At 42.0% G+C, this 65,381-nt stretch overlaps 2 protein-coding genes across 2 annotated transcripts; both read left to right on the forward strand.

Annotated features, from left to right (window-relative positions):
* Nucleotides 1-41,876: 41,876 nt before the first annotated feature.
* On the forward strand, nucleotides 41,877-48,041 carry LOC134365428 (protein SPATA31F1-like). The gene is made up of 4 exons (XM_063081512.1): nucleotides 41,877-42,020; nucleotides 42,660-42,705; nucleotides 43,204-43,264; nucleotides 44,303-48,041. The coding sequence occupies exons 1-4, from the start codon at nucleotides 41,877-41,879 to the stop codon at nucleotides 48,039-48,041; spliced, it is 3,990 nt and encodes a 1,329-aa protein (XP_062937582.1).
* A 14,324-nt stretch (nucleotides 48,042-62,365) lies between these two features.
* Nucleotides 62,366-63,499, forward strand: CCL21 (C-C motif chemokine ligand 21). The gene is made up of 4 exons (XM_063082583.1): nucleotides 62,366-62,483; nucleotides 62,587-62,707; nucleotides 62,803-62,985; nucleotides 63,067-63,499. The coding sequence occupies exons 1-4, from the start codon at nucleotides 62,417-62,419 to the stop codon at nucleotides 63,080-63,082; spliced, it is 387 nt and encodes a 128-aa protein (XP_062938653.1). The 5' UTR covers nucleotides 62,366-62,416; the 3' UTR covers nucleotides 63,083-63,499.
* The last annotated feature ends 1,882 nt before the right edge of the window (nucleotides 63,500-65,381 follow it).

The raw sequence follows: 65,381 nt of genomic DNA on the forward strand, positions 1-65,381 counted from the left end.
CTAGCTAAATTTCCCCTCAGAAGAGTTGTTGAAATTTGCGTTCCCACTAGCAAGGCCCTTGTGCATTGTCAACAGATCCTAGGAATCAGTCTCTCAGAGAGTTTAAAGTAATTCATTATAACTGGCTCTTATGGTATACACATATTGAAATCTAAGCTGAAATCTCATCTGTAACTTAAGTAAGGCAGATTTAATGTTCAGAATTGAGAATCAGCTATGAAATTATCTTTCCTTAGTATTTAACACCTGGTGTTATTTAATGGTGATTATCTTGATAAATTTCCATAATAAAATACAGTTTTTTATCTCAAGTCCTAGCATGTCTCAGCCAATATCAGAATGAGAAAAGGGACAAGAACATGTCATTAATCTATTTGACTGCAGCCGTAACAACTTTAACCTTGGAGAAATGTAACACATAATGTTTTCTTTAAAGCAAGTAATTCAGGCTTGAGCCCCAGATTCAGGCCTAAATTTCTAACACCCCAAGCTGACTGCTTTCTCAATAGTATGTACAATAATAATCTTTCTCCTAGTTCTTTGTAATGATGGGATAGTTCTGTACCTTGATAGCAGTGGTAGTCAAATCTACACATGTATTAAAATGGCATAGAACTATACACATACATTGTATCAATATAAATTTTCTTGTTTTGATATTTTACTATAGTTATATAAAATATAACTATTGGCATAAACTAGACAAAGGGTACACAAGACCTCTCTGTTCTATCTTTGCAATTTCCCATGAGTCTATAATTATTTCACAATAGAAGGTTTTTAAAAATCTTTCTCTAAGAATTACCATAGGAGCCTCTTAAATTTATTTTTTGCATAAATAATACATCCACATGGTATCAAAAGTCTTGCTTTTTCTCCTTTGTCCTCCTAACCCATTATCACCATCCCATTCCTATAGCTTTCCCTAACTTCTTTTCTTCTATATCCTTCTAGTGTTTTTTTTTATGTAAATACGAACAAATATGAATTTTTAAAAAATATTTTTCCACCTTTCCCACACAAAGTGTTTATGTTAGTTTGGGTCCTCTGAAAAGCTGTTGCCAAGACAGACTTAAATGTGATAATAATTCCTAGAGTTAAGATTGTTGGATTAAAGAGAAAATGTATTTGCGATTTATAATAAATATTTCTAAAATTGTTCTCCATAGGAATTACGCCATTTTGCACTCGCACCAGCAAAATATGAAATTGCCAGTTTCTCTTTATCTTGCCAAAAGAATGTGCTGTCAAACTTTTGAATTTCACCAATCTGTTGTGTGAGAAATGGGGTGATTTTATTATGAGTAGGTTTGATCATATTTTATATTATTGTGAGTAAGTTTGATCATATTTTCATGTCTTTAAGGGTCATTGGTATTTCTTTTCCTGTGGACTATCTGCTTATGTCCTTTGCCAATTTTTATACTGGGTTAATAAATACTCTTTATATATAAGGAAGATTAACTTTATGTCTAATAAGGTTTGTAATTTTTTCAGGTTGTAATTTATCTTTTGGCTTTGCCCATAGTGTGTTATGCTATGCAGATGTTATTCTACATAGCAGAATTAACTAATTCCATTTTTAAAATTATTTTTCATTGTACATGTTTATGGGGTGCAGTTTGTTGCCTCAATACATGCATATATTGCATAATGATCCAATCAGAATAGTTAGCATATCTATCACCTAAAAATATATCATTTCTTTGTGGTTATAACATACAAGATCCTCATTTCTAGCTATCTTGAAATACAATATACAATATTATTAGCTATTGTCACCCTAGAGCACCAAAACTTATTCTTCCTACCTAACTGTAACTTCATAACTTTGTAACTATGTACCAGTCTACCAACCTTTCCCTGTCCCTCCATCCCCCCTCCCTTTCCCTGCCTCTGGTAACCACTATTCTGCTCGCTATTTCTTTTTTTTTTTCTTTAATTTATTTTTCTTAATTGACCCATGATAACTGTATATATAGACAGAGTATAATATGATATTTGGGTACATTCATATTGCGTGCAATGATCATATCAGGACACTTAGTATATCCATCACCTCAAACGTTTGTCACCTCTTTATGTTGGGAACATTCAACCTCTCAACCAGCTATTCAAAGTTACAGGATAATTTGTTGACTGTAGTCTCCCTATATTGCTATAGGGCACTAGATCTTATTATTCCTATCTCTCTACAATTTTGTATCCACCAACCACCGTCTCCCCATTACCCCTTCCCCCTCCCTTACTTGTCTCTAGTAACCGCTATTCTACTCTCTACTTCTGTAAGATCAACGTTTTTACCTTCCACATATGAGGGAGAACATGTGGTATTTCTCTTTCTGTGCCTGGCTTATTTCACTTAACATAATTTTCTTCAACTTATCCATGTTGCTACAAATGGCAGACTTTCATCCTTTTTATGGCTGAGTAGTATTCCATTGTGTTTATATATTGCATTTTCTTTATACAGTCATCCGTTGAAGGACATTTAGGTTGGCTCCAACTCTTGGCTATTGTGAATAATGCAGTGATAAACATGGGAGTTCAGGTATCTCTTCGACTGGATTGCTGGATCATTAAATCCAGATAGAATCATAGCTCTATCTGCAGTTGTTTGAGAAATCTCCTTACTGTTTTCCACAATGGCTGTATTAACTTACAGTCCCCTTTCTCTGCATCCTCGCCAGCATTTGTTATTTTCTGTCTTTTTGATAATAACCATTCTACCTGTGATGAAATGGTATCTCATTGTAGTTTTGATTTGCATTTCTCTGCTGATCATTGATGCTGACAATTTTTTCATATGCCTGTTGGCCATTTGTGTATCTTCTTTTTAAAAATGTCTTTTCAGCTCCTTTGCCCATTTTTAAATCAGATTATGGTTTTTTTACTATTGAGTTGTTTGAGTTCTTTGTATATTCTGGATATTAATAACTTGTTGGATGCATAGTTTTCAAATATTTTCTCTCATTCTGCAGTTCGTCTTTTCACTCTGTTGATTGCTGCCTTTGCTGTTCAGAAGCTTTTTAGTTTTGATATAATCCCATTTGTTTATTTTGCTTTTGTTGCCTGTGCTTCAGAATTATTATTCATAAATTCTTTGCCAAGTCTTATGTACTGAAGTATTTCCCGAATGTTTTTTTCTAGAAGTTTTATACTTTCAGATCTTACATTTAAGTCTTTAATCCATTTTGAGTTGATTTTGGTATATGGTGAGAGTTAAGGGTCTAATTTTATTCTTCTGCAAATGGATCTCCAATATTCCTACCACCATTTATTGAAGAGACTGTCCTTTCCTCAATATATGTTCTTGGCTCATTTGTCAAAAATCAGTTGTCTGTAGGTATGTGGATTTATTTCTGAATTTTCTATTCTGTTCCATTGGTCTATATGTCTGGTTTTGTGCCAGTACCATGCTGTTTTGATTACTATAGCTCTGTAGGATATTTTGAAGTCAGGGAGTCTGATGCTTCCAGCTCTGTTTTTGTTTTTTTGCTCAGAATTGTTCTGGCTATTTGACGTCTCTTGTGGTTCCATATAAATTTTTGAAAATTTTTTTCTATTTCCGTGAAGTATGTCATTGGTAGTTTTGATGGGGATTGCACTGAATCTGTAGATTGCTATGGATAGTATGATCATTTTAATGATATTGATTCTTCTAGTCCATGAGCATGAGATGTCTTTCCTTTTTGTGTGTGTCTTCTTTAACTTCTTTAATCAGTGTTTTATAGTTTTCGCTGTAGAGATCTTTCACTTCCTTGGTTAAATTTATTCCTAGGTGTTTTATATTTTTCTTGCTATTGTAAAGGGCATAGCTTTCTCAATTTCTTTTTCTGCAACTTAAATTTTGGTGTATAGAAATGCTACTGATTTTTGTATGTTGATTTTGTATTCTGCAAATTTACTGAATTTGTTTATCAAGTCTAGGAGTTGTTTGGTAGAGTCTTTAGCTTTATTTATGCATAAAATCGTGTCATCTTCACATAGGGACAACTTGACTTCCTCCTTTCCAATTTGGATACCCTTTAACTCTTTCTCTTGCCTAATTGCTCCAGCTAGAACTTCCAGTACTATGTTGAATAGAAGTGGTCAGAGTGGGCATGCTTGTTTTGTTCCAGTTCTGTTATGATGTTAGCTGTGGGTTTGTCATATACAGCCTTCATTAGATTAAGATGCTTTCCTTCTATAACTAATTTTTTGAGTGTTTTTATCAAGAAGGGATGTTGAATGTTATCAAATACTTTTTCTGCATCTATTGAGATGATCATATGGTCTTTTTCTTTCATCCTGTTAATGTGATATATTATGTTCATTGGTTTGCATATATTGAACCAGCCTTGCATCCCTGGCTAAATAAATTCCACTTGATCTTGGTGTATAGCCTTTTTGATGTGCTATTGAATTTGGTTTGCTTGTATTTTATTGAGGATTTTTGCATCTATGTTCATTAGGGATATTGGCCTGTGGTTTTCTTTCTTTTGTTGTGTCTTTTCATTCAAGGTTCTTTGTTTTGGGTTTTTTTTTTTCTTTTTTCTTTTTTTGGCAGTTGACCAGTACAGAGATCAAACCCTTGGTGTTATCAGCACTAAGCTCTAACCAAGTGAGCTAACCAGCCAGCTCCTCAAAGTTATTTTTGATATGTGAGGTCTTACTCCTGTCATTTGGTTGGTTGTTTTCTAATTGTTTTGTGGATCCTTTGTTCGTTTTTCCTTCTCTTATTTTTTGTCCTTGCAGTTTGGTGGTTTGCTATATTGACAAGGTCTGATTCTATTCTCTTTCTAACTTGTGTATCAACTCTACCTGTAGGTTTTATATTTTCTGATGTTTTCATGATATTTGTTATCATCCTTTCTCTTCTAGATGTAGGACTCCCCTAAGCATTTCTTGTAAGGCTGGTCTGGTGGCAATGAATTCTCCTAAGTTTTGTTTGTCTGAGAAAGACTTTATTTCTACTTCATTTCTGAAGGATAACTTTACTGGGTATAATATTCTTGGCTGACAATTTTTCTCTTTCAGTACTTTGAATATACCATCCCATTCTCTCCTTTCCTATAGGGATTCTGCTGAGAAGTGTGCTGTTAGTCTAACAGGACTTCCCTTATGAGGGACTTGACATTTTTCTCTTGCTGTTTTTAGAATTCTCTCTTTGTCTTTAACTTTGGATAGTTTGACTACAATGTGTCTTGGAAATGATCTTTTTGGATTAAATCTATTTGGGGATCTTTTAGCTTCCTGTGTTTGTATGTTTGTATCTTTCCTAAGAATAGGGAAGTTTTTGGCTATTGTTTCATTAAATAGATTTTCAATATATTTTTTGTTTTCTTCTCCTTCTGGAATGCTCATAATTCAAATATTTGTTCACTTTATAGTACGCCATAGATCTTCTAAGTTTTGTTCATTCTTTTTTATTCTCTTTCTTCTTTTTTTTTTTTTTTTTTTTGTCTCCCTGTGTTATTTCAAAACTGCCGTCTTCAAGATCAGAAATTCTTTCTTCCGTTTGATCTAGTCTGTTGTTCTGTGTGGAGGATACTAACATTTATAAAGCAAATGTATTTCACAGGGCCTGGCTTCCAGGGCACTGTAGTTTCAGGTATAGACTAACTTTTTAGGATTACACATAGAAATGTTAAGCTTGCAAAAGCCAAAAAAACTTTCCCTGGGCTAAAGTCTCTTGTAGATAAAGAATTGTAACACAGCAAAATTGCTGGCTCCAAGAGCAGATGTCCTTGGTGCAGCTAAACTTAATGATTGTTGCCATGAAAATTATCTTACTGTTCTTTTTGTAACCACCTATGTTCATTTTCTGTAACTTTCTGGCCTGGAGAATATATACTGAGAGAAAACTGGAGTTTGGTGTTAATTTTCCAAGGAATGCCTCTCTCTTGAGGGTTTGTGGGAAATTAACCCCTTTCGGGCTTCTCGCTGCTCAGAAGAAATGAGCTTTGAGTAATCTGTTGCATCTCCAGGAGAGGTGACATTCTGTTGTTGAGACTCTTGGATATGTTTTTTATTTCATTCAGTGAATCTTTCAATTCCAAGATTTCTGCTTGATTTTTTAATGATATCTATCTCTTCACTGAATTTCTCATTCAGATCATGAATTGTTTTTCTGATTTTTTTGAATGGTTTGGATTCTCTTGTATCTCAGTGAGTTTCCTTAAGATAATTTACTTGAATTCCTTTTCTGGTAAGTTGGCAATTTCTGATTCTTTGGGATCAGTTACTGTAGCAATGTTGGGGTTTTCTTCGGTGTTTTTTTTACCTTGTTTTTTCATGTTCCCTATTTCCTGCATTGATATCTGTGCATCTGGTGAAACAGTTACCTCTTTGAGTTAGTAAATTGGCTTGTGTAGGGAGACTTTCACCTGCAAATGTGTCCTAGAGTGTTGATCGGGTGCAATGGCTTTGTTCAGGATGGGTGCAATAGTGTAGACTGTAGTTTTTTCAGCTGTAATCCACTTTTGCTATGTCTGCAAGTGACTCAGCAGCCTATGCTTGAGAGGTTTTTGGTGGTGATGGCACATCTTTGCCAAGGGAGGATTTGCTGGGTTGATTCGCAGGCTGGTGGTGTGCACATGCTCCCTCTGAGTCAGTTTTCTTGGGAGCTGGCTCACTGGGGATGTGGTGGCTAGATTGATTTTCAGGCTGGAGGTGAGCGTATATGGTGGTTTAGGGTTTCCAGGACTGGTTTGCCAGTGGCAGGGTCACTGTGCTGCTTCTCTGACCAGGGATGGGCCCAACAGGGGCACATTAGCCAGGCTGTTTCTCACTCAGATGCATGTGCATGCAATGCCGCAAAGATTCAGAGGCAGGTCTTCCAGGGGCGTGACAGCTGAGCTGCTTCTCTGAGCCAGGGGTGTGAGTGTGCTGTGGCTTGAGTAGGTGGGTGCAGGTCTGCTGGTGGCCCACTGTAGTGCCACTTCATGGTGCCAGATGCAAGATTGTGCTTCCCTTGGTCTGCCAAGAGTGGGGCTGCTTAGCTATTTCTCCGGCAGTGGGCAAGGCTGCTAGGCTGGCCTGTTCAGGACGGAACTGCCTGGTGGGGAGGGCACAGATGTATTTTATTTCCACAGGCCTGAGAGTATATTTGTTAGGATAGAGACCAATGAGATGTTTTTCTGGGTTGGGGATTCAGGTGCACAGAACTCAGTCAGCTGGTGGGAGTAGGAGGTAGGGGTTGGAAGTGGGGCAGTCCACCTGAGACCAGTCTGTTTGTCTGATCTCTGGCCAGGGACATGGGGGTGCATCAGTTCAGCAATTCTAGGTCTGGCTTCCCAGACTGTAGAACTAGAGTAATAATGAGCCCAGGATTCAAGCCACCAGGATCGGGGTCCTGTAGCCTCTCCTGTGAGTGTGCTAGGATGAATGTGGAGCCTTAAGGAGAAGTGCAGTGGCTACTGGCAGTAGGGCAAGTTGAGTTCCAGCTCTGGTTTCAAGATGGTGTTGTACTGTATCGGCTTGAGTCCCAAGGGGGGGTGGGGTGGGCGTGCACAGTAAGTGTCCTGTTCTACAGCAATGTATTGTGTGTATTCTAGCAACTCCTCATATTTGGCTCACGGCTTTTCCTGCAAAAGGATCTGCAGGTCCCTGTGGTGAGGATAGGGGTTGGTGTGGGTCTTCTGCCTACCTTTTTGCCACAAGGGAAAATTCCTCTGATGCCATCCCAGTGACAGAGACGTGGTAGCTGAGGCCACATGCCTCTCTCTCCTCTCTATGCTGAAATCCTGAGCTTTTGTGCTCCACAGAGATCTCACCAAACTCCTGCTGCACACAAAGTCTCCTGTCAGTATTTAGCTGTCTGATAGTTCTGATCTTTTTCTGTGGGAGGAATGCACCACAGACACCTATAGTCTGCCATCTTGCCCCTAATTAATTACTTATTTTATGGTTTTATAGTCTTAATTAGAAAGACTTTCCCCTCAAAAGTTTCTAAAATAATTGTTCCATGTATTCTTCTAGTACTTTCATGTATGCACTATTTATGTATGATTTTAAAAAATTAAATCCCCTATTGATTTGAAGTTTACCCAAGTGTATGGTGCAAAGTATGAATTTACCTATCTTTATCAAGAAGGCTACGCAGGTGTCCTAAAAACATTTATTTAAAAGATACATGTTTATTTTACTGATTTGCTAGGCACAGTGCTAAACACTTTGTATTGCAGTATCCCCAAATCTGAAAGGACACTCATGTAGTGTTAGCATATTCCAAAAAACTCACCCAGGCCAATAAGTAGAGACATCGGTTTATTAGACTTATGGGAGGTGCTGATGGCGGCTGTTTAGCTAGAAATCTACACCACCATGGGGTACATACAACAGTTATATATAGTTATATAGTGAACAGATCAAAGGAGAGGCGTAAATCACTTGCATGCTTATGTGTAGACACTCACCCGACTCAGGACTCAGAGTTCAGGACTCAGAGTTCACAGGAGATCTGGCTGAGGAGATAAGTTAACCCCTCCTGGAGTTAACACTAGTATTCTAACTCCATTTACATGCTATTCATTTAGTCAGGGCTCCTGCTTCCTACTATCTTCCATTTGTCTTAAAGGAGATGTGTATTTCCTTGGGTAAACTACCTTGGCCAGGGGTAGTTTCCCAGGGGGAAGGGGAACTCTGCTTTGTACAGGGAGAGGGGATAGGTCTATGTGCAATATTTACCTTACACACTTACTTCACAAAATCCCATTCTAGCTCCATTTTACAGATTTTAAAAACCTGAAATGTAGAGAGGAAAAAAACTTACCCAAGTTCACAAAGAAAGTGGTAAAGCTAAGATTCAAATCCAGGTCTCTCAAATTCCTAAGAAACCACTCTTAACGACCATGCAATTTGGGTACACCTGAGGGTAGCATAAGGGTGGCCTTTGCTGTAACTTCTCAAAATATGAAGGACTCTGGTCTTGCTGATGACCCCATCTCTGAGATGTAGTCTACAATGTTGGCAAGATCCAGATTCAAGTTTCTTAACCAGGCTGCGTGGTCTGCCTAGGGTATCCCTGAATGGGTTTCCAGTTGCCCGTAACCTCTGAAATAGAATAAATTGTTGTGTGTAGAGTATAATTTTATCTTTGAACTTGTCATTTGTAAGCAGTGTCTGATGAGATAAGGGAGTAAGTGCAAGGGCAGAGGAAATACATGCAATATGCATACCTAACATTCACAAATAGCATTTGCTATAAACAGAATTCTGGTGGATCCATGATGTGGGAGTTCAGCAAGACTCAAAGTGAGAACAAGGTAAGCATATTATGGAAACTACTGACTTCCATAGAGTGTTGGTAGATATGCACGGATCAAGAAGTAAAATAAAAATCATTGATTTATTTTTATAAAATATTTCCATTGTTCTGGTAAACATGAAGTGCATATGCATAAATGAGCTACAAAAAATGAATTATGTAATTTTGGTGATTCAGCATAAAAGTTAAATGCTCTAATATTTGCATTTAAAACTGGCATTGCACAATATAAAGATGAACAATAAAATTCATGCACCAGGACAAGGAGAGAGAGAGAGAGACCACAATAAAAAGCAAAAAGTTTTATATTTTAATAAATACCCTTAATAGATCGGCAACATAACTAGCGCCATTTTAGACAAGCCCAAATACAAAATGGTGCCATCCACCTCCCCTCCCCCATTCCCTTTTACAAGAAGCCTCATGGTTTTGGAGAAAATGAAATTTTCAGCATTTCCGCATGTGCAGAACTCTCCATTCCCATGACCTAACTCAATCCCCACCCTGGAATTATATCATCCGGCTCTTGCCGCCAACATACCAATATAAGCTCCCACCACCCTAGGTTAGCTGCTGTCCCCCATTTTCAGGGCAGCCCTGGGCTGCCCCCAACTTTGGGCACAGCCCAGCAGATTCTTTTCCTTTAATAAGGCTTGAACAGTACCCAGTGTCTCGGCTCACTTTCTTTCAACCCTTACTGACATTTTTCCCTACTTTTTGAACAAGGGGCCTACATTTTCATTTTATGCTGGGCCCCACAAATTATGTAGATAGTTCTATTTTCAACAAGACTCCCAGTGACTGATATAAAGCCAGGACTGAGAGCTACTTAGAGAAGATGACCTTTTAAGGCTCCTGTTGGGGCCTAGATGTTGCAGGAGTAGGAGTGTGGAATGGGTAGATGCTGCCCTCTAGTGCCGCTCGATGCCATCTAGAGATACTCACTACACTTCTATGTCAGCTCTGGTGGTCTTGTTGCCTCACTCTACTCTGGGGCTTGATGTCAAAGCCCCTGGAAATTCTAGCTCTTGGGCATTAAACAAAGATGCTCATGTATAAAAGTGTTTGGCAGCAATGATGCATCTCCGTCCCCAGCACCTTGGTAGCCATAAACAGTTTCCTGAAGAAATTCTATTACAATAATTGTAATTTAATTGTGGCACTGCAGCACTGTAATGGAAACAGGTTCTGGCTTAAGCAAGTTTTCCAGTGTTAAATAAAAATTATTGGAATCCATTATTTTGGACTAAGTTCCTGCACTAGGCCGAACAGACCAGATTAAAAATCAAAATGGAGTCACCCGGCTAAATTCCATGTCACTTAGATTGTGGTCTGACCTTCAGAGAAGTCAGGAGAAAGAGATAACAGCTAATTTTCCAAACAGGCCAGTTTTACTCTTCAATAGGTATGATAATGAAGTTCCCTCTGCTTCAATTCTTACCCAAAAGAGATTGCCTGAAGTAACTTGATGTTAATTGGTCAGTTATTTTTCTACTGTTGTCTTCCTGTACCCGCTTTGCAAGGAGAGCAACTTTGAAATGACCAATCTGCTTTTTGTTCTTCTCCTTTCTACAGGCTTTTTCTATCTATAAAATCAAGCTCCTCTGCTGGGCTCATTGGAACACTCATTCTATTTTATGGAATAATCTATTGCCTGACTTGGGAATCACAATAAAGCCAATTGAGATGTTTAACTAAATTTGTCATGGTTTTGTTCTTTGACACTAGAAACCAATGAATAAGAATCCTTTTGCAGTTGTGAAGCTCTCCAGAGTCCACAGAGGCTTTTCATGGACTTCATCTCTCTTCTTTGCTCTTCACTCTAAACTATGAGGCAGGAAGGGCAAACATGATGATCCATATGCACATCATTAAGAATGACAGACTTAGCTGTGTTCATTACATCAATGTACCTGAAAGAAAGTGAGCCAAGATGCCGGGTACCATTCAAGCTTTATTAAAGAAAGAAATCTGCCAGACTGTATTGAAAATGGAGGACAGCCCAGGGCTGCCCTGAAAATGGGGGACAGCACCTGGTGTGGGGGTGGTAGAGCTTATATGGGTATGTTGGTGCCAAGAGCTGGGTGATATATTTCCGGGGTGGGGATTGAGTTAGATCATGGGGATGGAGAGTTCTGCACATGCAGAAACACCGAAAGTTTTATTCTCTCCGAAACCATGAGGCTGCTTGTAAAAGAGAATGGGGGAGGAGAGGTGAGGAGGTAGATGGTGCCATTTTGTACTTGGGCTTGTCTAAAATGGCGCTGGTTATGTTGCAGATCTATTAGTGCCCTTGTTGATGAAGACAGTGACCACACTGTCCTATCCACAAGCACCCTCCATCAGTGAGAATCAAATCAGTAAATAAACCTATGTTAAAGGCCTACTCTGCAAAAAAGCATAAGACCATTTTGGGCCCAGCACTTGGCTCTACCTCCTCAGCTCTGGGACAGAGGTGTAAGGGCTGGGCAAGTTGCTGGAGAGGAGTTTGCAGTAAATGGTTAATGGTTTGGCGGGATGACAGTGGCTGTGGGTTATCTGTAAGGTAAATAGTGCACTGGCTGGAGCAGGCCTGAGGCTTGCAGAATGTGGTGATTTTGCCTGGGGCAAGAGGTCAGGATAACATGAGACCAAGCACTGTTGCAGCAGCATAGAGGGCAGCAGCTGCTGCAGGAAGCAAGAGCAGGGTGGGTGGGAGATACAGTGTTCTGTTCACTTCTTTTCCATCCTATTGGTGAGGGAGAGGGTCCCACTCTTGGGTTCTGGGGATGGCTGAATGCAATACAACTGTCAAAGCAAAACATTTCATTCTGTAAGGAAATTTAAATCAGGTTTTTTATTAGATTTGTAAATTGGGGGAGACTACCTCTCAGCATAAGAAGTAAGTCTGCCCAACAAGCAGAAGTAAGGAGGTTTTGTAGTGAAAGTTCAAGAATTCTAAGCAGTAAAACAAATTTCAAACATTGTATGAAGACGGAATGGATAAGTGACAATGACATAGAAGAAATGGTTTGTCAGACCGATGGATCTTGGATGTGACTGGTGCCATTGTGCACACAATAAGCACAAAATAGCCACCGGCCTTGTCTTCCACTCCAGCACCAAACCCCTCCCCACTTCCCTTTACAAGAAGCCTCCTGACTTAAACAGAAACGCTTTTGCTTCTGCAAGGGCACAATTCTCCACCCTGGTTGCATAGCATCCACATTAGCATAATGCCCCTCCTTGATTATATCAGCCAGCCCTTGCACCCCATATAAGCTCTACCACCCCCACACTGAGTCCTGTCCCCCATTTTGAGGGCAGCCCTGGGCTGCCCGTCACTTTGAGCACGGCCTGGCAGATTCTTTTCCTTAAAGCTTGAATGGTACCTGGCATCTCAGCTCACTTTCTTTCACAGAACTTTTACAATTTTTATGGCTACTCTAAACTACTGAACTCCTAAGTAATTCCCATTTGTTTAAAATACAGTAGGTTAACAACCATCCTGTTCTCCCAGGGCTTCTCTAAACTATGCTTTGCTTATCTAAGCAATGGATATCTTGGTGATAACAAACTTCTGAGAAAAGGGTCTGTTTGTCAAGCAGTAAATTCTAATGAAGGGTCAGCTTCTGGCCTAGAAGAGAGAAAGTCAAATTAAGTTTAAAAAAATGGAGTCATGTGGTTCTTTATATTCTCCTTTTCTGGCCTCTTTTCCTCTTCATCACACCTGACACTGGACAGAAGAGATTAACAGCAGTTTATTAGCTGCTTATATTCACAGCCCAGGGGAGGAGGACACTGCAGGCTATGCAGGGCGTCATGGGGTTGCACTCAGGAGTAGACTGAAGAAACAGGGGCTGTGGGAAGCGGGCTTTGTGGTAACAAGATGAGGTGGCCCTTGGTTCCTGAGGGAAGGTGTGATTGGCTCACTTGAATAATTCCATGGGTCTGGTGCAGCTGGTCCAGCTGATAGGGGAACTAGCAAGGTGGGGACTTTCCTGCTGGGTGGAGGCATATCTGGCCAGAGCCAGTGAACTTATGGATTAGGGCTTTGGGGCCCTGTGATGCTCCAAGATGTCAAGGCAGCACATAAAATTTTAGGTCTAACAATACACATAGGGCAGCAATTAAATATTAAGCTACTTTGTAGGCATCCTGACCTGCTATTAAAAAGCTTACATGAGCTGCTTTTTACTTGTATATTCACCTTATTTGATTTTCGTTAACCTATCATTCAGTGCTTTTTGGTAGAAAAAGTCTTCTTTTTCTTTTACTATGGAATTTTCAAACTTAAGAAAGTTGTTGAAAAAGCTCAAATCTATCCCATGCTCAGGTGAGAGTGTTTCTATTATCTTAAATGTAAAGATCTATTTTGTTCTGAAAATATAATAAGAAGAACTTTTAAGAATAACATGTACTAATTTATTTATATCTTAAATCATTTTCCAAATAGTCTGTCTTAAGCCTGGGGGGGGGGGGGATCCTCATGTTAATGAGTTTTTTTATAACAGCTTTATTGAAATATAATTCACATATCATATAATTCACCCATTTAAAGTATAAATTCAGTGAGTTTTAGTATATTCACAGAGTTATGCAACCATCACCACTATCAATTTTAAGAACAGTTTTAGAACTCCCTCCAAAAACTCAATACCCTTTAACCATCACCCCCTAAGCTTCCCATCTGCCAGTCTTAGACGTTCACTAGTCTACTTTCTGTTTCTATAGATTCTCCGATTCTGGACATTTGATATAAATGGAATTATACAATATTGGTCTTTTGTCACTAGCTTCTTTCACAAAGCATGTTTTATTTTTTATTTATTTACTTTTTAAATAATATTAATTTGTTGGGTAGAATATCTCTATTGAGGCACAACATATGTGAAAGCTCCTAGCACAGTGATGGGCACATAGTAGGTGATCAATAGATATACAAGCTAATTTTTTTTTTTAACTTTAACCTTTTTTTTTAACTTTTATTTTGTCGATATACATTGGGGTTGATTATTGTTGCTCCTTACCAAAACCTCCCTCCCTCCTCCATCTCCTCCCTACCCCCCAACAATGTCCTTTCTGTTTGCTTGTCGTATCAACTTCAAGTAATTGTGGTTGTTATATCTTCTTCCTCCCCCCCAGTTTTGTGTGTGTGTGTGTGTGTGTGTGTGTGTGTGTGTGTGTGTGTGTGAATTATATATTAATTTAGTTTAAAGTCTACTTTGTCAGATATAAGAATAGCTACTCCAGCTCGTTTTTCTTTTCTGTTTGCATGGTAAATCTTTTTCCATCCTTTCACTCTTAGTCTATGTGAGTCTTTAGGGGTGAGGTGGGTCTCTTGAAGGCAGCATATAGTTGGGTCCTCCTTTTTAATCCAGTCACCCAGTCTGTGTTTTTTGATTGGGGAATTTAAGCCTTTTACGTTAAGAGTTGTTATTGAAATGTGTTGATTTATTCCTCGCATTTTATTGGTTGTTTGGTTCTCTTAGGTGTCTTTTGTTCCTTGCTTTCTGATTTACTGTTTGGTTTCTGGGTTTATTGGTTCCTTAGGTTGTAGATAGCGTTTTTGTTTGCTTTTTTTCTCTTCATGAATGCCATTTTTATTATACTAGTGGATTTTGATTTTTCTTGGGTTTTTATGGCAGTGGTAGTTATTTTTCAAGAACCAAACCCAGTACTCCCTTGAGGATTTCTTGAAAGGGTGGTCGTGTGGTGGTGAACTCCCGCAGTTTTTGTTTGTCTGAGAAATATACTATTTGCCCCTCATTTCGGAAGGATAGCCTTGCAGGGTAGAGTATTCTTGGCTGGCAATCTTTGTCTTTTAGTATTTTGAAAATATCATCCCATTCCTTTCTGGCTTTTAGGGTTTGTGATGAAAAGTCTGATGTTAGCCTGATTGGGGCTCCCTTATAGGTGATTTGATGCTTCTCTCTTGCAGCTTTTAAGATTCTCTCTTTGTCTCTGAGTTTTGTCGATTTGACTATAACATGTCTTGGAGAGGGCCTTTTTGGGTTGAATACGTTTGGAGATCGTTGAGCTTCCTGGATCTGAAGATCTGTGATTTTTCCTATACCTGGGAAGTTTTCTGCCACTATTTTGTTGAATATGTTTTCAATGCAGTCTCCGTTTTCCTCCCCTTCTGGAATACCCATGACTCGGATATTTGAGCACTTAAAGTTGTCTGATATCTCTCTCAGATTTTCTTCAATGTCTTTGATTCTTTTTTCTTTTTTCTTTTTTTTTTTGTCCACTTGTGTTATTTCAAACAGCCCATCTTCAAGTTCAGAGGTTCTCTCTTCAACTTCGACAAGCCTACTGGTGAAACTCTCCGTTGTGTTTTTTATTTCGCTGAGTAACTTCTTCAGTTCAGCAAGTTCTGCCACATTTTTTTTCAGGACATTGATTTCCTGTACATTTCCTCTTTCAGGTCCTGTATACTTTTCCTCATTTCATCATGATGTCTAGCTGAGTTTTCTTGTATCTCATTCAGTTTCCTTAGAATTATCACTCGAAATTCCTTGTCAGTCATTTCAAGGTCTTCTTGTTCTATTGGATCTAGAGCTTGAGACTTATTATCTTTTGGTGGTGTCCCAGAAGGGGAGAAGAAAGGAAAAGGCATGGAAAACCTATTCAATGAAATAATAATGGAAAACTTCTCAGGTATAGGGAGAGAAACAAGCCTTCAGATACAGGAGGCTCAAAAATCCACAAACAGATTCAACCCAAAAAGATCTTCTCCCAGACGCATTACAGTCAAACTGGAAAAGCTCAAAGACAAAGAGAGAATCTTAAAAGAAACAAGAGAAAAGTATTAAGCCACCTATAAATGAGCCCCTGTAACAGTTGACTTCTCAATGGAAACAGGACAGCCAGAAGCAGATGAGATGATATATTCAAAACACTAAAAGAAAAATACTGCCAGCCAAAAATACTATATCCAGCAAGGCTAGCCTTCAGAAATGAGAGAAAAGTAGTATATTTTCCAGAGAAACAAAAACTGGGAGTTCACCACCACATGACCAGCCCCACAAGAAATCCTCAAGGGAATCCTGCATCTGAAATCTGAAAAATGAAAATCACTACCAAAATACACAAGAAAGAACAAAACCCACAGATAGAACAAAAATGCAAATGAGAAAGAGAAAGAAACTAAATCTTACCACCAGAAAAAGCCATAGTGACAGTGTAATAATGCCCTTGCTTTATTTCTGATTTTAGTAATTCTGGTTTTCTCTAAATAAAGGTTTGCAAATTTGGTTGATCTTTTAAAAGAATCAACTTTTGGTTTTGTTGATTTTTTTCAATTGTTTTTTAATTCCCTATTTCATCTATTTCAGTTGTAATCTTTGTTATTTCCTACTTATGTTTGCTGTTGGTTTAGTTTGCTCTTCTTTTTCTATTTTTAAAGGTAGAAGTTTACATTACTAATTTGAAATTTTTCTTATTTTTAATATAGGTGATTATAAGTACAAATTTTCCTCTAAGCACTGCATAAGCCCTGCAACCTATACATTTTGATGTGTTGAGCTTTGATTTTTATCTCAAAGTACTCTCTAATTTCCCTGTGACTTTTCTTTTTACCCAGTGTTTACTTAGGAAAATGTTGTTTAATTTCCACACATTTGTGAGCTTTCTAAATTTCCTTCTGTTAGATATTTTCAAAATACTAAAAGACAAAGATTGGCAGCCAAGAATACTCTACCCTGCAAGGCTATCCTTCCAAAATGAAGGGCAAATAGTATATTTCTCAGACAAACAAAAACTGCGGGAGTTCACTACCACACGACCATCCTTACAAGAAATCCTCAAGGGAGTACTGGGTTTGGTTCCTGAAAAATAACTACCACTGCCATAAAAACCCAAGAAAAATCAATACCCACTAGTATAATAAAAATGGCATTCATGAAGAGAAAACAAGCAAACAAAAACGCTATCTACAACCTAAGGAACCAACAAACCCAGAAACCAAACAGTAAATCAGAAAGCAAGGAAGAAAAGACACCTAAGACAACCAAACAACAATCAACAAAATGCGAGGAATAAATCAACACATTTCAATAACAACTCTTAATGTAAAAGGCTTAAATTCCCCAATCAAAAGACACAGACTGGCTGACTGGATTAAAAAGGAGGACCCAACTATATGCTGCCTACAAGAGACCCACCTCACCCATAAAGATTCACACAGACTAAGAGTGAAAGGACGGAAAAAGATTTACCATGCAAACAGAAAAGAAAAACGAGCTGGAGTAGCTATTCTTATATCTGACAAAATAGACTTTAAACTAAAAACCATAAAAAGAGACAACGAGGGACATTACTTAATGATAAAAGGACTGATCCATCAAGAAGACATAACAATCATAAATACGTACGCACCCAATCTTGGAGCAGCCAGATTTATAAAACAAACTCTATTAGACCTAAAGAAGGAAATAGACACTAATACCATAATAGCAGGGGACCTGAACACCCCACTGTCAATATTAGACAGATCATCTAGGCAAAAAATCAGTAGAGAAACACAAGATCTGAACAATACTCTAGACCAATTGGAATTGGCAGATATCTACAGAACATTCCACCCAACAACCTCTGAATATTCATTCTTCTCATCAGCACATGGATCATTCTCCAGGATAGATCACATATTAGGTCACAAATCAAGTCTCAATAAATTCAAAAAAATTGGAATTATCTCATGTATCTTCTCAGACCACAATGGATTAAAACTAGAAATTAATAACAAATGAAACTCTGGAAACTATACAAACACATGGAAATTAAACAGCATTCTACTTAATGACATATGGGTGCAAGAAGAAATCAAGCAGGAAATCAAAAAATTTATTGAAACTAATGAAAACAATGATACATCATACCAAAACCTGTGGGATACTGCAAAAGCAGTATTGAGGGGGAAATTTATTGCATTAAATACTCACCTCAGAAGAATGGAAAGATGGCAAGTGAACAACCTAACACTTCACCTTAAAGAACTAGAAAACAAGAACAATCCAAACCTAAAGTTAGCAGACGGAAAGAAATCATTAAGATCAGAGCAGAACTGAATGAAATTGAAACCCAAAAAACAATACAAAAGATCAATGAATCAAAAAGATGTTTTTTTGAAAAGATAAATAAAATTAACAAACCATTAGCATGGCTAACAAAAAAAAGAAGAGAGAAGATTCAAATAACAAAAATTAGAAATGAAAAAGGCGATATTACAACTGATTCATCTGAAATACAAGGAATCATTCGAGACTACTATAAACAACTATACGCCAACAAATTTGAAAATCTGGAGGAAATGGATAAATTTCTGGACACACACAAGTTCCCAAAACTGAACCATGAAGACGTAGAAAATTTGAACAGACCAATAACAATAAAGGAGATTGAAGCTGTTATCAGAAGGCTCCCAACAAAGAAAAGCCCAGGACCAGAGGGATTCATAGCAGAATTTTACCAAACATTCAAAGAGGAATTGACACCGATTCTTTACAAACTATTCCAAAAGATTGAAACGGACGCAAATCTCCCAAACTCATTCTATGAAGCAAACATCATCCTGATACCAAAACCAGGTAAAGATATAACCAAAAAAGAAAACTACAGGCTGATATCCTTGATGAATATAGATCCATAAATCCTCACTAAAATACTAGTAAACAGAATACAGCAACACAACGAAAAATTATTCATCACGATCAAGTGGGATTCATCCCAGGGATGCAAGGTTGGTTCAACATACGCAAATCAATAAATGTGATACACCATATTAATAAACTCAAACACAAGGACTATATGATCATCTCTATAGATGCTGAAAAAGCATTTGATAAAGTACAGCACTCATTCATGACAAAGACCCTCTATAAGTTAGGTATAGAGGGAAAGTATCTCAACATAATTAAAGCCATATATGCCAAACCCACAGCCAATATCATCCTGAATGGGGAAAAGCTGAAAGCTTTTCCTTTAAGAACAGGAACTAGACAAGGATGCCCACTCTCACCACTCCTATTCCACATAGTGTTGGAAGTACTAGCCAGAGCAATCAGAGAAGAGAAGGAAATAAAGGGCATCCAGATTGGAAAAGATGAAGTCAAACTGTCCCTGTTTGCAGATGACATGATCCTATATATCGAACAGCCTAAAACCTCTACAAAAAAACTGTTGGAATTGATAAATGATTTCAGCACAGTAGCAGGATACAAAATCAACACGCAAAAATCAGTAGCATTTCTTTTCTTGAAAAGTAAACATGCAGAACGAGAAATCAAGAAAGCCTGCCCATTTACAATAGCCACCAAAAAAATAAAATACTTAGGAATTGAGTTAACCAAGGAGGTGAAAAATCTCTATAATGAGAACTACAAACCACTGCTGAGAGAAATTAGGGAGGATACAAGTAGGTGGAAAGATATCCCATGCTCTTGGATTGGAAGAATCAACATAGTGAAAATGTCCATACTACCCAAAGTGATATACAAATTCAATGCAATCCCCATCAAAATTCCAAAGACATTTTTCTCAGAAATGGAAAAAACTATCCAGACATTTATATGGAATAATAAAAGACCACGCATAGCCAAAGCAATGCGGAGCAAAAAAAATAAAGCTGGAGGCATAACACTACCTGACTTTAAGCTATACTACAAAGCTATAATAACCAAAACAGTATGGTACTGGCTAAAAACAGACACACTGACCAGGGAATAGAATAGAGAATCCAGAAATCAACCCACACACTTACTTCCATCTGATCTTCGACAAAGGCACCAAGCCTATTCACTGGGGAAGGGACTGCCTCTTCAGCAAATGGTGCTGGGATAACTGGATATCCATATGCAGGAGAATGAAACTAGATCCATACCTCTCACCGTATACTAAAATCAACTCAAAATGGATTAAGGATTTAAATACACACCCTGAAACAATAAAACTTCTTAAAGAAAACATAGGAGAAACACTTCAGGAAATAGGACTGGACACAGACTTCATGAATACGACCCCAAAAGCACGGGCAACCAAAGGAAAAATAAACAAATGGGATTATATCAAACTAAAAAGCTTCTGCACAGCAAAAGAAACAATTAACAGAGTTAAAAGACAACCAACAGAGTGGGAGAAAATATTTGCAAAATATACATCTGACAAAGGATTAATATCCAGAATATATAAGGAACTCAAACAACTTTACAAGAAGAAAACAAGCAACCCAATTAAAAAATGGGCAAAAGAGCTAAGTAGGCATTTCTCTAAGGAAGATATACAAATGGCCAACAGACATATGAAAAAATGCTCAACATCACTCAGCATCCGGGAAATGCAAATCAAAACCACATTGAGATACCATCTAACCCCAGTTAGGATGGCTAAAATCCAAAAGACTATGATCGATAAATGCTGGCGAGGCTGCGGAGAAAAAGGAACTCTCATACATTGTTGGTGGGACTGCAAAATGGTGCAGCCTCTATGGAAAATGGTATGGAGGTTCCTTAAACAATTGCAAATAGATCTACCATACGACCCAGCCATCCCACTGTTGGGAATATACCCAGAGGAATGGAAATCATCAAGTCGAAGGTATACCTGTTCCCCAATGTTCATCGCAGCACTCTTTACAATAGCCAAGAGTTGGAACCAGCCCAAATGCCCATCATCAGATGAGTGGATACGGAAAATGTGGTACATCTACACAATGGAATACTACTCAGCTATAAAAACGAATGAAATACTGCCATTTGCAACAACATGGATGGACCTTGAGAGAATTATATTAAGTGAAACAAGTCAGGCACAGAAAGAGAAATACCACATGTTCTCACTTATTGGAGGGAGCTAAAAATTAATATATAAATTCACACACACACATACACACACACACACACAAACCGGGGGGGGGGGGGGAAGAAGATATAACAACCACAATTATTTGAAGTTGATACAACAAGCAAACAGAAAGGACATTGTTGGGGGGAGGGGGGGAGGGAGAAGGGAGGGAGGTTTTGGTGATGGGGAGCAATAATCAGCTACAATGTATATCGACAAAATAAAATTAAAAAAATAAAATAAAATAAAATAAAATTAAAAAAAAAAAAGAAAACATCATCCTGATCATCTTGGGACTCCTATTCTTAGTGGCGGAGGCAAATATAAAAGAAAATTTCAATCTAATATAAGGGCAGTAATACATGTACGCATAGAGTGTTAGCGGTGCACAGAAGAGGGAATGGAAGTCATGGAAAATAGGACATGGAAGTATTCCTGGAGAAGATGCATTTGTATGATATGGAGTAAGTGCTTCCCAGTTCTCTTAAGCCTGGATATTATACCAAGCAACCTAGACTTTAGTCTGAAGGTTGACACTGCTGCTAAGCCTTCTACCCTTAATGCTTCTAGTAATTCCTAGGCTATGTCTCCAAAGAATTGGTCCTCTCGGAGAGTGGGCCCTAGTAACCCCTCTGCCTCTGAGTTGTACTGAATGTCTATTTTGAAGCTGTTCTGTCCCTCTAAGGTCCTGCCTGGCTCATGGCTCCCAAGATTAACAAGATATTTCCTTCTTTGGCCCTTAAAGATTTTATCCTAGGCTACAGACTACGAGTCTGATCTTGATCTTAACTCACTCCTATAAGAGGAGTCTCTGGTGCCAGGTCCTAGAAAAACAACCCGGCAATAGCTCAATTTTTTTTTCCAAGATAAAATTCATAGAACATAAAATTCACCCCCTGAAAGTGAGCGGTTTTTAGTATATTCATGAGGATGTGCAACCAGCACCATTAATTCCAGAACGTATCATCACCCCCAAAAGACACCCCATACCATACTCTCAATTCTCCTCTCTCCCCAGTCCCTGGCAAACACTAATCTACTTTCTATCTCTATGGATTTCGCTATTTCGGACATTTCACATTAATAGAAGCATATAATATGTGGTCTTTTGCAACTGGCTTCTTTCACTTAGCATAATGCTTTCAAGATTCATTCATGTTGTAGCATTTATCAGTATTTCATCTCTTTTTATGGCTGAATTATATTCCATTGTTCGAATATACCACATTTTATTTATCCATTCATCTATGATGAACATTTGACTTGTTTCCGCCTTTTGGCTATTGTGAAGAATGCTGTTATGAACATTTGTGTACCAGTTTTTGTATGAACATGTTTTTACTTCTCTTGGGTATATACTTAGGAGTAGAACTGATGAGTTAAATGGTAACTCTATGTTTAACTTTTTGAGGACCTTCCAAACAATTTTCCAAGGCAGCTGTGCTATTTTACAATCCCATCCACAATGCATGAGGGTCCCAATTTCTCCAGATCCTCCTCAATACTTGTTATTACCTCTGTTTTTGATTTTAGCCATCTTAGGGGCCATGACGTAATATTTCATTGTGGTTTTGATTTGCATTTCCTAATGACTAATGAGGATGTCGAGTATTTTTTCATGTGCTTATTGGCTATTTATATATATTCTTCGGATAAATTTCTATTCAGATTCTTTGCCCATTTTTTAACTAAATAGTTTGTCTTTTACAACTGAGTTGTAAGAGTTCTTTTTTCTGAGTAGAAGTCCCTTATCAAATATTTGATTTGCAAATGTCCCACTCTGTGAGTTGTCTTTTCATTTTCTTGATAGTTTGCTTTGAAGCACAAAAGTTTTTAATTTTGATGAAGTCCAATTTGTTTTTTCTTTGGTTGCTTGTGCTTTGGGTGTCATATTGAAGAAATTATTAATCCAAAGTCATGAAGATATACTCCTTTGTCTCCTTCTAAGAGTTTTATAGTTTTAGATCTTACATTTAGGTCTTTAATCCATTTTGAATTAATTTTGGGGTATGATGTGAAATAGGGGCCCGATTTTCTTTCTTTTTTTGTACATGAATATCCAGTTCTACCAGCACCATTTCTTGAAAAGACTATTCTTTTCCCATTGAATTGTTTTGATGCCCTTGTTGAAAATCAATTGACCATATGCTTTTTCTGCATCTATTGCGATAATGAAGTTTTTAATCCTTCATTCTATTAATGTGGAATATCACATTGACTGATTTGAATATGTTCAGTGATCCTTGCATCCCAGAGATAAATCCCACTTGATCGTGGTGTATGATCTTTTTAATGTGCTGTTGAATTCTATTTGCTAGTATTTTGTTGAGGAGTTTTGCACCTATGTCCATTAGGGATATTGGCCTGTAATTTTCCTTTTTTGTAGTGTCTTTGTCTGTCTCTGGTAATAGGACTGCTGCTGGCCTCATAAAATGAGTTCAGAAATGTTATCTCTTCTTCCATTTTAGGAAGAATTTAAGAAGGGCTGGTGTTAATTCTTCTTTAAATGTTTGATAGAATTCACCAGTGAAGCCATCCCATAAGCTTTTCTTTGTTGGGAGGCTTTGGATTATTGATTCAATTTCCTTACTCATTCCTGGTCTGTTCAGATTTCCTATTTTTTCATGATTCAGTCTTAGTAGGTTGCATGATTCTAGGAATTTATCCATTTCTTCAAGGAAACTCAATTTGTTGGCATATAACTGTTTATAATAGTCTTTGATGATCCTTTTTATTTTTTGTGGCATCAGTTATACTGTTTCCTATTTCATTTCTGATTTCATTTAGCCATCGCTCTTTTTTTAAAGTTTATCTGAGAGTTTGTCAATTTTGTTTATCTTTTCAAAAACCAACTCTTAGTTTGTTGGTTTTTTCCTATTGTTTTTATATTCTTCATTTAATTTCTTTTTATTCTAATCTTTGTTATTTTTACTCTAACTTTGGGTTTCGATTGTCCTTCTTTCACTAGTTCCTTGAGGTGTAAAGTTAGGTTATTTGAGATCTTTTTTTTCTTTTTAATGTTGGCATTGGTCACTATAAAGCATTTGATGTCAACACCCTTTCATGATAAAAAAAAAAATTCTCAGGGCCGGCCCGTGGCTCACTTGAGAGAGTGTGGTGCTGATAACACCAAGGCCACGGGTTTGGATCCCTATATAGGGATGGCTGGTTAGCTCACTTGGGAGAGCGTGGTGCTGACAACATGAAGTCAAGGGTTAAGATCCTCTTACCGGTCATCTTTAAAAAAAAAAGAAAAAAAAAAAAAAAAAAACTCTTAACAAACTAGATATAGAAGGAATGTACCTCAACATAATAAAGGCCATATATGGAAGGCCCACAACTAACATCATACTCAATGGTGAAAAGCTGAAAGCTTTTCCTCTAAGATCAGGAACAAGACAAATATGCTCACTCTTTCTAATTCTATTCAACATAGTACTGGAAGTCCTAGCAGAGGAATTAGGCAAGAACAAGGTATCCAAATTGGAAAGGAAGACATAAAATTATATCTGTAAATGACATGGTCTTATATAAAGAAAACCCTAACGATTCCACCAAAAAACTGTTAGAACTAATAAACAAATTCAGTAAAGTTGCAAAATATAAAATCAGCATACAAAAATCAGTTGCATTTCTATACACCATCAACGATCCATCCAAAAAGGAAATTAAGAAAACAATCCCATTTGCAATAGGATCAAAAAGGATAAAATACTTAGGAATAAACTTAACCAAAGAGGTGAGAGACTTCTATGTTGAAAACTAAAAAGGGGGAAAAGCTGAAAGCTTTTCCTTTAAGAACAGGAACTAGACAAGGATGCCCACTCTCACCACTCCTATTCCACATAGTGTTGGAAGTACTAGCCAGAGCAATCAGAGAAGAGAAGGAAATAAAGGGCATCCAGATTGGAAAAGATGAAGTCAAACTGTCCCTGTTTGCAGATGACATGATCCTATATATCGAACAGCCTAAAACCTCTACAAAAAAACTGCTGGAATTGATAAATGATTTCAGCACAGTAGCAGGATACAAAATCAACACACAAAAATCAGTAGCATTTCTTTTCTCCAATAGTGAACATGCAGAACGAGAAATCAAGAAAGCCTGCCCATTTACAATAGCCACCAAAAAAAAAATACTTAGGAATTGAGTTAACCAAGGAGGTGAAAAATCTCCATAATGAGAACTACAAACCACTGCTGAGAGAAATTAGAGAGGATACAAGAAGATGGAAAGATATCCCATGCTCTGGGATTGGAAGAATCAACATAGTGAAAATGTCCATACTACCCAAAGTGATATACAAATTCAATGCAATCCCCATCAAAATTCCAAAGACATTTTTCTCAGAAATGGAAAAAACTATCCAGTCATTTATATAGAACAATAAAAGACCACGCATAGCCAAAGCAATGCTGAGCAAAAAAAATAAAGCTGGAGGCATAACACTACCTGACTTTAAGCTATACTACAAAGCTATAATAACCAAAACAGTATGGTACTGGCATAAAAACAGACACACTGACCAATGGAATAGAATAGAGAATCCAGAAATCAACCCACACACTTACTTCCATCTGATCTTTGACAAAGGCACCAAGTCTATTCACTGGGGAAGGGACTGCCTCTTCAGCAAGTGGTGCTGGGATAACTGGATATCGATATGCAGGAGAATGAAACTAGATCCATACCTCTCACCGTATACTAAAATCAACTCAAAATGGATTAAGGATTTAAATATACACCCTGAGACAATAAAACTTCTTAAAGAAAACATAGGAGAAACACTTCAGGAAATAGGACTGGGCACAGACTTCATGAATACGACCCCAAAAGCACGGGCAACCAAAGGAAAAATAAACAAATGGGATTATATCAAACTAAAAAGCTTCTGCACAGCAAAAGAAACAATTAAAAGAGTTAAAAGACAACCAACAGAGTGGGAGAAAATATTTGCAAAATATACATCTGACAAAGGATTAATATCCAGAATATACAAAGAACTCAAACAACTTTACAAGAAAAAAACAAGCAACCCAATTAAAAAATGGGCAAAAGAGCTAAGCAGGCATTTCTCTAAGGAAGATATACAAATGGCCAACAGACATATGAAAAAATGCTCAACATCACTCAGCATCCGGGAAATGCAAATCAAAACCACACTGAGATACCATCTAACCCCAGTTAGGATGGCTAAAATCCAAAAGACTCTGAACGATAAATGCTGGCGAGGTTGCGGAGAAAAAGGAACTCTCATCCATTGTTGGTGGGACTGCAAAATGGTGCAGCCTCTATGGAAAATGGTATGGAGGTTCCTCAAACAATTGCAGATAGATCTACCATATGACCCAGCTCTCCCACTGTTGGGAATATACCCAGAGGAATGGAAATCATCAAGTCGAAGGTATACCTGTTCCCCAATGTTCATCGCAGCACTCTTTACAATAGCCAAGAGTTGGAACCAGCCCAAATGCCCATCATCAGATGAGTGGATACGGAAAATGTGGTACATCTACACAATGGAATACTACTCAGCTATAAAAACGAATGAAATACTGCCATTTGCAACAACATGGATGGACCTTGAGAGAATTATATTAAGTGAAACGAGTCAGGCACAGAAAGAGAAATACCACATGTTCTCACTTATTGGTGGGAGCTAAAAATTAATAAATAAATTCACACACACACACACACACAAAACCGGGGGGGGGGGGGGGAAGAAGATATAACAACCACAATTACTTGAAGTTGATACAACAAGCAAACAGAAAGGACATTGGTCGGGGGGAAGGGGTGGAGGGAGAAGGGAGGGAGGTTTTGGTGATGGGGAGCAATAATCAGCCACAATGTATATCGACAAAATAAAATTAAAAATAAAAAAGAAAGAAATTAAAAATAAATAAATAAATAAATAAGTAAATAAATAAGTTTCCTTCTGTTATGGTGGTCAAAGAACATTTTCTATAATCTTAGTCTTTAAAAAAAAAAGGGAAAGATTTAAACAAACACACAAATGTTCGTGGAAAGATTTCCATTTTCTTTCAATTCTATTTTTCCACAGACTTTTTGAAGTGTCCTTTTGTTTATATTCTATTTTACTGATTTTTTACGCAATTTGTGTTGCTAAACTTAGATATTTAATTTCTGCCCTTGACTTCTTTTTATTAAGTGCACTTGTTGATTTGCTTAGAAATTAATTTGCCTTTGAAAAGTTTATTCATCTTCCTCTGTTGAAATTAATTTGATATTTGCATGCTTTGGAAGACTTTAGAAAGCTATTTCAAATAATTATAGAAATTATAAAATGAATTATGTAAATTTTAATGTTTTATTTATATCTCCAGTTTTGTGAAAATTAGAAGCCCTGCTTTCTACAGATTATTTTGTTATTCATCTGTTATTCACTTTATGTATTCATTATCTGAACACATAAATGTGCATATCCTTAACAACAACAACAACAAAAAAGAAATCACGCACCATCATTTCTGCAATATCATACTGGTTACAAAGTCCAGCCCACTGAAGCATGGGAGGGAACTACACAAAGGCATAAATACCAGAAAGTGAGGATCACTGGGGGCCAACTTGGATTTATGTCCCTCTCACATGCAAATTTTGTCCCAACCCATCCTAAAAACCTCATCCCTTTACAGCATCCACTTGAAGACCAGGATCTTGTCATCTAAACCTAGTGGATGAAGCCCTTTGGGTATGGTTCCTTGAGCATGGCTCCTCGAATACTCTTCATTTCAACCTGAAAATTTATAAATTAAAAAAACAAGTTATCAGCCCTGGATACACCTAACAAAGGACTGCATAGAATAACCAGTATAGAGAACCCTGTTCAACATGAAGGAAGAAAGAGGCATTCAAGGGTTAATGGTCCCTGTCAATTTTGAAACCTAGGCAAGTACATGTCAAAAGTTCCTTGATTAGGACTCAGTCCCATATCTTCACAGGTATCATTGTCCACAGTTCACTAGATGACCTCAAAGGCAGAATGGAGAACAGAGAGTACAAAGTCGATGACCTTGAAGATACACCAAAAGAAATGATCCAATGTGAACAACAAATAGAAAAAAGATTTTAAAAAGTTAACAGAGCTCCAGGGAACTGAGAGACAGTATCAAAAGTTCTAATCAACATTTGTGTCAATGATGTCTCAGAAGAAGAGAAATACTGTTGCAGATAATATTTTTAAAAAGGCTCAAAAATTCCCAAATTTGGTGAAAGACTAAAATTAAGAACTCCAAACAGATGAAACTAAAAGAAAACCACACAGACATATCATAATCAAATTGCTGAAAACCAAAGATAAAGATACAATCTTGAAATCACCCGGAGAAAAACAACACATCAGAATTTGAATGGCTGTGGATTTCTCATCATAGGGGACAGAAGACAGTGGAGCAACATCCTTAAGGAGGGCAGAAGATGGTGGAACAACATACTCAAAGTGTGCAAAGAATAGAACCGTCAACTCAGAATTCTATATCCAGCAAAATACACTTTAGGAATGAAGGCAAACTAAAGACATTTTCACATGAAAGTAATCTAAAAGAATTTGTCACCAGCAGACCTGATCTAAAAGAAATGCTAAAGGAGATCCAATCAAGATGGCAGAATAGACGGTCCTTAGCGTCACTCTCTCCCACAAATCAACCAAATTTACAACTATAAAAATGTAACATCAGCCAAGCTGGGGCCGCTGGAGCTCAGGGGAAGAGGAGGAGAGACCTACAGAGTTCATGAAGGCGGGAGAAACTACGATGAAAGAAAAAGCTGAAAGAAAAAGCTGCTCTGAGCATTTCGGGCCGAGGCTGCTTTAAGGCTCGAGCTGCTGAGCGCATGGAGCAGGAGCCAGTAGAAGCCGCAGCTGTGCCTTTCAGATGGAGTTACTTGGAGGCGGCAGGGGAGAAGAGGGCCTTGGTGGCCCCCAGGACAGCAACACTGCTAATAGTGTTCCCGTGGACCCACGCAGGAGCGAGGAGCCAGAACAACTGAAAAAGGGGAGCCATTCAGGGGCCGGTGAGTCATTGCAAGGGACTGGTGCAGGGCCCGCCCCATGAGAAGTGTTTGCAGCATGGGTGGTGGGGGAGATGTGCCCACCAGGGGAACACTGGGGTACAGCAAGGACAGCCGATCTGCCCCCCAATCAGCACAGAACCACTCAGAGGAGACTGGTCAGGAATGCAGAATTGCATGGGGTGCAGTTTAATGAAAAAACTCACGCCCAGATCAGAGTTTCTACACAACCTATGTGAACTGAGTCTCTGGAGAGCCAGAAGTACCTATAAGGTCAACCAGTAAACCCTGAGCTGCACAAAAAGCTTTCCCTAGGGAAACAGCAGCAAAGTAGCAACTTAAACAACCACACAGCTCAAGTACTGGTTCCCACAGGAAGTTCCCCCCTGTTAGAAGCAAAGAACAAAAAATTAGTTCTGGCCCAGGCACACCACCAGCACCTTGGAGCCTGCCTGGGAACTGGAGGCATGGATCTGGGGACCGGACCCCACTCCCACTTCCAGGCAAACTGCACCAGTGCCTCGGGGCCAGCCTGGGGACCTGAAGTGTGAAGAAGGGGACTGGATCCCCCTCCCACAACCAGGCACACCATGTCAGCACCTTGGGGCCTGCCCAGGGACCTGGGGCAAGGAGAAGGGGACCAGACCTCTCTCCCACAACCAGGCACACTGAGCCAGCACCTTGGGGCTCACCCTGGGACCCAGAGTATGGAGTTGGGGACCAGACCACCCTCCCACAACCAGGCACAACATGCCAGCACCTCGGAGCCCACCCAGGGACCCAAGGCAAGGAGAAGGGGAACAGACCTCTCTCCCACAACCAGGCACGCACAGCCAGCACTTCAGGGCCCACCTGGGGAACTGAGGCATGGATAAGGGGACTGGACCTCTCACACAACCAGGCACACCATGCCAGCCCCTTGGGGCCTGCCCAGGGACCCAGGGCATGGAGTTGGGGACTGGACCAATCTCCCACAACCAGGCACAACATGCCAGCAACTCAGAGCCCATCCAGGGACCCGGGGCAAGGAGAAGTGGAATGGTCCTCTCTCCCACAACCAGGCACACCGTGCCAGTGCTTCAGGGCCTGCTCAAGGACCCAAGGCATGGAGAAGGGGACTGGACCTCTCTCCCACAACCACGCACACCGTGCCAGCACCTTGGGCCCCACCCAGGGACCCCGAATATGGAGTCAGGGATCAGACCACCCTCCCACAACCAGGCACAACATGCCAGCACCTCGGAGCCCACTGAGAGATCCGGGGCATGGAGAAGGGGACCGGGCCTCTCTCCCAAAACCAGGCACACAAAGCCAGCGCCTTGGGTCCCACCCAGTGACCCGAGGCATGGAGCCAAGAACCAGACCTTCCTCCCACAACAAGGCACACCATGCCAGTACCTCGGGGCCCACCCAGGGACCCAGGACATGGAGAAGGGGACTAGACCCCTCTCCCACAACCAGGCACATGGCGCCAGCGCCTTGGGGCCTGCCCAGGGACCAGAGGCATGGAGAAGGGGACCAAACACACCCCACAACCAGGCATACCGCCAGTGCCAAGGAGCATGCCAAAAACAGCACCTCCATGTGGGTGGCCCACCCCAGCCACCACAGTTACCATGACTGCTGCAAAAGTGACTAGATGCCACAGCCACAACGCAGATGGTCCGCCAACCACTGGAGTGCATTCACACAAGAGTCACCAGCAGAGACAAAGAAGAGTATGTCTCTTTCCACAAAACCCGTTTCAGAGTGACAGAAGAAGCATCCGCTCTATGATAATATTGGGGGACCTGATCACATCTCTCAGCATTGGGCAGATCATCTAGGCGACAAGTTAACAGAGTAACCATTATTCTTTCAGAAGGAGAGAAGAAATCTAGGACAATTAGAGGGGGGAGGAGTAGGGAATGGGGGACGGGGTGAGGTTGGACAAGGGGCATAAAGAATAATTACGATTTGTAACAATATATATGCTAGTAATATTGATTTAACCAACATATCTCAATGTTCAACCCCCAAAATATGTATAATCGATTTTGATTCAATAAATAAAATAAATTTTAAAAATAAAAAATAAAATAAAATAAATGCTAAAGGAAACTCTTCAGGCTGAAGGGAATTGATAACAGAGGGAAACTTGTAACTTCAGGAATGATGGAAGAACATCAGTAAAGGTGAATGAATATTGGGTTAAATATAATAGACTATTTTTCTAACCTTACTTTCTTTAAAATATGTGTGTGTGTATGTGTGTGTGTGTGCGTGTGTGTGTGTGTGTGTGTGTTTGTGTGTGTTTTTGGTACCTGGCCTTTACAGAGATCTGAAGAAATATGTATGAATGTTGAAAGCAATATTTATAACATTGTTTATGTAGATGTAAACATATGACTCTTATCAATGGGGAGGATAAAGAAACCTATATGACTGTAAGGTTTCTATGTTTTACTTGAAGTGATAAAACATTAAATCTAGATAGTCTTTGAGAAGCTAAGTAGTTAGGTATATATACATTATAATCCCTAGAGCAATCACTAAAAAAAGTACAAAGATATATAGCCAATAGGAAAATAGATAAATTAAAATGGAATAATAACAAATATGGAAACAAATATTACAAAAGAAGCTATGGGAGGAGTAAAGAGAAGCAAAAAACAAAGAATATATAAAGAATAGTATAATGTTAGACCTAAATAAAGACTTTTCAATAATCACAGCAAATATAAATAAACTATCCATACCAATTATCAGATTGGATTCTAAAATGACAAAATTATAAGCTGCCTTCAAGAAACCCACTTTAAATATGATAATGTCTACTTATAGACAGATTAAAGTTTATTTCATGCAAACATTAAGTAAAAGAAGTCTGGAGTGGCTACATTAACATCAGTAAAATTCTGCTTACGAGAAGGAAAATAACCAGGAATAAAGAAGAGCTATGTGTAGTGAAAAGAGTAAATTAAGGAGCTGAGGAGACCCGCACAGTGCAGGCAGCCCCTCCCCCCTTGAACCTGGAGGGAAGCCCAGTAGCCATGGCAGGCTCTGCCAAGGTGAGCCGAGACTCACGTGGTGCTGGGGGCTCATTCTACGGCCACAGATTCTGGGACAGGACCTAAGGTGGTATAATATAGCCACTACCACACCTACTGTCAAGCAAGGACAATTCACCACCATGGTAGCAGCCAGGGCCACTCTACAGGTAACCTACTGCTCACTCTACTACATTGATATAAGAACAGTTACCAGTAACGCCTGCAAATAGAGGAAGCAATCTTTATCCTCATAGCCACCCTAAAAGTAATAGAAGAACCAAACCCTCTACCAAATGACCAAATGTCAATGAAAAAATACTAGAACTATAAATAAACAAGATATGACACCACTGAAAGAATACAGTAATGCTCAAATTTCAGACTCCATGGAACAGGGTGTGGGGAAAATAGGACAATTTAGTCAGGCTCCCTTGGCTCAGGTCTGGCTGGGGTTGAGCAGCACATTTCTTGTAAACAGTTGTGTGTGTGGGTGGAGTTAGTGCCCATGTATCTTTTTAGTTAATTGCCACTGTGTGTTCTTGAGTTGTGAAGCAGGCTGGCTGGCAGTGAGCTCGTGTCTGAAAACAGAGCATGTTTACTCTGCTGGCAGCTGCTCAGTTTTAGTTTTTCTTTGGACTTTGCTGGTAGCAGTTGAGTTTCTGAGTTTCTCTGTGGACCTTTTGGCTCATAGTGTTGTGTGTGCTGAATAAAGACTATTCCTTCTTCAACCAAGGCTCCAAGGCCATTTTTTCTGGTTTCCTAGCTCGTAGACCTGTGTGTGAAGGGTTTGTGAATGGGCTCAAGTGGTCTGTGAGCTCCAGACCCTAGCCCTAGCTCTACAATTGGCATAGTTGGAGCAGGATTATGAGCAGGTACAGGAGCAAGAAGCCCTTAGAGAAGGATGAAATGTGGCTACTTTTGAACATGTTGTGCTCTGTGGCCACTTTTCTGCTGACTGGAGCCTGGCTGCTGCTCACTCTGCTGCAAACTGGTCGAGAGTTGAAACAGAAAGAGTTGTTGGCAGATGATGTGCAGCGACTGGAAGATACGAAGCAAAAAGCAGAGTCACTGGAAGCACAGATGTATATCCTGGAGGATGACATGCAGTGACTGGCCACTCCAGCTTCTCTCACCAGGGAAGATGACGAACCCAGTGGTGAGTTGGGGGAGACCGTGCATCCCCAGGAATGACCTGTTGTGCAGGAGAAATTGAGGCATGAGCAGTCTATGGGACCGGGTGGGCAACAACAGGGCAATCCACAGGTGACCCAATTTACCACCTATGTCCCATATACCCAGGTTGAGTTAGTTGACTTGGGGAGACAGTTCCGGCAGAAACAGGGGGAGACCCTAGCTGCTTGGCTGTTGCAGTTATGGGACCTAGGGGTGGATAGAATGTAATATGCTCCGGTGAGGAAATGGAAAAATTGGCCTCCATCACCATGTACCCATCCCTGAGGCAGTGACTACAGAATAGTCACAGGTATGCACAAGGGACAGGTAATCACTCCTTAATGGAATGGGTGAATGCAGCTGCCCGAACCATGTGGGCAAATGCTGGAGAGCTGCCCAAGATTGTTAGTAAATGGCAAACATATGCGGAGCTGGTCCGAATAATTCAACAGCTGGGGATGTGGCAGTCCATGTTTAATGTGAACACTCATGGCCCGGATAATGAAAATTTTACAGGTAGCATGAGAGACATAGTGCTGCAGAATGCCCTGTCAACGTCCTTTGGGTCACTGATGGCCATACTGGCCCCATACATTGGTTGTCCTATACATGAGGTAATGACCATGATATCTGGCTTGGGTGAAGTAGAGGATAGGAGACAAGCCAAAGGGGTCCGAAAGGTGGCTAAGACCAACCTATTCAAGGAAATAGTAACAAAACTTCTCAAGTGTAGGGAGAGGTACAGACCTTCAGATCCAGGAAGCTCAAAGGTCCCCAGACAGGTTCAATCCAAAAAGAACCTCCCCAAAGGGACCAAGCAAGACTAGCCATAAGCAGATGTGGCTTGACTTGCTTGGAGCAGGGGTTGATAAAAAGAAAATTGACTGGCAGCCAAATGCAGTCCTGTTTGCCTTGTGGAAGCAATTGTGCACTGAACAGCGTTTCACCAAATGTTGGGAAACAGGTAGCAAGGTACGCTCAGTGGATTTAAAGGACTTTTTGGTAGCTCCGAGGAGGCAGATGAACTGTTCCATTCTGACTAGGGAGCAGGCCAAGGTACTCGTCTTTTGGGGGCAAGCGAGGACCAGAGGCCTCATGTTGAGTTGGCAATGATGAGGCTGATGCATTGGCTAAGGTAAGATGGCTGGAGAGAGCTCCAGCAACTGATCTAGCCGGTGGCTGCACTGGGGAATGCAGCATGTTGGCTGCAAGCCTGGGTGGTCAATTGCTCAGCGGGTGCCACATTAACCCGAGAAAAAATACCCCTGATGGGCAGATGTGCTCCTGATGAGCAGATAGGTGCCCCTGATGGGCAGATAACTCATGTGAGAGTGCCCCTGACATGGTGGCAGGTGGATCTTGTGGGGCTACTGCCAAAGTCAGAGAGTTACTGGTCTTCTGTTTGTATGGCCTTGTGGAGCCCCAAACCAAGTAAAATACCTATTCCTGCAATGATCCTTTCTAGGATGGCAAACTGGCATGTATCTTACCAGAGGGGCCAGAACTTCCCCTTTTGGTACCAATAACCCTTCTGTCTTTTTGCCCATAGTGTTCTGGCTGCAGGTACTGTCCCAGAGTCGACTGGATACATACATATGTTGGCATGATCATCTACTGAATATGCACTGAACTTCACATCAGTATGACTACAAGATTCCCATGGAAAATCACACCAATAATGACTACTAACCGGACATGTGCGACTAAAAGACAGAACTACAGGACAAGCCTTAAGCCACATAGAACATACAATAGGTTGTATAAATAAAAGGGTCATTTATCCTCGCTAAGGGAACATCGCAGATTTTTAATGCATAGATTGTACAGCAAGGGACCTTGAAGGGGTGGATTGTGGGGAAAATAGGATAATTTAGTCAGGCTTCCTCAGCTCAGGTCTGGTTGGTTTGAGCAGCACATTTCTTGTAAACAAGTTGTGTGTGGGGTTAGTGCCCATATGCGCCCACATATCTTTTTAGTTATTGCTATTGTGTGTTCTTCAGTTTGTGAAGCAGGCTGGCTGGCAGAGAGCTCACATCTAAAAACAGAGCATGTTTACTCTGCTGGCAGCTGCTCAGTTTCAGTTTTCTTTGGACTTTGCCAAGTAGCAGTTGAGTTTTTTAGTTTCTCTGTGGACGGTTTGGCTCATAGTGTTGTGTGTGCTGAATAAAGACTATTCCTTCTTCAACCAAGGCTCCAAGGACATTTTTGTCTAGTTACCTAGCTTGTAGACCTGCATTTGAAGGTTTTGTGAATGGGCTTGGGAGGTCTGTGAGCTCCAGACCTTAGCCCTAGCTCTACACAGGGAATTCTTGAAATGTCTGAAAAAGAATTCCAAGCAATGATCTTAAGAAAACTTGAAGAAAGAAAAGAAGACTCAATTAGAGAACACAATGAAACAAGAAAAAATATCCACAATATGAAGGAGGAAATTTACAAAAAGATTAATACCTTAAAAAAGAGTGTAGCAGAACTCCTAGAAATGAAAGATTCACTCAGTGAAATAAAAAACACAACAGAGAGCTTGAGCAGCAGGGTAGAGCAAGCAGAAGAATTTCAGATCTTGAAGATGGTCTTTTCAAAACAACCCAAGCAGACAAATAACCCAGGCAGATTTTGAAAAAAGAAAAAAAGAATTAAATAATGAGGAAAATCTAAGAGAGATAGCAGACAACCTCAAGCACTCTAGCATCCAAATTGCAGGTATTCCAGAAGGAGAAAGGAAAAGGTATTGAAAACCTATTCAAGGAAATAGTAACAAAACTTCTCAAGTGTAGGGAGAGGTACAGACCTTCAGATCTAGGAAGCTCAAAGGTCACCAGACAGGTTCAATCCAAAAAGATCCTCCCCAAGACACATTATGGTTAAATGTGCAAATATCAAAGACAAAGAGAGAATTCTAAAAGCAGCAAGAGAGAAGCATTAAGTCACCTAGAGAGGCACCCCCATCAGACTAACAGCAGACTTCTCAACCAAAACCCTACAGGCCAGAAGAAAGTGGAATGATATATTGAAAATACTAAAAGAAAAAAACTGCCAGCCAAGAATTCTTTACCCAGCAAGGCTCTCCTTCAGAAATGAGGGAGAAATAGGGTATTTCCCAGACTAACAAAAGTCGTGGGAGTTCACCACCACACGACCAGCCCTGCAAGAAATTCTCAAGGGAGTGCTTCATCTGGAATCTGAATAATGATGACCAGTATCACAAATACACAAGAAAGACCAAAACCCATCATTAAAACAAAAATGCCATCTAGAAAGAGAAAGAAGCTAAATCATGCCACCTTAAATTTCCAACAAACATTGAAGAAGAGAAATAAAACGTGAAGTAATGATCAAATGATATTCAAATCATCTAAACAAAAAGCAATTAAATAACAGGAATTAAACAATACCTATTAATAACTACTCTAAATGTGAATGGATTAAACTCCCCATTTAAGACACAGACTGACTGATTGGATTAAAAAGGTAGACCCAAGTATATGCTGTCTTCAAGAGACCCAGCTCACCTGTAGAGAAACACACAGACTAAAAGTGGAAGGATGGAAAAAGATATACCATGCAAATGGAAACCAAAAATGAGCAGGAGTAGCTATTCTTATATCGGAAAAAATAGAATTTAAACCAAAAAACAAAAAGAGACAAAGAAGGCCACTATATAATGATGAAAGGATCTATCCAGCTAGAAGACATAACAATCATAAATATATATGCACCCAATACTAGAGCACCCAGATATATGAAGCAAACACTCTTAGACCTCAAGAAAGAAATAGGCCCTGATATGTTAATAGTGGGTGATCTGAACACCCCTCTCTCAGTATGGGATGGATCTTCCAGGCAACAAATCAACAAAGAGACACAGGATTTAATCTACACCTTAGACCAGCTGGACCTGGCAGATATATACAGAACATTTCACCCAACAACTAAAGAATATACTTTCTTCTCATCAGCTCATGGAACATTCTCCAGGATAGACCACATATTAAGTCACAAATCTAGTCTCAGCAAATTTTTAAAAATTCAAATCATTCCAAGTATCTGTTCAGAATACAATGGAAATTAATAATATGCAAAACTATGGAAACTAAGCAAATACATGGAAACTAAACTATAGGCTCCTGAATGAGCTATGAGTTCAAGAAGAAATTAAGAAGGAAGTCAAAAACTTTCTTGAAACTAATGAAAATAAAGATACATCATACCAAAACCTGTGGGATACTGCAAAAGCAGTAGTAAGAGGCAAATTTATTGCAATAAATTCTTACATCAAAAGAATGGAAAGACTTCAAATAAATGACCTAACAGTACACCTCAAAGAATTTGAAAAACAACAACCCAAACCTATAGGTAGTAGACGGAAAGAAACAATGAAGATCAGAGCAGAACTAAATGAAACAGAGACCCAAAAAACAATAGTAAAGATCAATGAAACAAAAAGTTGGTTTTTTGAGAAGATAAATAAAATAGAGAAACCATTAACTAGATTAAAAAAGAGAGAAGACCCAAATGAAAAAAATCAGAAATGAAAAGGGAGATATTGCAACCAATACCACAGAAATACAAAGAATCATTATAGACTGTTATAAACAACTGTATGACAACAAATATGAAAATCTGGAGGATATGGATAAGTTTCTAGACAAATACAAACTACCCGGACTGAACCATGAAGAGATAGAAAACCTGAACAGACCAATAACAAGCAATGAGATTGAAGCGGTACTCAGCAATCTTCCAACAAAGAAAAGTCCAGGTCTGGATGGCTTTATAGCTGAATTCTATCAAACTTTTATTTTATTTTATTTTATTTTTTATAAGATGACCGGTAAGGGGATCTTAACCCTTGACTTGGTGTTGTGAGCACTATGCTCAGCCAGTGAGCAAACTGGCCATCCGTATATGGGATCCGAACCCGGGGCCTTGGTGTTATCAGCACCGCACTCTCCCGAGTGAGCCACGGGCCGGCCCTCTATCAAACTTTTAAAGAGAAATTAATATCAACTCTCCTCAAACTATTCCAAAAAGTTAAAACAGAAGCTGCTCTCCCAAACTCATTCTATGAGGCCAACATAACTCTGATACCAAAACCAGATAAAGACACAACAATAAAAGAAAATTACAGGCCAATATCCTTGATGAACATAGATGCAAAAATCCTCAACAAAATATTAGCAATCAGAATACAGCAACACATTAAAAAAAATTATAGACCATGATCAAGTGGGATTCATCCCACAGATACAAGGATGGTTCAACATACGAAAGTCAATATGTGATAAACCACGCCAACAAACTCAAGGACAAAAGACCATATAATTATCTCAATAGATGCTGAAGAAGCATTGGACAAAATTCAACATCCCTTCATGATAAAGACTCTCAGCAAATTAGGTATAGAAGGAAAGTATCTCAACACTATAAAAGCCATCTATGACAGGCCCACTGCCAGTATCATTCTGAATGGGGAAAAACTGAGGGCTTTTCACTTAATAACAGGAACAAGACAAGGATGCCCACTCTTGCCACTTCTATTTAACATAGTACTGGAGGTACTAGCCAGAGCAATCAGGCAAGAGAAAGAAACAAAGGGAATTCAGATTGAAAAAGACAAAGTCAAACTGTCTCTATTTGCTGATGACATGATACTCTATACAGAAAAACCTAAAGACTCTATCAAAAAACTCCTAGAGCTCGTTAATAACTTCAGTAATGTTGCAAGATACAAAATAAATGCCCCAATCAGTTGCATTTATATACTCAAATAATGAACTAACAGAAAGAGAAATAAAGAAAGTAAGCCCATTTACAATTGTCACGAAAAAATAAAATACCTAGGGATCAATTTAATCAAGGAGGTGAAGGATCTCTACAATGAGAACTATAAACCACTTCTGAAAGAAATTAAAGACACAAAAAGACGGAAAGATATTCCACGCTCTTGAATTGCAAGAATTAACAGTGTGAAAATGTCTATACTACCCAAAGTCATCTACAGATTCAATGCAATCCCCATCAAAATACCAATGACGTTCTTCACTGAAATGGAAAAAACATTCTTATCTTTCTCACAGTTTTAGAGGCTGGAAGTCCAGGGTCAAGACGCCAGCAGGTTTGATGTCTGTTGAGGGCTCGGTCTCTGCTTCCAAGGTGGCATCTTGTTGCTTCAGCATGTGGAGGGGACAAATGTCACGTCCTTATATGATGGAAGGGCCAAACAGCTCCTTCACACCTCTTTTACAAGGTCATTAATCCCATTCATGAGGGCAGAGCCCTCTTGACCTAATACCTCCCAAAATGCTGCACCGTCTGATATTATCACCTTGATAATTAGGTTTCAATATATAAATTTTGGAGGGACACCTACATTCGAACCATAGCATACACCCATTATATGATCCAGTCATTCCACTACTGGGAATTTACTCAAGAGAAAAGGAAATATATGTCCATATGAAGGCTGGAACATGTATGTTCATAGCAGCTTTATTTCTAGTAGCCAAAACCTGATAACGCAAATGTCCATTAACCAGTGAATGGATAAACAAATTGTAATATATGTGTATTCTGCAATAAAAAGGAATGAACTAATGACATACACAACAATACAGATATATTCAAATCACTGAACTGAGGGAAGGAAGCCGGACATAAATGGGTACATACTGCATGATGACATTTACATAAAGCTCTAGAAAATGCAAACTAACCTACAGTGACAGAAAATAGATCAGTTGTTGCTTAGGGGAGGGGAGAGAAAAGGGGTAGGAGAGAAGGATTAGAAAGGGTCATAAAAAAATTGGGGGGTTGATGGATTGTTCCTTATCAAGATTATAATAATGGTTTCACAGATGTATGCATATATGAAAATTATCAAGTGATTCACTTTAAATGTGTAGTTTATTGTATGTCAGTTATAACCTCATAAAAGTGTTTTTAAACTACCAAATTCTAGATAAATTAAAGATTTAAGCAAAAAAACACAAAAAACGAAAAACAAAACTGTGGCATACCCAAAAGAATTGAAAACAGGAACTCAAACAGATTTTTGTACACCAATATTCATTGGAGCATTATTCATGACAGCTGAAAAGTAGAAACCACCCAAGTGTTCGTCAGCATGAAAGAGACATTCATTTTTCAGAACATGAATTTGTACAATTGGAGGGCAATTAGGCAATATAAACATTGAAAATGCACATATACTTTGACCCAGCAAAAATTTTACTCATAAAACTTTTCCCTACGTATATACCCATACATGCATACAAAGACTTATATATACGATGTTTGTGTCCGTATTATTTGCCAGAGCAAAATACTAAATAATTAAATATTCATGAATAGGGCACTGAAGATGAATTGAAGATGAACAGCCGTATCAGGGAAGACACTACAGCCATTAAAGAAAATGATATGCTCGATTTTATGAAATGAAAATAAGAAGGGCAACTGTCTATACTATACTTCCATTTGTGAAGAAAAACATACAAATTCATTTGTTTTTTTATGCTAGACTAGTTTGGAAGGATACACAAAAATTTGATAGAAATTATTGATTGAAGGGAAGAAAATAAGGAAATGAGACACAAGGATGAGAAGACATATCTTCTTCTGCCTTTTGAATTTTGTATCACATATGCCTACTTTTGAAAAGGTTTCCAAAATCCAGGTCAAACAAACAGAAATCCTACAGGCAAACAGCATACATCCAGAGAGGAGCAGACCCAACCAAAAGCTGCAACTAGTTTGTGACCCATGGCAGAAGTGGCCATCTCTGCAGACATTCATCTGTCTGAACAGGCAGAATGCTATAGCATGGGTAGAGGCAGCTCTGGAAAATCAAGCCTTCAACAGAACTCCAGGAGTGAGCCGCACAAATGTGCCTCAGTGGAAGAGTGTTCACAATCTCTTCCCACCCATCTTCAAGCTTCAGGCCAGACTAGGTAGATACAGCCGCCTTGGCATTCTCTGCCACATCAGCCATGGTCCCCTTCCTGCATCTCTGTGACTGATCACCCCTTGACTGAAAAATCAAACCTCTACATGTCCAAGCCATAAGCAGACACTGCCCTCCCTAAACTCCCATGTATTTCTCAGGTATATATCCAGGACAAGAGGGGGAGTTGGTGGAGGTTTCTTTGTCCCAGCCACTCTTTCTCATAAGGTGCCTTGTATGCCAAAGCCCTCATTTTTCTGAGGATGGGTGGCAAGAAAGTTGTTGTGAAGGAGAGAGCCAAGCCACCAGTCTGGTGCAGGGGATAAAGAGCGAAGAGAAAGTGGGAAACAGACACTGCTTGTGAGCATGGCAGCTTTAGTCCCAGCTCTGTAACCTTTAAAGATAACCAGACACCCTCATTTATGTACCAAAACAATATATAAGCTTCTCTACTACACATGCCTTAAGAAACAGGAGGGCTTTGTGATGCAGACTGGTGGCCTGGTTCTGTCTTCTGTGAGGTGGACATGACAAGGCCTAGCATTGAGAGTCATTAGGCACCAGGACCCTGAATGCCTCAATAATAGGGAAGGCTGGCCTCTTCATGCTAATGAGGTTTAGGCCATGTTGAGCCCTACTTTTATTCTGGGGGATGTTGGATATCCCTTATATACCTATGGCTCCATCTTCATCATTATCCTAATTATCTGGCAAGTGAAAAGGAATTACAATGGATTGAAGGTGGAACCTAAAAAGAGCTGCTGCCAGGTAGGGAAACACTATCACCACAATTGAACTAATTAAGCCTCAGATATGAAACTTTTAAGTTCTTTGGTGTCTCTCCTTATGACCCCTCCCCACCAATTTTTATGCTATTTTTTCAGTTACTTTTATATAGTCTTTTTCATCTCAGAATGTGGAAGTAATTCCTTACCAGGCCTTCTCTGCAGCATACTCTAATTGAAAAGTCAAGAACCTCTCTATTTGACTTGAGTAGAGACCTATATGATATGGGATCTCAGAAATCCTCCCAATGTGTGGGATTTTTCTAGTTGGAGGTCCCTTAAGGCATTTTAAAACTGGAGTCAATCGACTATTAGAAACACATGCCCTTTAATCTGTTCTATTCTTTCCTTTACTTCATCATCAGTCGCCAGCAGAACTTTTCCTGGGAATTGGATGGGAGGTATAGAGTTTGGAAAAGCCTCAAAGCAAATCAGAAATCAGCAGAGAAGGAAAATGTTGGGGTGAAGAAAGGTGGAGTAAGATAAAAGAAATGGAGCCGAGTATAACATACAAACAGAAATGTAGAAAGGGAGTGGGAAATGTATATAAGCTTCATCTCATTTTGGATGTGAAAAAGAAAATAGTGTCCCAGCTTGACATTCCAATGTTTTTGTCTTTAAGCGTCACCGGAAAGACAGGCAAAGGGCTAGAGATGCAGCATTAAGAGGTAAAGTCCCAGTCTGTGCTCTGACTCTCTTCCACTGTGGGTGAAACTCCCATGGACCCAGTCCCTCTATGACCCCAGTGCCAGGTGCTCTCAACCACTGAAGGCTCCATTTCCCAAATAGACAACTTTCACAGAAAATTTCTGTGGGTGGGAAATCAGAACTTGGAAATATTCCAAAATTATCTACATTATTTCCATGGGAATAAAGAATTGAGGAATTAGGGCAGATGTCCTTAACTGTGTCATTTACTAGTTTTACAGCATTCTGGAAGTCACTTTGTCTCTCAGTCTTTTCCTCCATAAAATGGGCATCTGAGGATCTTCCTTCACTCAGTGTAGTTGTGAAGATCAAATGAGAATAAGTATACAGAGGTATGTTAGAGTACTGACATTTTAGGGTTTTCTGTCCCCTCTCAAAGAGAGTCAAAGGCATACAGCTTCCTATAGATATCCCTGAAACTCTCCCACATGACATTACACTGTCTCCTGGTTCCTCAGCTAGGAGAACTTCCCAGGAAGAAGCTGAGAAGCCACAGGAGCTGCTCTCTGCCATGAAAAGGTGATCTCTTGGTTTTTGCATTCTCCCAACTCTCAGCCTGGCCTGTGACGATTTCTCAGCTTGGCTTGGGGCAGGGATGAGGAGAGGGATAACGGATGGGAGGGAGACATACACAGTGGGTGCTGGCTCACTGGTTCAGGGAGTTGCCAGAGCAGGGGGTGGGGGGATGGGTTAGACATCTCAGGAGGGAAGAGTCCCCCAATTCTACTCTGTGCTAGAGTCACAGTAGTTCTGGAATTCAGGATTTGACTAGAGCATAATTTATAAAAGACTCTATACGGGGTTGCTCTCAGCTGTGAGACAAGTAATCCAGTCAAGAGAATGGATTTTGCATAAAGAGGACATCATTGTCATATTCCCTTTACAGCCAGAGCCCTTCAAGGGCAGACTCCTCTGAGTCTGGCTGGACCCTGCTGACATTACCTCCTCTGGTTCTGTCTTCAGGGAGGCCAGTTCCTGGGACAGACCTCAGACAGGAGCCTATCATACTGTACTCTTCTTATGATTTCTGGAGAATGGGATTGATTCCCAAGAGAGGCTGGGTACAGCAGCAGGGAAATCCCATAGTCCTCTCAATGGAGAGTTCCCACAGGACCTCATGTTTCACAGTTTAGATGTACTCAATACCAGGCTTCAGGTTTCTTAGCCTCAAATGATCCGGGTTCTACCTGGTGGTGTTCCCAGTGATGCCCCATCGGCTAACCACTTGGCTCCCTTATCTGTCTGGTTCCTTTCTTCTCATTCAGCTTCTCAACAAGGTCAACAGAGAAGTGACCCCAGCTCCCGGTCCTCACTGACGGCCATGCCTTTCCATGGGTTGTCTGAGACCTTGCCCAACAAGCTCCAGATCCTCAGTCACCCACCATACCTTGCCAAATGGCATTTTCTTAGGAAGAAAAGCAGAGGGGTAGACACCAAAGAAGTGTGGGTCCCAGGACTTACAAGACTAGAAAAAAGCAGTGTCAATCCCCAGGCCACACTCTTCCAAGGAGGCAGATGTCACTCCATCATTAACGGTTGCCATGTTTCCCTTCCCAGCCAGGGCTGGCTTCCTCAGGAGGGAAGTGTGCGGCGGCTCCTGTGTGCAGATCCCTGCTGCCAAACCTGCAATGCTGTGGCTCTGGAGATTCAGCAATTGCTGGTGGGTGAGAACAACCAGATCTCTCCCACTTTATCTGGGCAATCCCAGGACTCCTCTTGCCTAGATATTTTGTCCATGTCTAGTGTATCTTTTGAGCAGAGTCTGGGGCTTCATTCCCAGGACACCAGAGAGATTTCACTGGCATCTGCAACCCCAACACTGGCACAATCCACAACTCAGAAATTCTTAACCCTGTCAGCTACTCAGTCAACCAATACAGTCAATATACAAGATTACTGGGCTGATCATTTCCAGCTACAGCAGGAATTTCAAGTGCCATATATGCTGATAGGCCCAGAGACTATCGCTTTTTCAGGGGTTGAGGAGCCTAGCGTTCCAGCAAACCATCAGGAGACGATGCAGAACAACCTCAAACTTGTGCACGGTGATGAAGGCCAGCAATCTCTGAACTCTGAGGACACTTTGCTGTCCCTGAACCCAGAGATAGCTAACCTGACACATCCTATGGCCTTTCAAATGGTCCTCCCCACAAACCTGCCATTCCTTAGTCCAGAAGTGCTGAGACTTCTTGAGATACATGTGAAAAAATGGACGCATTTCCAGATGTGGGGGCTTCCCAGACGTGTTGAGGAGTCCTTGAGACAGCTTATGCCAAACCCACCATTTTATTACCAGCCTGAAAACAACCAACCAGTTTCTTTCATCCTAAATAATACCGCTCAGGTCTCTGTTCACAAATTTGGAACTATTTCCCACCAAACCTGGTGTTCATGTATGGTTGGCCAGCCCACCCAGACTTTCTGGGTTTCTGAATGGTCCGCTATGAACCCAGAAGAAAGGTACCACCAGCACATTCCAAAACCTATGGATCTAGCCTTGCCCTCTCCAGCACTTAAAGTCCTAAGTGGCCTCTATCCACTATCTGGGGGACAGGCTAATGATTCAGGGAGCCATCCTCAGCAGAAATGCAGCCAACTATTCTGTGGCCTCCCTTCTCTGCACAGTGAGTCCCTAGTTGCTACTTTCTTGGGCTCTCAAGGCCATTCCAAGAACAAGAACAAGAACATATCCAAGCCCACCTTGAAGGGTCCTATTCTCTTCAAGGAGCTCTCTTTCGTCCCCCTGCTGCCTAAAACTCCACCCCAGTCAGTTCCACCCTCTTCTCCACCTTCCCCAAATGGGGTGTCGCCATGTAGCCATCATCAATCCCAGATCAATGTCCCATTTCTGACTCTGGCAGAGTGTGAAGCCTTGGAGTGGCACCTGCTGCAGAGGCAGCTCCAGCTTCAGTGGGGCTCAGTTCAGCACTCCCAGAGCCCCATACAGAATGAGCCCTGTGACAAAGCCCAGTCTCCTGAGACTGTGAAAACTTCCTGGCCAGGGAAGCCTGTCTCAGTCCTCACCAGAGAACTACTCTTCTTCCCGGAGCATGCCCGGAGGCTGCTGGAATTCCACCTCCAAAAGCAGTTGATTCACCATCGCTGGGGCCTGCCCCAGAAGATCCAGCAGTCCATTCAGTTGTTCCTTTCATCCACTGACCAGCAGACCTCTTCCTGGACCAGCACAGCTCTAGCCAATGTGGGCATTCCCCAACCTATGGCCCTAGAGTCCAACAAGGCTGGTGACCTGTCCTCACTCATTATGGCCCCAAGGTTGATCCGCTTGCCACACTTGTTTGCCCAAGTCAAGGCAATATTGCAGAGCCACATTGACTCTAAGTGTGGACAGATCCAACAGAGCAAGGTCCCTGCCTGTGTATATAGCTCCTGGGACTATACAATTCCTGGAGGCCTGGCAGTGGCTCTGATCCCCTGCATTCCAGAAAGCCAACCCCTGGAGCTGCAGGCAGCAAGTGACCCTAACCTACATCACAATGTTATGCCCTGTATGCCAGCGGCCCTTGATCAGCAGCAACAGGCCTTACCAGCTGCTGTCAGTGACCACTCTAAGCTGCCCCGAGCCTTGTCCAAGGAAGCCATTGAAAAACTGGAGACAGCTTTACGTCACAAGTATCTGGCCTTCTTGTCAGGGTTGCCTGCTCTCTATTATGTGACCCTCTCCAAGTCCATGGCTCCCCAAATCACTAGCCAATCTGTAGTCACAGAGGGGGGGCTTGGGACTATTGAAATCCCAATAGAGCCTCTGACACAGACAATCTCATTAGAAGAACAGGGTATAAGTCTTGGGCCGCAAGTTGGAGACGACAATGAGACTTGTGCAGACAATGCAGAAGAGTTCCAGCCTGAAGTGCAAGTGCAAGGAACGAGGGAGATGGTGCCTTTAGAAAGCCAGACACATCCTGATAGCCTCTTCTCATTCAAGACACATATGTTGGCCAAACTAAATTACCACGTGAGGAAAAAGGTCCTAGAGATACAATTGGGAATTCCCATAAGGGCAAGGGAGTCCAGACAACAAGTTACAACAGTCCCAGAGAACATATCAACACAGGAGTCTCTTGGGAATCTAAATAAACAAGGAAAAAAATTGCTGCAAGAACTGCCCATCCCACCAGATACTCCTCATGCCCCAGATCCAGAATGGGTCCACCTTAAGGAACAGCTGGCCATTGAGTTGAAGGCAGTGCAGCACAACCAAAAGACACCTAGTTCCAAATCAGTGCCCCATGGTTCTGCCCACTGGGCCTCCGAGATCTCACAACCCAGTGGGGACATGACAGAAGCACAGGTGCTTTGTGTTCAGGTGGAGGCCAGTGTGAACAACCCCAGCCTGGAGGAACCCTGGCACCCTGAGCCCCAAAGCCCTGGCAAGAGCAAGGACTCAGCCCATGTCCCAGTGCTGGCAGAAAAGACAGAGGACCCAGGAAAACCCAAAGCAGCAGGGGACTATGGAGAAGGGGATGCAGGGTTGGGGCTCTCCTCAACCAGAGAAGGAAGACATCCTGCTGAAGATCAGAAAACAGCAGGGATGCTTCTGAACAAGACACTCCGAGGCTCCTGGAGATGGAGCCATAACTTTCATCCTGCTGATCCCTGTCAACACAGCCCCCAGCATCACGCTCAGCCTAAACTCCCAGAACTACCTCCAGGAGTCCCTGGGGGAAAACAATCTGCAAATGACCTGCAAGACAGTCAAACCGAGATAAATGTCAGCCTCGAATCAGCAAGGATTCCTGAGAAGGCCCAGCCTGTGGTGCCCCAGGCTTCACAGGGCCAGCCCTTCCTGAGTCAAGTAATTCAGGGTAAGAAGTGGCGGGGCCAAACTTTGCAAGGTCATGTTTTGCAGGGGCAGGTGATGCCAGCCCATACTCACAAGAGGCCCAGCATTCCAGAATCTAACTTAAGAAATAAGATTAAATCATTTCTGCACTGTTTTAGCTCCAAAATGAAAGGCAAAGGGCATGAGGAATCCATGTTCTCTACAGCTGAGAAAGTGGTCAAAGCCAGAAAAGAAAAGGTTGAGAAAAGACCAGCTCCAGCCAAAATCTCCATGAGAAAAACTAAGACAGACAAGCCAACGGGGCATCCCAAGGCCCAATCTTTCCCCACTGAGAAGCTGGTGGGCCGGACCTTCTCGGATGGTCCTCGTTCCCCTGACAATAAGCTCCAGCTATGCTCCAGACATCGTGGCTCTTCAGTTCTGGGCCACCCCCGCCACTGCCCTCGGCACTGCCCTCGAGTGGTTTGTGCCACTCAACCAAGAAACCATACCTAGCTCCCCACCCTCACCTCAGACAGAAATACTGGTCTGCTTGAGTACCCCCAGGGCAATGAAAAAGAGTTTGTAGGCTCCCCAACCTCTGCATCCCTTGAAGAGGACTGTTATTGTCATTTCCATTAATGTACAGGTGGGGCAGATCTCCACCCGAAAAACACTCTATGTCTGTAAGCAAAGAGTTGTCTGTCTGCTCCTTGTCTCCACTGTATTGTGTTAAGGGAAGGCATGAGAGAGGTTAAAAAGTTATTCCTCTCTAGACAAGGAGCTTCAACCCACAATTCCGAGAGGTCATTTTAGAGGAGTATCACAGTGTTCCTTCTTGATCAAAAGCACACAGTTAATAGGACAGATGTCAAAACCAAATGCTAGAATTTCCCCTGTTCGCTCCCTTTTGGGATTGGGAAGATCTTTCTGGAGAACCCATCTAGGAGCCTGCCCTAACCCTGTTACCTGTTTCTTACCTCCACTGACTCTTAGCTGCACGGAATGAATGTCCCCTGGAATGAGGATCACAGTAGGAAATGGAGAGGGTCTTGTCCCCACACTCAAGGGGAGGTAGGGAGGGATGCATGTAGTTGGAGGTCTAAGTACCCGGGACAAACCCTGACAGGTTCCTGTCCAAGGGCATAATAACAGAGAAAATCTAGTTTGTTTGGCACTAAAACAGCCTAGAGCCAGGAGGCAAATCCAAGGCTGAAGTGCTTTGTGGGGGAGGGAGGGAATAAACTCTGAACTTGTGTCTGCTGGCCCTTCCTGTGATTAAGGACAGTGCATTCAGCATTGAAGTTTCTGGGAAAGAATGACAAACACAAGGGGTTCTCTAAACATATTCAAAGCCGTCAAGTTACTGCTGGCAGCTTGTACACAGCCCTATAGCTAGGTCCTGTTTCTGCAACACCTGCATCTGGGGTCCTTCACCACCACCCTTCTTTGCTTCCTGAATATACTTTCATGGTAAGTAATGGTGCAGAACTTAGCTGAATCCCCTCCAGGATCTGCCTGGTGACTTCCCCTCAGAGGATGACTCCTGTACTTTCACCCACCAAGGACTCTACCACATAAGCCTGGCAGCTCCAGCCCTTGGTTCCTGTCATATACTTCCCCATCTCTTCATTATATCCCACTGCATTTCAGAAAGCACCAAAACCATTCACCTTGACTGTCAAAGGAAGACTTTAAGGCTTTTGGGAAGTGTCCTCTCTATTAAACAGCCACCGAAAGTGACCAAAAATCTAGAATTTAATGCCACACACGAGACTTTAACAACCAGATCAGCTGCTCATAACTGAGGTGGGACTCTGGCTCCTTTGCCTCTCTCTGGAAAAGTCCAATATTTTGCTATTTCAGGAAAATATCTGTTTATCACTAATGGAAATATTATGTGCAAGTCCCAGAAACACTTGAAACGAAATGAAGAAACCCAAGGAGGCTGAGAGGCAAACAGGTCTATAAGCAGCTGCTAAGTAACGTAAGCCCCTTCAAACTATACCCTGTCCATATTCTCCCTCACACACAGGCTACATGAAGTCCCTCCTATATACCTGCTTTAGGAGACCTCCTGAATAGCTTGACCATACTGTGACACTCCTAGAGCTCTTTCCTGCTACCTGTTCAGTCCCACCCCCACTCCCACCCCATCACTGGGTGGGTGATCCACTACAAAGGCAGCTTTGCTAAGCCTGGCCACACAGTCAGACCTCTTAATGGTGGCCATCATACTCATATTTCCTTGAACCTCTGAAGAGGCCTAAGTGGATGCTGTCCTTCCTTCCCCAGTTACCTGGGTTGGAGCAGGCACTGGTCTTCCTGGAAAGAGTACTGGAACACCTGGCCTCTTAAGGAAGCCATGGCAGAACAGCATAGCTGAAGGTTATGCTAGCTATGCTCAATAGAACGTTAAGTATGAGTAAAAGATTTGGGTCATCCCCTTTCCTTTGGAAGGAAAATTCTGGCTGAAGTGGCCAGAGAATGATTTCAGGGGAAAAAGATAAACATGAACGAAGGGCAGCAAAACTATAACACAAGGAAAACATTACAAAATCCTTGAGCAAGTGTTTATACAATTTTCAGGCCAAATGGCTGACCCCATGGAGAGGATGCAGGTTTCAGGTCCAAGTCACAAGAATGTAATGTCGGAAAAAAACATCAGGGTTAGAAATCTAGCTCTGACGTTTCACAAGTTAACATTTCTGAGCCCAGTTTCTTCATCCGGGAAAGAGGGATAATTGTATATCCATACTCTAAACCTCAATATCAATGTACTGGTGATTCCCCAAAGCACTTCTCTGAAAGTGAAAGCCAAAGCCTAGTCTCAGTGCCGATCTCCTAACTGTACAGTGAACAGCTGGGGGAAAGCTCCATCTTGCTCCAATGACAATGCAAATTAATTCAGAATCTCCAAACACACCCTCCACCCCATCAAACTGCTTTCCAATGTAAGGGAATGCTATACTATGCATTCTTTTTGTTGTGGTTGCTGTTGCTCCATACATCAAGATAGTCACTGGGTTCTAATCTTCATAATTCTCAACTTGGCCCTTATCCTCTATTCTTATCGACTCTCCTTGAAGTTCAGTTTCTCATCCTTCACTTGCCTGGATGATTAGAATAAGAGTCTCATAAGCCCAGAGCCTAGGATAGTGCACAGTAATAGCTTAATATGAGTTGAATCCAAAGTCTGGGCTGGGGAATCGCACGAAGCATTTCATCAGTGTGATGAGTGCTGTGAGGGCTGGGGTCATACCACAACAGGAAGTACTCAGCTGATGAGGAGGGCCCTAGAAGTGCTGCAATAAAAATTACCTGGAGAAGCATCTTGCATTCAATAGTTCAAATATTTGAATACTTACTATGTGCTAGATGAAATGCCAAATGCACAAATGAACAAGAAACAGGCCTTGCCCCAGTGGAGTTCATGATTTCATGGGGTAGACAGTCTCAATTGCCCAAATTGCTAGTCAACATATATACTTGGATGTCCAACATGCATCTCAAACTATATGAAAATGAACTCCTGATTCCCTGCCCTTTCCCCACCACCAATCACACATATCAAACCTACTCCAGTCACAGTATTTCTCATATCAGTTAATGGCAGCTCCATCTTTCCTGATGTTCAGGCCACAAACATGGGTGTCATCCCTGACATTTTTCCCTTAACAGTTCACATCCAATCCATCAGTAAATCCTGCTGTCTCTACCTTCAAAAATGCATCCAGAATATGACCACTTCTCACCCCCTCTACTGCTACCATTACTGCAGTAGCATCATAACTAATCTCCCCATTTCTTCCTTAGACCATACCCTCAACAGTCTGTTTTCAACACAGAAGCCTGATGGTCCTCAGGGAGAGTTCTGGCTGCAAATTACTGATTGATAGATAGAGAGAGATAGACAGACAGACCAATATAAAACCATGCAACTGGATAAGGTCACCAAGCAAGTAAGCGTAAATGGAGAGATCTAAGGACTGGGTTCTGGACACTCCATCATTAACTGGGAAGTAAATGATGAACCAATAAGCAGAGGAAACTGAAAATCTGTCGGGTCCACCACCAGCTGACACGAACAGCCCTTGCCTTGCTATCAGTCTCTCCCTTGGTGTCCCTTCTGGTGGGCGGGTTGATTGCCCAGATTCCTCTTTCCCTGGTCCCCGTTGAGAGGAGACAGAGGAAGAGAGCCGTGAAGAGAGGTGAGCACAGCCACCGGCCCCAACCAGCCCGTTAAAGAACACTCAGACGCAGCGGGGATTGTGTCGAGCAGTTCCGTTTATTATCACACAAGCACTTGCTTTTAAAGGCAAATGGGGAAGGGAGGTTTTTACATCCTCCAATCAGCTTGAAGGTTAGGAGAGCATGCATCCTGTCTCAATGCCTAGCTATTGCAATCACGCAGTGTTCACGAGCGCGGAGGTGCGTATTTGGCCAATAAGGGCTAAGGCCACAGACACTCCCACCCTACTTCCTCCTGGCGCCATCTTAGGCTGCCACGTTAATACGCCCTTGTGGGCCCATAATGGCGCCACTTGTAATGTCACTTAAGGTGGTGTTAGTTTTTAAGGCCCGACAAAATTCAGTAGCCAGGGAGGAAAGAGAAATACCAAAAGAGTGTGGTGTGCCAGAAGACAAGAGAATACAGGCTGAGTATCCCTTATCTGAAATGCTTGGGACCAGAAGTGTTTCAATTTTGGATTTTTTCAGATTTTGTACTATATGCAGTATACTTACCCACTGAGTATCCCTAATCTGAAAATCTGAAATCTGAAATCTGAAATGCTCCAATGAGCATTTTCTTTCAGCATCATATCAGCTCTTAAAACGTTTCAAATATTGGAGCATTTTGAACTTCAGATTTTTGGATTTGGGATGCTTAACCTGTATTTCAAAGAGGAAGTGATCAACTGCATAAAAAGTTGCCTCTAGGCCAGGGAAGATGAGGATCATCAGATTTAACAACAGAGAGATCATTCATGACCTTGAGAAGAACAAACTTGGATGAGTGATGGAGGTGAAGGTAGTGGATTTAAGAGAGAATCAAAGGAGAGCAATTGGTGACAGCAAGTGTAATCATTTCTTTGAGGAGTTTTGTACCACAGAAGTGCAGAAAAATGAAAAAATAGCTGGAAGGGGACTTGGGATCTAGAGAGGGTTTTGTTTTTTCTAAGGTGAGAGACATAGCATGTTGGATATTGACAGAAAAAAATCCAGTTGACAAAGAGGGTTTGTTTAAAGATGAGAGACACAGCATGTTGGATGTCGATGGAAAAGACCCAACTGACAGGAATGAATTGATAACACAGGAGAGCAAGGAAAGAACTCCTGGTGTAGAGGTGAGGAAATGAGAGTGAGTACCCAAGTCAAGGTGTTGGCCTTGGCTAAAAGCACAGACACTTCACCAGTGTACATAGAGAAAAGGTGGCATCAATGAGGGAAAACTGTGGATTAGGAGAAGAAAACTTTCTTTTGCATTAAGGGAATGTGGGCATAGACACAGACAGATGAGTGAGGGGCTGGAAAGGGACCACGGCTTCAGGTACTAGGAGGAGTATGGAGAACCAAAGCTGGAAGCCAGAGGTAGAGAGAGATTACGGAAGTAGGATGGAAAATTTCTATTAGAGACTAAGAAGTTGGTGGCAGCATGAGAGCCCAGGTGGGCATGAACAGGTGGTTGAAGGTGCCGATCATGTGTGTGAAGCAGGTGCTCTTGGAACACTGGGGCAGCAGGAGAGATCAGAGACAGCTCTAAATGCATGGAGCCTGACCAAGACCATGGGGCTGGTGACAGAGAAACAGGGCAGGGGTGACGTCCTAGTGGTCAGTGAGGGATCAGAGAGGTTTTGGGAGAGGGAGGAGAAGAGTGCAAAGCAGGAAGACAAAGAGGCTTCCCTGAACAAATGGGAAGGACCTCTGTTTTGGCCACCTAATATCCTTCAGAAGGTGACAATGTCTGCATTCCCCTTCTGTCCTACCACACAGAAGCCAAGAGCTGGAGAAAGGGCAGGAAGTGCTGTGGCTTCCTTATGATGTGGTGTGAGGGACAGTGGGATACCCCCAGTCCCTAAGCAAAGGCAGGATCACACATTATCCCATCAAATCAGGAGGAGGTGATGGCAGGACTTGCTTCCTCTGGTAGGACCCCAGTGTTTAGTACAATGTGTCTCCAGCTAGCAGGATATAGAAAGCACAGATGAAAGGAAGTATGAATGTGTCCCTCGTCTGAATGGTGATCCTGTGCCTAAGGATAGGGCCCAGCCCCTAGTGTAGCCTCCAGGGCAGGGAGGCACAAGGTCCAGACCTACTGAGCCAACACTCAAAAGGTGTTTCCCTAAAGCATCCCCAAAGATCAAAGGAAGACTGGTGACAGGCACATCCTCCCTGCCTGGCGGGAGTTGGGCAGAGAGCCACAGAGCTAGGAGACGAGCGGGAGGCCCAGAATGAAGGGAATTGACTCAGAAGGGTCACAGTAGCGTCAGGTGGGAAGGCAGGGTTAGTGTGCACACATCCTGGTTTATGGTAGAGCAGGTCCTTCCCATGGTCCCGCACAGGCTTCTACCTGGTGTGGGCCAGCAGGGCCTCATGCTGCTGACCAAAGTCCCATGACAAAGGGGAGGGGGCTGAGAGATGAGCTGGAATCAAGACCTTCCAGATTCTGTGTTCTCAGCAAAGTCGAGAGCTGAGTTAACACAGGGTCAGAGCCTATGATTCAGGCAGGATGCTGATGGCGGATGAAGCTTTGCTCGTCCCATCCTGTAACCCTAGCACAACCACACCCTCACCTCGCCCTAGGCTCAGGAGAGGCAAAATCAGAAGAAGCAAAAGCCTCATGAAGGGCACAAACTCCAGAATGTACTACTCCAGAATTGGGGGTAGATGCTAGGGATACAACAGTGCTTGCTTGGGTACTCTGGGGTTCACCTGGCACTTTGAGGTAACATCACGTGATGGTGAATGGCTGTGACCTTCTAGAGCCCTTCTGCTGGGCTCTCCAGAAGGGCACTTCAGAATTGTCTGAAGGGAATTTCAGGCAACTGACCATCAGAAGTAGGTGGAGAGAAGGGCTTCCCTGCAATATCACTTCTTCTGTTAAACATTGAATTATGGAGAACAGGGATCATGGCTGCTTCACTGCTGTACCTGCTCACTGCAGCCCAGGCAGAGAGGGCAAAGAACACAGGATGAGCACAGAAGTAAACTCCATGAACCTGCTGCTTCTTGCATCACATGAGAAACGGAGGAGCCTCTGCTGCTTTACCAGCCAACCAGGCCCAATGCTCCACCTGAACTCGTGGCCTAGGCCAGGACTGTCATAGAAGGAAGGACAAGAATGATCCCTGTGGCCACTGCAGGGAGAGGAAAGAAGGGAGGATGACCTTGATTTGGGCCGGGGATGTGAGAAATAAGCACGATGCAGAATCCCTACCCATCCTACTGAGCTAGCAGATGATTGTCCATTCCCATCCCTAGAGACAATGCGGCCAGGACCCCGGATACTTGGTCTGGATGAGAGCAAGGGGAGAAAGATGGGGGCCTGGGAAGACGCCAGAGAGAGATCTCTGTTTCCAGAAGGAGGAGTGGGTGCTGCCAACTGCCCCCTTTCCCGCCTGGTCCCTCTCCTCCACCGTAATTTCTCTCTGTCCATGGCCAGGCAAGGAGCCTATTGGGGGCTTTCCAGAGTGTATCACTCCCAAGGTCAGGCCCACTACAGAGGCCACAGGACCAGGGCCCCGGGCAGGCAGCCTGACCCGTGGGAATCAGATAGCTGGAAGGGAAGCCATTCCTTTCGGTAAATAGTGCTGGCAGCTGGGGTGTGTCAGGGAGAGAAGGAGGGGAACATGAGAGGCCAGAGCAGAATCACACACACGCACAAAGACACCCAGATACACAGGTACAGACAGAAAAAGAGACAAAGGCAACCATGCCACTCAGAAAATGATTCAGAGTACACAGAGACATGTCTAGGAAGCACACCTTCATGGACTCATGAATGCCCTGAGGCAGACATGCTGGAGCAGACACAGGCACAAACACACATGCAGACACAAAGACAGATTTGCACACAAAACAGACACAGCCCATCTCACACACCCACAGACACAAATGCAGTTCAAATCCATTCTTCAAAGCCCCTCTCCTCCACAAAGCCTCCTAGGCCACCTCAGGCCAGGCCTGTCTCTCTCTTCTCTAAACTGTGGCTTGTAATTTCTGTCTCATTGCTTGTCCTTTAATGGGATAGCCTTGGATTCATGTGCACACCCCTGGTCTCAACAACTTGGCTGTGTGATCTCAAAGAATCATCAAGGTTAGGAAGTGAGTCCATTGCCCTCTTTAGCAGTCCTATCCTTCACCTACATGCTGCTTATCATGAGGGTTCCCAATTTACTGCTGGGTCCATCCCTGAAGGGCCCTGACCTCCTGACTCTGTGACAAAGCAGACACAAGGGAAAAACAAATCATACAGACACACTAGTCCTACTTATACTTGGAGAACCATGAAGAACTAGGTCCTGGTTCCCCAGGAAGGAGCCCCTGACACAGAGCCTGACCATATGTGTAGCTCTACCCCAAACTTTAATGTTAACCACAATCCTACACCTGTCAACCCTAGCCCGAAACCCAATTCCAACCCCATTCCAAAAGACAATTCTAAACCACAGTTCAAGAGGAACCCTTGAAACAACTGTACCTCAAAGGCAATGCCAGTGGGTGTTAACCAAAAATGTTTACGTGGTCAAATAAGTTCCAGATAGAAAACTGTGATGTTCCCTCTTGTTGGGAACATATGTCTACCCCACATTGTGGGATCATAGCTGCAGGGGTCACTTCTGCCCCTCAAGTGCGGAGGGCCTACAAAATGGTCAACAACCTGTCATCTATATGAGATCAACAGCACACATTATGCATAAACCAAGTTCCTGTCCAGACTATCTTACAAACTAAAAACTAACCTCTGGCACAAAATTTAACTTCTTGGCCAATCTCAATCCCAATCCTAAATGCAAGCTGTTCTCTACTCCAACCCTAACATAATCTCAATCCAAGTTAAAACAGCTCTTATCAACAGGCACCACAAACCCAACTTCAAATGCTACTTCAACGTCACCATGATTCCAGCCCGCAGCTTACTACTACCTACCTCCAACCACAGCATCTAGGCTGTTCTGAGCAGAACCTGAACTCGAACCCTAACCCTAGGTAGCTACATATTGAGTAATGTATGGAGACTACAATGGGCACACAAATGTCACACACTTATGAAGGTATGTGTCATTTGCACCCCCAAGAACTGAGTAGCTCCTTCAGTAACAGCTGCACAGTCCACAGGGCATCTTGTTCCTGGAGGCTCAGTGCTTGGCTGGGAACCCAGGAACACCAAAGCACCCAGGCCCTTTGACCCTTGTGGGATATGCAGGCCCATGGCACCAGCCCACCCCAAACCCTGTTCCAGGACTAGCCCAGCCTCTGAGCTGAAATTCCCGCCATACCCCTCCCTGGCTCTTGCCTGCCAAGCTGGGAGCATCTGCTGCCCTGGAACATCCCCGCCAGGCAGGAGTAGATGAGCCTGGGGCTGAGGGGAATGTGGCCTTTTCTACTGTGGGGATTTCCAGACTCTTGCAATACTCATACCTAGTACACGTACCCCAGAAATGGCCCAGGTGCCTATCCTAATGAGGCAGTGGGCCTGCTGACACTGGGGCTGAGGTAGGTGTGAATAAGCACAGTTCCTCTTCCCCTTCCAGGATCTCAGTCTGGTGATAGGGTGTGTTAGTACCAAACACATTATCATGGCGGAGCTGAAGGCCGCATGTTTACCTACACCATCTCTCACCCCCAGGTAGCAGTGCAGCCCTACTCTGCCTACTGGCCACCTTGGAGGCTGTCAAACAGCACCTAGGTTCTCTTGTGAGCTCACCAAGCCAAATCCTTCACCGAAAGGACTGGAACTCTTAGGTGAACACTCACATCTGAGATGTATAACCATCTGAGTCTTTGTGTCTCCTTCTCTAATGTGCAGCCTGGCCTGAGGACTGAGAGGGGCTTGGTTCAGAGCTGCAAGCTCCAGACTCCCCCAACCCAGGTTAGGGTTGAAGTAGGACTGTATGGTGGGATGAGCCCGGGCCAGCCGCTGAGCACAGAATGGCTGGGTGGGCAGTCTTGGTGTCCTAGAGAAAGACAAAACTGCTCTCATCATCTCAGCCCCTCTCCTGAGGACTGTGTCTACACCTGGGCTCACTCCCTTCCAGGCTGCCTCAGTGCCTCCCCTGCATGCCCCCCCCACCGTCTACCACAAACCTGGGTGGGGGTACTTGTCACCTTGCCCTCAGGGCAGCTGTTTCCTGCCATGGCTCTTTGCCCAGCCAGTTTTCCTCCTCTGGCAAAGCCCTCACTATTTCCCTCAAGAGCCCTAACTTAGGTTCTAAGACGCAAGAATAAGCAGGAAGGTAACTCCAGGATGGAACATCGATCTCTCTGAAGCTGCACTACCTCTGCAAGCTCAAGTCCAGAGGTCGGGGCTTAGGGTAGATGCTAGGAAGAACTTCCTTAACCTAGTAAAGGGAGGCAAAGATGGACTCTGAGGGGGCATGAACACTATCTCACACAAACAAGAGGCCCCCCTGATAGTGCAAAGAAGAGCTGGGGGACAGGCATGTATTATGGAGGAAGGGGGGAGTGGGATTTTAGGAGTGGAAGCAGCACACCATCTCCCCCTTTTTTCTACAAGCTGTGCCAAGTCTGAAAGTCTCTACCCTCGGGAGAATTGGGTTGGGGAGGTCATCACTCTAGTTCCCTTTTCTCCAGACCACCTTTGTTCCCTTCCACCGGCTCTGCTCATCTAGAGTTGGGATGGGGAGAAGATCAGGCCCGGATGGCTCTCCCAGCCTCACCACGCCAAATGCTTGGAATTACCTGGGGAACATGGTAAAAATGCAGATTCTTCAGCTGTATTCTGAGATTCTATTTAAGATGGTCTGGGGTAATGCCTTTAATTCTGTATTTTTAACAAACTCCCTAGGTAATTCTGAAATGAAGCCAAATTTGGAAACAATCGAAGACAATATAACTCTGGAGTTATCTACATCATCCTCCCACCCCCACCAAAGCCCATGCTATCCTACCTTGGAATTCTTCAGAAATAGTCCGCTCACTTCTTCCTTAGTCACTTCCCAGGTGGGAAAATGGCTGAGCTGGGAATTGAAAACTTTCTGCCATCAGATCAGGTAAAAGGTCCAAGAAATCTTATCTCTTTTTTTTTAAAGGAACCACTCGACAACAGCAGAATACACATTCTTCTCAAGTGCAAATGGAACAATCTCCAGCAGAGACTATATGTTAAGCCACAAAACAAGTCTTAATAAGTTTTAAGATTGAGATCATATAAGGTACCTCTTCCAATCAGAATGGAATAAAACTAGAAAACAGTAACAGAAGGAAAACTGGAAAATTCACAAACATGGAAAAAACAACACATTCTTTTTTTTTTTTTAAAGATGACTGGAAAGGGGATCTCAACCCTTGGCTTGGTGTTGTCAGCACCACGCTCAGCCAGTGAGCAAACCGGCCATCCCTATATAGGATCCGAACTTGTGGCCTTGGTGTTATCAGCACCGCACTCTCCCGAGTGAGCCACGAGCCGGCCCTACAACACATTCTTAAACAATTAAGTCAAAGAAGAAATCACCAGGGAAATTAGAAAATACCTTAAGACAAATGAAAATGAAAACATAAAATCCAAAAACTTATAAGATAAGGTGAAAGTAGTGTTGAGAGAAATTTATAGCTGTAACTGACTATATTAAAGAAGAAAGATCTCAAATCAATCACCTAATTATACACTTTAAGGAACTAGGAAAATAGAATAAACTAAACCCAAAGATAGCAGAAAGAAAAAAATGACACAGATTAAAGCAGAGATAAATAAAATAGAAAATAGAAAAAGAGAAAGATCAATAAAATCAGAAGTTGGCTCCTTGAAAAGACCAACAAAATTAAAAACTTTTATCCTGATTTTACCATCACATATTGTACACATCTATTGATAATCAACTTTGTATCCCACAAATATGTATAATCAATTATGCTTCCATAAAAAATTTTTTAAAATAAAAAGCTGACAAACTTTTAGCTAGATTGACTAAGAAAAAAAAAAGTATTGTTGAATATACTATCTTGATTTGAACATCACATATTTCACAGTAATTGATATTCAACTTTGTACCACACAGATATGTACAATCAACTATGTTACAATAAAAAAAATAAAATTAAAAATGTTAAAGAACAAAAGAGAGAAGACAATTATTAAAACCAGAGATGAAAGTGGGGACATTTCTATAAATGTGACATAAATAAATAGGAGTATAAGAGAATACTATGAACAACTGTATGCCAACAAATTGGATAGCCTAGAAGAAATGGACAAATTCCAAAAACACACAAACTACCAAAACTGAGTGAAGAAGAAATAGAAAATCTGAATAGATCTATAACAAGTAAGGAGACTGAATCAGTAATAAAAAAAATACCAACAAAGTAAAGCTCAGGACCAGATGGCTTCACTGGTGAATTCTACCAAACATTTAAAGAAGAATTAACATTAATCCTTCTCAAACTCTTTCAAAAAATTGAAGAGGAGCTAATACTCCCTAATTCATTCTATAAGGTCAGCATTACCTGATACCAAAACCAGACAAAGATACCACAAAAAAACTACAGACCAATATCCTTTACAAATATAGATACAAAAATCCTCAACAAACTATTAGAAAATCAAATTCATCAGCATATTAAAATGGTTATACACCATGAGCAAGTGGGATTTATCCCCAGAATGTGAGGGTAGATCAACATACAAAAATCCATCAATGTAATGCACCGCATTAACAGAATGAAAGGAAAAATATAACGTGATCATCTCAATTGATGCAGAAAAAGCATTTGACAAAATCTCATATTCTTTCATGATAAAAAACAATAATAATAACAACAACACTCAATAAACTAGGAATAAAAGGGAACTTCCTCAACATGATAAAAGCCATATATGAAAAATCCACAGCTAACATCATACTCAGTGGGGAAAGATTGAAAGTTTTGCCCCTAAGATCAGGAACAAGACAAAGATGTCCACTTTTGCCACTTCTAGTCATCATAGTATTGGAAGATCTTGCTAGAATATTTAGGCAAGAAAAAGAAGTAAAAAGGCATCCAGATTGGAAAGAAGTAAATTTGTCTCTGTTCACAGATGGCATGATCTTATATGTAGAAAACCATAAAGAAATCACACACACAAAAAAAAACCTGCTAGAGCTAATAAATGAATTCAGCAAAGTTTCAGGATACAAATTAACAAACAAAAATTAGTTGGATACATATACACTAGCAATGAACAATCCTAAAAGGAAATTAAGAAAACAATTCCATTAACAATTGCACCAAAAAGAATACTTAGGAATGAATTCAACTGAGGAGGCATGAGATTTGTACAGTGAAAACTACAAAACATTGCTGAGAGAAATTAAAGGACCTAAGTAAATGGAAAGACACCCCATGTTCGTGGATTGAAAGACTTAATATTATTAAGATGACAATACTATACAAGGTGATCTAGATATTAAATGCAACCCCTATCAAAAACTCAATGGTATTTTTTGCAGAAATATAAAAACCTATTCTAAAACCCATATGAAATTTTAAGGGACCCCAAATAGCCAAAAACAAGAAGAAACTTGGAGGATTCACATTTTCTGGTTTCAAAACTTACTACAAAGCTACAGTAATTAAAACAGTATGGCAGTGGCATAAGGATACACATACAGACCAATGGAATAGAATGCAGAACCCAGAACTAAAGCCTCACATATCAGTTGATTTTCAACAAGAATGCTAAGACTGTTTAATGGGGAAAGGACAGTCTTGTCAACAAATGTTGCTGGGAAAACTAGATATCCACATGCAAAGAATGATGTTGGACCCTTACCTTACACTAGGTATAAAAATGGGTCAAAGACCTAAATTTAAGAGCTAAAACTATAAAACTCTTGGAAGAAAATTCAGGGGAAATATTCATTACCTTGGATTTGGCAACGGTTTCTTAAATATAACACCAAAAGCACAGGCAACCAGATGAAAAAATAGGTAAACAGGACATCATCAAAATTTAACAATTTTTTGCATCAAAGGACACTATCAAGAGAGTGAAAAGACACCACAGAATGAAAGAAAATATTTGCAAATCATATATCTGATAAGATACTATTAATTATCCAGGATGTATAAAAACTTCTTACAATTCGGGCCGACCCCGTGGCTCACTCAGGAGAGTGCGGCACTGGGAGCACAGCAGCGCTCCCGCCGCGGGTTTGGATCCTATATAGGGATGGCTGGTGCGCTCACTGGCTGAGCGCGGTGTGGATGACACCAAGTGAAGGGTTGCGATCCCCTTACCGGTCACAGAAAAGACAAAAAAAAAAAAAAAGAATTCTTACAATTTAATAATCATATTTGCTGGAAGGAGGGGATAGTATGGAGCTTGGAGTACAGTGAGAAGGCCATCATAGTACTCCAGGAGAGGGGTAGTGAGGCCTGCACCAAGGCTGGGAATAGAAGGAAGGGCCTGATGGACTTGACTGATAATTAGGAAGTAGGATAAGGCAGCCTGGGTACTGATTAGCTGTGCATTTTGGTTTGGGCATACTAGTGAGACTGGGCACCAGGACATGATCCAGCTTTCAGGAAGGAAAAGGAGGGGGGATGAGGGAAGCGAAAGTATCTGCATAAAAAGGCAGCAGGCCAGTCCCAGCACACACACAGACCCCCAAGTTGCTTCTGTCCACCTTGCCCACAGCTCTGGCCTCATACCCACCCAGACCACACCTATGGCTCAATTGCTGGCTCTGAGACTCTTCATCCTGGTCTTGGCCCTCTGCATCCCTCGGACCCAAGGTACCAAGGGGGAGGAGCCTCGGATGGGGCAAGGGGCTGGACAGGGCTGGGTAGGAGCTTGCAAGCAGCCCACAGCTCCCTGTGAAACCCACCCCCTCCGCAGGCAGTGATGGAGGGGCTCAGGACTGTTGCCTCAAGTACAGCCTAAGGAAGATTCCCGCCCAGATTGTCCGCAGCTACCGGAAGCAGGAACCGAGCTTAGGCTGCCCCATCCCAGCTATCCTGTGAGTGGAAACAAGGGGGTGGGTGTGGGCTGGTCTCTGAGTGGGGAGGGCATGGTGGGCAAACTAAGAAGTTTTACTAACCCCTACCCCCCCAGGTTCTTGCCCCGGAAGCACTCTCAGCCAGAGCTATGTGCAGACCCTAAAGAGACCTGGGTGCAGCAGCTGATGCAGCGTCTGGACAAGCCACCAGCCCCACAGAAACAAGTCCAGGGCTGTAGGAAGGACAGGGGGGCCCCAAAGCGTGGCAAGAAGAGAAAGGGCTCCAAAGGCTGCAAGAAGTAAGGAAGCTGAAGGGATGGGGGTAAGGGAGTAAAGGGGAGCCTCAATCAGCCTCTCACACCCATCTTCTGCCCTCCCAGGACTGAGCAGCCCTAGACCCCGAAAGAACCATAGCCCAGTGACCATCCTGGAGCCCACGAGGCCCCCACCAGCCTCTACAGGGCTTGGAGCCCCAACCCAAGGAGCAAGAAGGGGTCTATGAGAGAGGAAGGACTCAGGGGCCCCAGAGCAGCCACCCCATGCTGGGCTTGCCACACCCCTTCTCCTGCTTCAGCCATCCCACCTGTATTCCCAGCCCTAACCTGCATGGCTAAGCTGCTCACACCAGGCTAGGTCCAGAGAGGCAGAGGAGAGAGAGTCTACCAGGGAGCATGAGAGACGACAGCAGGACTGTCACCTCTGAGGAAAGGTCACCCAGGAGCCTGGACCTGACCCTGCTCCCTATTGCACCCCACCTCTTCCTTGTAAATATGATTTATACCTAACTGAATAAAATGCTGCTCTGGTCTCCCACCCAAGTACCTATTTCTATGTGTTTGTGTCCAATGAATGCCAGTATCACTACAGGGTGGGGTCACACACTCTGGGGTCACAGCAAAGAGCTCAGGCTGGCAAACTCTATATTCCCACCTACCCAGAGAGTTTCCTTGCCTCCCAGGTGCCCAGACCCCTTGGCAGTTGAAGGGAGGCTGACGTGCAGGGTGGGACCTGGTCTGCCTGAGGAATCCCTCCCATGGAGAGAGGGTGAACTTAGAACACACACCCCTGACAGTTCTGCAGGCCTCTAAGACCCTGAGCAGAACCCTTCCCTGATTCTGTGCAGTACTCTCTTGCGACCTCCAGATCTTTTCCCAGACCTACCAGGGGCTTCCTCCCCTTTCATTGGGGACTACTGAATGAGAATTTGCAAGTACCTCTTTAGAAGAGCCCCCAGGAAGGAGGCTGTGGCCTGGGCCCATCTGTAACACAGGCAAACACAAATTCTACTGAAACCTACTCTAGGCACAGTTCCTGCCCTGGGAGTCCCTCAGAACCCCAGCCCATCCCAAAGCCCCAAGAGGACTCCCTCTGCCCTGCTCAATGAAACGCAGTCCCTTGGTCTCTCCTCTTTGTTTATGGGGCTGCTGTGATCCCTTTCTATTCCTATCTGGGCCCCTTCATTCCCTCAGCTTCCTTACAGTTGGGAAAACCTCCTCCCCTTCCCATTTTTTTCTCCTTTCTGCCCTGGCTGGGACCCAGGGTATTTTAGTCATTTTAACCTTTTGAAGCCAAGAAATAAGTCTCCTGGGGCAGGTCTTTGGAATCCTGAGATTCAGATGTAAATCAGTCTGGTCTCCAAGAAGACCCCAGCCTGACTCTCCTCCTCTTCTTCCTCCTCTGCAACTCGCCCCTTACTCGAGTCAGGGAGAGGGAGGACCATCAGGTGAAGCCAGGCAATGAGGGAAAGAAACAGATCCTGGGGGAGAGGCAAGGAAGGCAGGGACCTAAGGAGCTAGAGGGACCTTATTTACCTTCCACAGGAGCCTGAGTATGTCACAGCATTTACCACTCATCATAAAATCATGCAAGTATGTGCTTGTTTGCTTCTCTTGAGGTAGTGAAGACAGGGGCTCCTCCCTGCCTGTCCTTGTACAGCAGGTGTGATCTTAGTACACAAACTCAGATGTGCAAGAAATACTGCATTTAAAAATATTCCTTAAATTAACTTAATTCCTACTCCAAGACCATGCACAGGAGTGCTAGTGAGAAATTCAACATCAGGCACACAGGGAATATCGTCTGCCAAGGGCTATGCAAAGGTCATAGAACAGCAAGGCCCAGGGGAAGCCTCCTGTCTGCTGCCCACACCGTCCCACCATTGGACATGTCTCCCAATGAATGCTTGGACCTGTGGTCCCAGCAGATATGTCTCTTCGGGTTCTGAACTCTCACACTCTTGGCCCTGTGCCACATTTGAGATGTGGGAATTCAGATAAAAGAGCCTCTGGGATCTGGCCTCCCCAGACACCCCAAAGCCATCTACTCAGAGTCCTGCCACTTGCTCCATCACAGCCAGGGACTAGAGCCCAGTGCTCAGCTTCAGCTGGCCTCTTTTGTGAAGTTGTTTTTCTTTCCCACATCCACATGTTGTTTCTCCTTGTATTTTGGAACAAAGTGATGCTATTTTGTTAAATTCATTAAGATTTCTATCCTTTGCCATCAGTCTTGACCAATGAATTGCCATTTTTGTGCAGGCTGCATGGCCAAGCCTCTTTTCTAGCCTATATTTGTAACTCTTCTGGTGGTGTCTACTCTAACATTTCCCACAGAGATTGTTAGCTATGTCCAGAAGCTGAAAATTTCGTTTTCTTCAAGACATCCATTTCTCAGTTGGTGGCAACTTAAAATACCCCAG

Source organism: Cynocephalus volans, chromosome 17 (genome assembly GCF_027409185.1).
Source record: "Cynocephalus volans isolate mCynVol1 chromosome 17, mCynVol1.pri, whole genome shotgun sequence".
NCBI classification, from domain to species: Eukaryota; Metazoa; Chordata; class Mammalia; order Dermoptera; family Cynocephalidae; genus Cynocephalus; species Cynocephalus volans.

Excerpts from the sequence above, each read along its gene's own strand:
- LOC134365428 (XM_063081512.1), top strand. The coding sequence starts at position 41,877 with ATGTTGAGCCCTACTTTTATTCTGGGGGATGTTGGATATCCCTTATAT. Across the intron at positions 42,706-43,203 it reads TAGAGATGCAGCATTAAGAG|CTAGGAGAACTTCCCAGGAA; the intron begins GTAAAGTCCCAG and ends CTGGTTCCTCAG. Across the intron at positions 43,265-44,302 it reads CTGCTCTCTGCCATGAAAAG|CCAGGGCTGGCTTCCTCAGG; the intron begins GTGATCTCTTGG and ends TTCCCTTCCCAG.
- CCL21 (XM_063082583.1), top strand. The coding sequence starts at position 62,417 with ATGGCTCAATTGCTGGCTCTGAGACTCTTCATCCTGGTCTTGGCCCTC. Across the intron at positions 62,484-62,586 it reads CTGCATCCCTCGGACCCAAG|GCAGTGATGGAGGGGCTCAG; the intron begins GTACCAAGGGGG and ends CCCCCTCCGCAG. Across the intron at positions 62,708-62,802 it reads TGCCCCATCCCAGCTATCCT|GTTCTTGCCCCGGAAGCACT; the intron begins GTGAGTGGAAAC and ends CTACCCCCCCAG.